The sequence below is a fragment of the Pistacia vera genome, unplaced genomic scaffold (genome assembly GCF_008641045.1).
Source record: "Pistacia vera cultivar Batoury unplaced genomic scaffold, PisVer_v2 Contig132, whole genome shotgun sequence".
Taxonomy (NCBI): Eukaryota; Viridiplantae; Streptophyta; class Magnoliopsida; order Sapindales; family Anacardiaceae; genus Pistacia; species Pistacia vera.
The window spans coordinates 971,117-1,043,205 of NW_022195380.1; the positions used below are offsets into that span (position 1 = coordinate 971,117).

The window sequence follows — 72,089 nt, forward strand, 5'->3', positions numbered from 1 at the left end:
CATATCCGTATCTATAGTTTCAGAATCCGCCATGTCAATGCTTGAGATTACCAAAAAAAAAAAATATTAGTGATGTATGATATAAGATTTAACAATTTAACATGATTCGTAAAGTCTGCGTCTATAGACAAAAGAAAATTCCAAAATATAGAAAAATTATACCCGCAAGAGCAATTGTGTAAGACTAGATATACTAAAACATTATAAGATTATTAACACTAACATTATACGATAATGATCAATATGACAGTATCTTTATCATGATTAGGTGACATGTGAAGAATGAAAAAAGATTGAAAGATGGAGTAGGCAGTACGTCACCAACACAAAGCAAGTGGGTGGAGCTAGATATTCTGCAAGCAGGTGTAGCGACAAGCAGTTACTTCTATTTGAGTTAGTGATGCATTGTTATTATAGATTAGTTTAAAGGTCTAAGATAGTGCAAGGAAAAGTTCAGTTTGGGGTGCAATGAATCTGTACATCATGACAATTGCAATCACCAAGGCCTTTCCCTTTCTTATTAGCAAATTTAATTTAAATATGATTGGTGGAGCTGCATCAGCTAATTAAGCTACGTTCTAAGTCAAAAGCATAATCTTTTGGGATCATATTCTTGCTTGGAGGCTTTAACCAAACATTGTTTTCATTTACATTCAATTAATAAAATCCAATTTTCAGTTCAGTTATGGGGTCTTCATTCTAAGTTAAGATAAGGGGAATTGGAGCTTTTCTGGTTCATGTTCACTGGAGGAGAGAAAGGCGTTGGCAAATTTGCTAATATGATAGGTTGCAGTCAAGGGCAAAGACATTTCAGGATTATTCAAATAATAAGAGGAGAAAACTAAGCATCATTAATTGTTGGTATACCAATAACTCTGTTAGAATTACCCAGTTCTAGTATTCAAATAAAATCAATTGTTTTCATTTAGCTAATTTAAACTAATTAGTCCATACCCTTTACCAAAAACACAAATTCCCAGAAAAATTATCCAATAAATTCTCACTCTAAGTCATCAAACTTCAAAAAGATGAGCAAAAACAAAGCTCTAAAACATGATTTACAGTAAGAAATCATTAGTAAACTTGAACAATTAGTCCATACCCTTTACCAACAAGAGATACCGGTAGCCTTCACTTGGAGGAGCAAAACAAAAGCAGGACGGGTATTCACTCTTTGGATAATCTCTGTGAAGCTCTTATCTTGAAAACATAGACGATAAATCGACAATGAGTGAGTGTGTGATGGTGGAGGTGTGATGGACTCAAAATACAATATTCAGTAAAAAGTAAAAACTCACTGATCTGCAATGGTGGAGGTGTGAGAGAGGAGATGTTGACGGCGATGGTGATGGTGATGATGTGAGACAGTGAGAGAGGAGAGTTGTGACGGTGAGAGAGAGGAGATGGCGAGTTGGGACGGTGAGAGAGAGGAGATGGCGAGTGGGCGATGGTAAGAGAAAGGATATCAGAGATGGCGACGGTGGGAATTGGGAATCTGGGATGAGAATGAGATGAGAGTTGAGAGTTAGAGTCGAAGTGATTTAGGGATTTCAAATCTCCTTTTTTTTTTTTTTTTTTTTTTACAACAATAAACGATTGCCCGTGGGTTTACCCGTATAACCCGTCAATAATACGGGTCGGGCTGGGTACGAGTCCAACAAAACAGATTCAATACATTAGACATGTATCCTATATTTTTTACCTAGGTACAGGTCGACCCACGGGTCTGGACCCGTTTTGCCAGGTCTAACAAACATGCGACAAACTAAATGTTGTCGTAATAAAGTAAATGACAAATAAATTTCTATCACTATTAAAATTACGAGCAAATAATTTAGTCACTATTTACAATTATGACAAAATCAATTTTGTCATAATATATTATTTTCTCACCATAAAGCTTATCATTTGTTCTTTAAATATAAATCAATTATGACAAAATATTACTTGTAGTGATAAAAAAATGTCTTCTATTGTTACAAATAATTTATCACAATAAACTAGTTTAAAAGTGACAAATTATTATTGTCACAATAAATAATTAAGCTGTGGTACCAAACACTCTTTCGTCACCATACACTTAAGAGTACGAGCTTAATGTGACCAACCTGGTAACCAATACAATTCGTCACATGAACGAAATGGTCACAATTTTGATATTTATAGTGACAAATTATTTTGTTGTGAGAAGCCGAAATTCTTGTAGTGGTTGTACCATCATAGGGCTTCATATTTGAAAAGGTGAATTTGTGTGACATTTCGGCTAAGGCTATGCTATCCACAAAGGGTGAGTCGGCATAGCTATAAGGTAAGCTTTTCTTGGCTAGAGTTGGTACTCTAGGTATGTGCCTCAGCATGACTTCCATGCTAGCTAGCTTCTTAGCCAATACTTGCTCAAGGGGTGATGCGGTTGATAACATGTCTGCATTGATGGTGTGGTGGTGAAGGTGTTGTCCACTTGGCATGCTAGGATGAGCTGAGTTGACAGGTAAGTTATGGAGGTTATGACCAGCATAGAGAGTTACTTGGGAGTTGGGGTCTCCACTTATCCTTTCTAGAGGAGTGGAGTCGAGTGTAACCGTTCATGTGTTTCGACCAACATGGATGTTGAGGAGGGTAGTTTGAGGGCCACTCGACCTATGAGGATGAGTGGAGTCGAGTGGTGCTTGGTGGGTGTAAAGGTGTCCACTCAATCCATAAGGATGAGCCGAGCCGAGCTGATGGAGCTTGGTGATAGCCTGATAGGGTATGTCACTCACATTCACATGGATGGGGTGGTTGATGGTGATGAATGTTTGTAGTTTCTGGTTTAGGATTATTTGAGCGACTAGATCAAGGGTGAGTGATGGGTCAACTGAGAGGGGTCATGTTTGCATGGCTAGGTCAGATGTGTTTATTGTGTTTGGAGTTGAGCCATCCATTAAGGATTACTAGAGATGGGAAGATTGAAAGTCTGAAGCCCAAGATCTGGGTTTGGGGGGTCATTAGAGGTTGCATGAAGTTCACTAGGATGTGAAAGCAATTCTATGGCACCTGGTTGAATGGGAAATCAAGAAAGTAAATTTGGGTTACCTTTTCTCGTAGTGTTTGGTTCTCAGCCCGAATGTTGCATTCTCAGCTTCTAATGCTGTGACCTTGTCCAAGTGTTGTTGCATTAACACAATAAAAGCCTCAGCCTTAGCTACGAGTGTTGCTGCATTAACACGGTTTGTGCTTTCAGCCATGACATGATTCTTTATAAAGCGGATTGTTGAGGGAAGGTTGATTGTCAGAGGCCCCACGGTGAGCGCCAAACTGTAGATGGTAAAAATCTACGGTTACGAAAAAGGACTGATCCTGTGAGGTTGAGGCCACTGACGATTTACTGAACTTGCACATACAAATAAACAAGCGCAAAGCTTACGTAAAACACCGGTGTGGTGTCTATCGTAGGCATTCCGACGCTCAAGTTAGCAAGGCTGAAAGAGGCTATTTAGTGAGGGCTAAGGGAAGGAAGGGTTGCCAAAATCTGATCGAAGACTAGAGCTACGACGAAGGTGTATAGTTCTTAGGAGCAAGAATTTAAGAGCTAGTAGGTGGTATTGAATAATGGATGCTTAATAAGAGGCAATACCTCTGCTTATATAGTGGACATAGGATCTTCAAATCCTAGTAGAACTCTGAGTCCATAACAGTTGATTTCTAGTAAATAGGAAAGACTTGATTTACTTACCTTCGTAGGAGTAAGAGTCTTAATTCATACAAGATTCAGGATCTTAGATGAATTAGGATGTAGATGAAAATAGGAAGTGGATGAAGTAGGGTTTAAGTAGAACTCTAGGTTCTTGGAATGATCTTAGATAGATGGGCCTGGACCTAAGTGGACTAGTGATGACGCCCAATTGGTGGCAAGGCCTTAATGTTTTGAGAATCTTGTTGGTTAATTGTCTGGTTGGTGAAATGGGCTGGCCCATAATATGGATCTTAGTGTAGGCCCAACCGGAATTAGGCCATGGCCTTGGGACAACATACTGATTGTTCCTTATGAATGATCATTCCTTATGAATGGAACAGTCATTCCTTATGAATGGAACAGTCATGGTCCTTCGTCCCTAAGAAATAATCATTTGTCTCTAAAGAATGGTCATTCATGTTTAGTCAAAATTATCAATTGACGTGATAATGTCAACTCTGCTACCACATTAGGGTTATAAGAGAACATTATAAGATTGAGTTGTAAACGTAGTATTTTTTAATATCAAAATACCATCATTATTTCAAAACCTGAGGGGCAAAGTGGGGAAAACAACATTATTTTGATAGAAAGATATAGTGTGGGAAGTTGGTTAATTATGTAAAACCCCCAAGTTTTGGTCAATTTTTAATTTTTAATATCCCTATTAAAAAATTATAAACAAATTCAATATAAACTTTTTCTTTCTTTCCTTTTTTGTTCTAGAACGTTTAACTTCCGAATTTTATTACAAATCTTCCATACTATTAACTTCTTGAACGAATAAGATCCACTACTTATAGACCATTTAATAATGTTACTCTTAATATGTTAATCCTTGGATTGAAGTACGGCATAACTTTGCACTATACGCCCATAACTTTTTAAACCACAGTTTGCATTTAAAATTGAATCGACTGCGCAAGTGCGCATATTAATGCAAAAAAATTCAATGAGATAAGCGCATTAATATTGTCTAACCACTAAAATTCTTTACTTATTTATATACTTTCATAATTTAACTAATAATTTGCTAGTTCGGCGCTAAGAATTATTTATGAATTCATTAACTACTGTTGATTATTTCGTTAATGGTGCAAGCCAGGTCTGCATGGATGAGTATAGAGCTGGCAATGGCGTAGTTTTTTCAAAGGAGAGGAGACTAATCACTACTCCATTAATTATAAAGGTTTCACGGGATCTTGTTTTGTGTGGCTAAGACTTTTACTTAACGTTACACCAATCATATATCACCAAAAGTATAAACCTCAATAGTAATCACGTGAACCATTTACCGGTTCTTATACATTCTTGTTCTCTTCAGTTTGATGGTGCTATCCGCAAATGGGTTTGGTCTATCTTTTACTTTTACTGAGTTTGAACTGCGTTCATGGCGGTGGTATTCCTACAACACTTGAAGGACCCTTCAAGCCAGTCACTGCCCCTCTTGACAAGAGCTTCAGTGGAAACGTCACTGACTTGCCTGATGTTCCAAGCAATGTTGAAGGTTTTCAGCCTCAGCAAATCTTTGTTTCACTCTCTAATAACTACGATTCTGTTTGGATTTCTTGGATCACAGGTCTCTTTCTTTGCTTCTTTCATTCCTTGTTTATATAATTTCCTTGATTATGCTAGAATTCATGGCTCAATAGATCATGAAGTTTTGTTTAGTTTCGCTTTGAGTGCCTTGTATATTACTAAAATGATGGGTTACAGTTTGAAATTTCCGGCTCATTTGATACTGAAATATGTAAACGTGAAGTTGCATTGATAGAAACCCAGTAATGTTCCTGAGGTTCTTTTTAGTTTGAAGTTCTGCTACATAAGCAAATAAGCAACTGACATGCTAGAAAAAGAAGTGATCCAAGTGGTGACTGATCATGTGTTAAAGTAAATTTTGGGGAGGTGGTTAAAGTTGAAAAACAAAATTTAAAAATTGGGTCTGGTTTCAGAGTTTACTGTAAATTGAGGCATCCTTGGTTTAATATACTGTTGTTAATTTAGTGAAACAGTACTTGGACGGATAAGAAAGGATTTTCAGTCCTTGAATTACTCTAGAAGTAGTGTGATTGTCTATTGCTTATTTTTTATTTTAGAACTTTGTCATTTTAACTGTAAGTGTGAGTGAAGAAGTTGATTAGGTTTGAAGAAGTTGTCTTGATTCAGTGATTTTAAGTTATTCAATCTGAAAGAATATTGATAACCACATACCCTCTTATTTTAATTGTGTTAAGAAATGGGCATGATTAATGGAGCCTTTGTGAAAGGACTTCAGTTAGCCTTTATTTAATGTTGATGAATTCTATGTAACTTCTTTTTTCAGCCTGGTAATTGATATTATATGGACTAAATTTTCAGGGGAATTCCAAATTGGTTATGATATACAACCATTAGATCCTGAATGGGTACAAAGCATTGTTCAATTCAGAGTCTTAAGATCACAAGTGACTTATCAGGCAAAGGGTTACTCCCTTGTTTACAGTCAAATTTATCCGTACGATGACCTCCAGAAGTACACTTCTGGTATTATACACCACGTTCTTCTCACAGGTATAATCTGATTTCGATTGATATATTTCAGTCTACAGCTATAAAATTTCATCGGTTTGATCATAAGATGTTTATATATTAAATTATTGAATTTGTTTTCAGGAACACGAATTCATGCTAATATTTTACTTCCTCCTTGCCTCTCATAGTTAATTTCAAGATAATCATGCATAAACTACAGTTTGAAAGTGAGTAAGTAAAATGAGTGATGATCGATTGTTGTGTGTGTGGAGTCCCGGGAATAGAAGGGTTATGCTCTGACTCATCTATTTTGATTTTTTCTAGTTAATTTCAGATTGCAATCATCTTTTGCTACAGGTTTGGAGCCCAACACACTGTATGAATATGAATGTGGGGATCCTTCTATATCAGTAATGAGTGATAGCCATTATTTTAGGACTATGCCGGTTTCTAATGCCAGCAGCTACCCCAGCAGAATAGCAGTGGTGGGAGATCTGGGTCTTACCTACAATACGACAACAACAGTCAGTCACTTGTTGAGTAACCATCCTGCTCTTCTTTTGTTGATTGGGGATCTAAGTTATGCAGACCTGTATTTTACGAATGGAACCAACTCATTTCTGCAAAATCCCTTCCGAGAAACATATCAGCCTCGTTGGGATTATTGGGGAAGGTAAAATCACTATTGTTAATACTCTATAAAGTGTTTTCATGCTTTTTCATTTGATCTAGAGCTGTAAGCATCAACAAATTCTCAAGCATAATTCCATTAGTTGTAAAAGAGTTGAAAAGGCAAAAACCAAATAACTTGTTAGAAACTGCTGTCAACAAGATTACAACTTTCACTCAGTGCTTTTAGTTCAGTTTGATCTTGTCATATCCTTTGGATTTGTGAATGATTCCCAGACCAACGTCAGGAATAATTAAGCTAATGGACTCCTTGTGGGGTTGGTGTTTGCAGGTTTATGCAGCCTCTAGTCTCTAATGTTCCAACAATGGTGATTGAAGGGGAACATGAGATAGAACAACAGGCTGATAATTATGCATTTGTAGCATACAGTTACCGGTTTGCATTTCCCTATAAAGAAGGTGGATCATCATCCGCACTCTACTATTCTTTCAATTCAGGCGGTATCCATTTTGTGATGCTAGGTGCTTTCGTTAATTATGACAAATCATGTACGCTCTGCCTTCTTTCCTCTATTTTCCTTGACTTTTTATTATTCATAATCATTTTTTCTTGGCTTATGGAGCCAATTCTTCTTGGCGAGTAATATTACCATTCCTCCATTAAAGATATTCTTTTGGCTGATCATGTTCAGTTACCACATGGTGAGATTCTCCGGTTTCTGTTGCAGCGGATCAATACAATTGGCTGGAAAGAGACTTGGCAGAGGTCGATAGAAAAGTGACTCCATGGCTTGTTGCTGCCTGGCACCGTCCTTGGTATAGCACCTATGTAGCACAATACAGAGAAGCAGAGTGTATGAGAGTGGAGATGGAGGAGTTGCTTTATCATAGTGGTGTTGACATAGTCTTCAATGGACATGTAAGAGTACTTTTGAAACTCTTCTAAGCTCTCTGTTGCAAAATACACTCCTTTCCCCACCCCTGAAACTGTTATTGAATGATATAGTTTGTTATTCTGTATTTTCAGTAAAAGATTAATGCTTGTCTCATTGTTAAGTGTTCAATACCAAATTTGTGAACATGAAAAATAAATGGTTTCTTTCTGCCAGAAATCTTGACAGTGGAAGAAAAAGTTTATAGAGAAAACTCGTTTTCTTTTTCTTACTGTTATTTCTTCATTTCTATTTCCGAAGTAGGCACAATGTTAGCCATTCATTAGTCCAGATATTGGTAATAAAGATAAATCAAAAGACTTGAAAATATGATGCATAGGAGACAGAACTCATTTGCAAGGATTTATTTCAATATGAACAAAAATAGCTTTAGGTTATGGAGCGAGGTTTTATATGGTAACATGTATTGTATATTCTAAGTTCTGGCATTCATGCTATGGCTTATCAAAAAGTAAAAGTACATAAATGAGGTGATAATAACATACAGGTTCATGCTTATGAGAGGTCAAACCGGGTCTACAATTACTCCTTGGATCCATGTGGTCCAGTTTATATCACGGTTGGTGATGGAGGGAATGTAGAAGGCCTGGATGTTGAGCATGCTGATGAACCTGGTAACTGTCCAGATCCAGCATCGACCGCAGATAAATATTTGGGTGGTTTCTGTGCATTCAATTTCACTTCAGGCCCTGCATCAGGGAAGTTCTGCTGGGACCAACAGCCAGATTATAGTGCATACAGAGAAAGTAGCTTTGGCCATGGGATTCTGGAGGTATTTTTCTCTCTTATCACACTCAGAAAATTTAGATCATAGTCTTCCACAGCTAGTGAATAAATGCATAAAAATTTATTACACTTAAAATCTAAATATATTAAAATGTGCAGATTGTTGATGTCAAACAGCAAACTTATCGGCATTACTGTGGCTTGCAGGTGAAGAATGAGACTCATGCTTTGTGGACTTGGCACCGCAATCAGGAGTACTACGAGAATGCTGGTGATATAATTTATATAGTAAGGGAACCAAATAGATGCCCAGTTTCACCAAAATAATCAATACCACCATAATCAGCTGAAACACTCAACTTCTGACAAAATATTTTCATTGTGACTTGAAGATGCAAACATGATCACCTTATCAGGAGTACCAAGGAGCCTTCACACATGGGATCATATTATTGTAGTTACAACATTTGAGACAATAGGCTATTGATAATACTTTGCATTACATGATGAATAAAATTGATTGATTCCAAATATGAAGGCTGATTTTAGTATGTGCTTGTGATAATAGATGTTGTAAGCTGTGAGTAATTTTACGAGTTTAAAAATGCTTTAGCCAGTTTCTTTAAACTGGTGTGTAACTGTAAGGCCATTTCTTTAACCAAAATATTTTAGTAATTTTTCGGTATGAATGAGGGTGTAAAACATAAAAGCGGAGTGTCAAAAAAATAAACAATCAAAAGCAAGTTTAATAATTTAGTATAGAATTAAAGTTGTGATTATTAAAATCATTAAATAGTGGGATTTCTTTACCCCAATTATAGGATGCAAATAAGGCCTCTCTTTGTACTTTCCTTCTTTTATAATTCTCTTTACAATTGGGCTCGGACCCCTACTTTCTTGGCCTACATAATTCAAACCCAGATTTTGCTCCTACATGAATGATGAACCTGAATCCTATTAACACCATGCATAACTTATGAATTTCAGAATTTGATTATTGTCCTTTATTTAGCATTAGTCTCTTGGTGAATTAAATCAAAGTTATATTGGATAGCCTTTTTAACATATAGACTAGTTCAACCAACCCTTGGGTGTATTACTCAAGAGGTCTTGAGTTTGATTCCTTTCAATTGCTAATAAGGATATCCACCAGAGGATTACCTAGTAGTTAACTTTAGGACTCCGGACGATTGTTGAAGTGCGTACAAAGACTTAGGTATCCTCAGTTACCAAAAAAAAAAGCCATAAGAGGATTACTTAGTCGTTAACTTTAAAGCCTTAGAGGATTAGTTGAGGTGTGTGCAAGCTAACTCGGACACCTCTACCCAAAAAAAAAAAAAAAAAAACCATATAGATTAGTTCTCGCCGTATAATTATTTAAATATAATTGTATACATTATAGTCCCTTAGAAATTGAAAATTAAAGTTCCACAAACTTTGTTGATTAATTTGTTGGAATTCGGAGATTTTATATGAATATACAGGATTGTATTATCGATGGGTGTTACCCAAAGATGAAGATGCACAAAAGGCAAAGGCTAGAGGATTATTCTCCCAACAATTATTCCATGTTGATGACAAGGTTGCAACTCAATCCACAGACAGTTTCGGTTGATTGGTTAGGCCACTTTGACTGTAATTAATGTGAGAAAGAAACGAGTTTAATAGAGAAGCAATTAGATGACAATTATAAAGGATTTTATTTTTATATATATAAATTTAATCGGGTATATTTAAAAGAAAAGACATATATAGTTTATTATAAGAGAAAGTCTATAGTACAGTATTTTAAAACCTGGCATGCTCTGGCTGGTTTAATCAGGATCCAGAAGCTTCATCGGGTTGGGTTACTAATTTTCATATTTACCTAAAATACTAGAATTTAGGATGATGATCAACCAACAATTGAAAGTTGGGATATTTGGGTTCTTAAAGAGAAAGTGTCAATGAGTACAATAATGATGACGAAGTTGATTATCGATGAATGAATTGACTGAAAATTAAAAAAAAAAAAAAATCAAGTAGTGGTAACAACCGACTTTTGCCCGTGATTGGCTATTTTAACTATTTCTAACACCACACGTTATTGTTAGAAATACAATTCTTTTTAACTATTTTAAACTCCTCGTACGAGCTAGGAGAGATAAAAGGTACTTATGCAATTTAACTTCTCGTAAGGGGCATTTATGACATAACAGACAAAAGCAAAAAAAAAAAAAAAAAAATTCACATGCTTTACTATTTGAGGTTATAAATACTCACTAACACTTCGTCTAAGATATTATTTGAAAAATGAAAGCGCAAATAAACATCTCATCCAATATTTTGCTTAACATCTGCAAACACCCAATAATACATCATCCTTTGTATCAGTAAGAAGACGCTCAATAATGGCTCAAGAAATGAAACAGTCTGCCATTCTTTTGACCTCGTTAACGAAATTTTTATTCTTTCTCAGCTCTTCCCAATTGCGACATGCGAATCAAGGCTCATCCTCTCGAATGAATCAAAACTGAACAAATGGCTTGACTATAACATCGAAAAATTCAAGGAAGGGAATGGTAAGTTAAACCAAACAGGGTATAAGCTAAATCAGATGGAATCCAACTTGGACGGAGCTTTGTCCACGGCAGAGGCTGGTGTTAAGGTTATAAATGTCAAGAAAGATGTAGCGGAAATTTTCGAACGATGAGTGATGCAATAAACAGCATTCCGATGTCGAATGCAAATAGAGTGGTTATTAAAATTGGTGGAGCCTCGTATTGGGAGAAGATCACTATTGACAGGTCAAAGCAATTAATAACATTTTATGGGGACCCAAATGACAGGCCGAAGATTTGTTTCGATGGGACAGCGGCTCAGTATTGCACGGTGTACAGTTCTACAATGGCTGTAGAGAGTGATTATTTTGTGGCTGTTAATATTGAATTTGGGGTACGTACCTTTGCTTTTATTATACGTACTCTATTTCACAGTTTCAAAACTTAGCGACAATGTATGAATTATATTTTAGGACTTTAACCTTTTTTCTTTCTTTTGAATATCTTAATGAGACAAGTTGCCATGTTTGCAACCATAACTTACAAAGAGTAGGCGATATAAGCTGAAGTGCATTTGCTAAATTTTAGAGTTCACTAGTAACTACACCTTCATCACTCTATTGTGAATATCTTAAACTTTGTTCTTTGTGTGACCTTTTCTTGTAGAATACGGCTCCAATGCCAGATGGAAAAAGAGAGGGTGCACAAGCAGTCGCCATGAGAATATCTGGAGATAAGGCAGCATTCTACAATTGCAATTTTACAGGTTATCAAGACACACTGTGTGATGATAAAGGCAAACATTTCTTTAAGGACTGTTACATCCAAGGCACCGTTGATTTCATTTTTGGAAATGGCCAATCCCTTTACTTGGTACTTTCACACTGCTCACTATTATTACACTGAGTTATTTTAAAATGTATAGTATGAAACATAAACTTAAGAGATGAAAAAGAAAAAAATATATATATAATTTTTTAAGTAAAGAACATTTTAAGTAATAAAGGAAACAGAGTCTAGGATCTAGCTAGTTAACCGTATCTACAACAGTAAAATGCTTGCACATCAACATATACAAGAAATCACGTTAATCATTTTTGCTACAATTGGAAGCTTAAAACTGGGATGTCGATGCAGGACACCACTATAAGATCAGTTTCAATTGGCATTGGAGTCATCACAGCACACGCTATAGAAAACGAGAGTGAAGAAAGTGGATTCACATTTGTCCATTGTAGCATAATCGATATTGGTAAAACAAAACTTGGTCGAGCGTGGAAGCAGAGACCTAGGGTGATTTTCGCTCGCACATATGTGGACACTGTTGTCAGCAGTACTGAAGGATGGTCTGTTGACATGGGTGACGGTGAGCACAAGTATTCACCTTGATCACCCTTTCCCTTAAAGTTAACAATGATATAAATTCTTGACAACCTAGTGATAAACTATCTTTCTTTTTTGAAAATTTTTGCAGACCTGTTTATTATAGAGAGTACAAGTGTTGGGGACCCAGGCCAAGTTCTTCTTGTCGAGCCAAATTTGCTAGGATGCTATCTGATGAAGAGGCGCAACCGTTTCTGAGCACAACTTTCCTCGATGGAAACAGCTGGATTCTTCCGCCTCCTAAGATGTTGTCGATGCTTGATTTTGACATTAACGACTCGTACGTGCAAAGTACTAAGAGAGTCTTAGAAGTTACACATGATGGATTCATGAGATTCGAATATAGTGCTGAGATTATATATGTTGCAAAAAACATAAACAATAGATAGACAAGAGAGGTTTTTATAGTGGTTCGGATGCTTAATGCAAATCCTACATCCACTGTTATTTTATTATTCTTTGACTATTTCTATGATATTGCTCGTAAGGCATACAAAGATGAAGAAATACTTTGCTTACAAAAAGAAATAATAAAGTTCAAATCTATGCCTAGCTCTCATATGTCCAACCCCCTCTTTTAAGAATGGATGTGCCAATTTATATGCCTTTGAGGTCAATGTAATGAATGTTTTCGTAAGTTGCCTTAACACATGGAGAACTCTCATTCGTCCTTATCTTAAAATGAGATAGGATTGGTATAAAATATCTCTGAGGCGATATGTTTTGAACAACTAGTACACTTTTCTTTAGGGACTTGTTGAGCTGACATCAACGTGATTTTTTAGGCACAACAGAACACCCACACCCCCCGCCCCCCCCCCCCCCCCCCCCCCCCCCCCCCCCCCCCCCCCCAAGTTTTTAGAGTATGTAATTGCACTTCAAAAACTCATGTCTTATATCTGAATGGCTGTCACATTATAGGTTACAGTCTCGAACTAAAGAGCTTGAACTATGTCTGGCGCAATCGGGTGTTGAGAGCTAGGACTGCGATTTGAGAGCTTGGAGCGATCCGAAGCTGAGCGCGATCTGATAACTGATATGAAATGTCCAATAGATGAATTCCTGGGGGCAGCTAACGTCGGAAGCCCAAACACACGGCTTAGAGGCCTTAAACGGATAAACCAATTTAAAACAATCATAACTTTTGATCCGGGAGGAGTTTTGGAACCCGTAAGATATCCACAGAAAGCTTGTTCTGAGCTCTATGTCGTGGCAATATGGGAACCCGGTTGAGGCCATTTTCGGCATGTTTCAAGGCTGTTTTGAGTAGGTCATTTTTGGCATGTTGCAAGGCTGTTTTGCTGTTTTGAGTTTTCTACTTGTTTTTTTTTTACGCTGGCAGATGGTCACGATCTGATAACTGAGAACTGATCGCAATCTGAGAGCTGAGAACACAACCTGAGGTTGTTCGCAATCTCAAAGCGAAGAGTTGATCGCGATTTGAAAGCTAGGAGCTGATCGCGATCTGATAGAAGCTCGACCTGAGAGTCTGAGGCATGTGATCTGAACGATCTGGTGCACGTAATCTTAAGCAAACGAGTGAGCTTATGAGCTTAATCAGAAAGCATAAAGAGCTAGATCAGAGAGTATAAGGAGCTCGATCAGAGAGCATAAAGAGCACGATCGATCTGAGATCATAAGGACCTCGATCAAAAAGCATAAAGAGTTCAATCTAAGATCATAAAGACCTCGATCAGAGAGCATAAAGAGCTCGATCTGAGATTACAAGAAGTTCGATCAGAAAGCACGAAGCTTGATCTGAGAATAGAAGGAGTTCAATCAGAAAGTCTAAAGCTTGATCTGAGAACAGAAGAAGTTCGATCAGAAAGCGCGAAGCTTGATCTGAGAACAGAAGAAGTTCAATTAGAAAGCGCAGAGCTTGATCTAAGAACATAAGAAGTTCGATTAGAAAGCGCGAAGCTTGATCTTAGAACTCAAGATCAGCGATCTAAGCACTCAAAAGCGCAATCTGGCCGCTCAGAAGCGCGATCTAAATTATCTAAACGCGTGATCTCAACGATCTTGAACGCGCGATCTAAATGATTGAGCATGCGATCTGCGATCTGGCCATGAGATCGAGGAACTCTAATACGTGCGATCTGCAATCTGAGAACTCTAATGCATGTGATCTGCGATTTGGCCACGCGATCGGAGAACTCTGATGCATATGATCTGCAATCTGACCACGCTATCTGAGAACTCTGATGCGTACGATCTACGATCTGACCACGTCATCCGAGAGCTCTGATGCCGCCATCCGATAGCTCTGATGCATGCGATCTGTGATTTGGCCATGCGATCGGAGAACTCTGATGCGTGCGATCTGCGATCTGACCAGGTCATTCGAGAACTCTAAGGCGTGCAATCTGCGATCTGACCATGCAATCTGAGAACTCTAATGTGTGCGATCTGATATCTGACCACGCGATCTAGGAACTCTAATGCATGCGATCTGCGATCTGACCACGCGATCCGAGAGCTCTGATGCATGCGATCTGCAATCTGGACATGTGATCTGAGAACTCCGATACGTGTGATCTACAATCTGACCACGCCATCCGAGAACTCTGGTATGTGCGATCTGTGATCTGACCATGCAATCCGAGAGCTCTGATGCGTGCGATCTACGATCTGGACATGCGATCGGAGAACTCTGATACGTGCGATCTGCGATCTGACCACGCCATCCGAGAACTCTGATGCGTACAATCTGCGATCTGACCACGCGATCTTAGAACTCTGATGCGTGCAATCTGAGAACTCTGATGCATGCGATCTGTAATCTGACCACGCGATCTGGGAACTCTAATGCGTGCAATCTAACCACGTGATCCAAGAGCTCTGATGCTTGCGATCTGAGATCTGGACATGCGATTAAAGAACTCTGATATGTGCGATCTGCGATCTGATCACGCCATACGAGAACTCTGATGGGTACAATCTGCGATCTAATCACGCGATCTGAGAACTCTGATGCGTGCGATCTGCAATCTGACCACGCGATCTGGGAACTCTAATGCATGCAATCTGCGATCTGACCAAGCGATCCGAGAGCTCTGATGCGTGCGATCTGCGATATGACCACGCGATCCGAGAGCTCTGATGCGTGCGATCTGCGATCTGGACATACGATCGGAGAACTCTGATACGTGTGATCTACAATCTGACCACGCCATCCGAGGACTCTGATGCGTGCAATCTGCGATCTGACCACGCGATCTGAGAACTCTGATGCGTGCGATCTGCAATCTGACCACGCGATCTGAGAACTCAGATGTGTGAGATCTACGATCTGGCCACGTGATCGGAGAACTCTGATACGTGCGATCTGTGATCTGCCCAAGCCATCGAGGAACTCTAATGCGTGCAATCTCCGATCTGACCACGCCATCGGAGAGCTTGGACAAGTTCGAGACCTGCATGGGCCATCAAACTGTTGATGCTGGATTTTAACACCAACGACTTGCACGTGCAAAATACTAAGCTGGCTTAGAAGTTACACGTGATATGAAAATATGTAGCAAAAGAGGTTTTTATAGTGGTTCAGATGTTTAATGCAAATCCTATATCCACTGTTATTTTATTATTCTCTGACTATTTCTATGATATTGCCCGTATGGCATACAAAGATAAAGAAATACTTTGCTTACAGAGAGAAATAATGAAGCTCAAATCTATGTCTAGCTCTCATATGTCCAACCCCCTCTTTTAAGAAGAGATGTGCCAATTTATACACCTTTGAGGTCAATGTAATGAGTGTTTTTGTAAATTGCCTTGACATATGGAGAGCTCTCATTTGTGCTTATCGTAAAATGAGATAGGTTTGGTATAAAATATCTTTGAGGCGGTATGAGTTTTACAGCTAGTACACTTTATCTTTTAGGCACTTGTTGAACTGACATCAGCGTGACTTTTTAGGCACAATAGGTGTAAACTTATTCATCATTAGATGAATAACAATTGGTATGATATGGGATACGCGTGGACCCTTAAATGAAAGAAGATATTCATTCATATTTTGTGTTCTTATTTAGGAGGAGACTTTATCCAATTATAATACTTGGTTTGATCAGTCGTTGGTAATTATGAGCTTTTCCATATTCCTATGTTAAAACTTTGTATAAATTCTTTCAATCGAATACATCATGACTATTTATTATGCTTAATTAATAAGTTTTATTACATAACGAAAACTCGAATAAATATTCAGACTTAATGAAGAGTGCGCTTAATATGTTGTATTGACCTCAAAGTTATTCTATTCAGTAGTGACAACGGCAATGTTTTTATAAACTTTCATAAAATGTTTTAACTTTTAATTATTTTAATTCAGTCAGGAGTCACTTTGCGAAGCATAAGGATACGAGTATCGCATGGCTCCCTTCCCATCTCTTTGAAGTTTTAAATTTAACTAGTTATGGAAATTGGTCTTTTATATTACCTAATCAATTTAAAGAACAAATAATAAATTTTCTTCATTTGTCTCTAGACCACATTAAATTAACTACCATATTAAGCTCTTGTGGTTCTTTCGTCACCCAAAAATAATTATAGCTAGACGCTCGTGCACTGCGTGACAAACGTATGTTTGTATTTATTCTTAGGTTTAAGGTTTTTTTTTTTTACCTTTGATTTTGATTGAGAAACATATGTCCTCCTAAGGTGTGAACTTATTCATCATTATATACAAGTAAGAACAATGTTTTATTTAAGAGAAATCATACCATAACAATTGGTTTGATATTGGATACGCATGGACCATTAGATGATGGAGGATAATTATTCATATTTTGTATTTTGATTCAAAATTAGGTTTTATCCAATTATAATACTTAGTTTGATAGGTTGTTGTAAAATTCTTCATTCTTATGTCAAAACGTTGTAAAAATTCTTTAAATGGAACATATGTAGCTCTTTCTTACGTTTAATTAAGTTTGTTTTATTACATAATGAAAACTTGACTAAATATTCAAACTTTATGAAGAGATACACACAATATGTTATATTGACCTTTGGAAGCATTTAGTTCAATAAATGTTGTATTATTAGAAATGTTATATTAATGAAAAAATAGATTTCCTTGAAGATTACTAGGAATGTTGTATTAAAATTGTTTGATTAGATTGAAATAAATTAGTGGGTATGTTATTTATATTACTGAATTGCCCTTCTTTTTTAATATTATTGTTATTTGAATTATTTTTTTAAACCCTTACATTTGAGATTTTGCTAAAACACTCTAGCCACAATAAAATTTTAAAAATTAGCCAAACACCCCACCCACCCAAGAGGATTGCCGACCGTTGTCAAAAGTCACTAGAACAATGCATGATTAGCTGGATCTAGCCGATTGTGCACTAATTTGGCCGTTTTCGATTAGATCCATGGCCATTAACGACCAAACCATGGATCTAGCCATGGTTCCGTCTAGATCCAATCGATCTGATCGTTTCTGGCCAAAGTGGATATAGTCGAAAATGGCCAAATCCAAGACCATCTGGCTATTTCCAACCATCGATTTGGCCAGAAACAGCTAAGCCAAATTCGTTCGGTCCCGATGGTTGACAATCCTCTTGGGTGGTTGGGGTGTTATGGCAGGGTTCATGTAAATTGTTTTCAAAAAAAGGGTATTAATGTCCAAAAATTTTATTAACGAGAAGTAAAATTGTAATAAAATTAAGATTATCAAATAATCTTAAAATACCTAAGAAAATAGCGGTATTCAGATTACCAACTATATAACTAATAATAACCATTATTGTTATTGAAAGATTTACTAAAATCTTTTATTACTTAACAATTAAACATGATAATATTAGTGTATAAGATAGCATTACTAAACTAACGAAGGACAACCTCTAACTAAACGCGCTCTTAAAGTTATTTTGAGTAGTGGCAAAGACAATGTTTTTATAAACAGTCATAAAACGTTTAAATTTTAATTATTTTATTCAGCAATCATTCCCGGAAACAGTAAGATACAAGTATCACACTGACACGACTCCCTTCTCATCTCTTTGATGATTTAAACTAATTTAGAGAAACTGGTCTTTTACATTATTAATCAATTTAAAAAATAAATAATAAAGATTCTCTATTTATCTCTAGACCACATAAAGTTATGGGAAACTTTCTTGTGGTTATTTTCATCACCCATAAATCATTGTAAGTGAACGCTCGTGGTGTAACATATATATGTTTGCATTTAAAGAAAGTCTATGGTACCAAGTGGTATTACTTATATTGTACCACCGAACAATGTATGCATGCATACATGCTAATGAATTGATTACTATATTTAACAACTAATAATCACAACTAATTTAAAAACGAAAAAGAGAGAAAATTAAAAGGTGTCATAATTTCACTAGAGGGTAATAATACCTCAGTTTTATCCTAGATTTTTTCTTATTGCAATAGATTTATGAAATAAAACATGGGAACTTACTATAAAACTCTTTCTCAGGAATAGTTTTATATTTATTATGGGAGAACCGGACAAATCTAGAACACTAAATGAGTATTACCACCCTTTAGTAAAACTATGGCACCTTTAGGAGACGTTTGGATCATATAATATTTAATTATGGAGGTATATTATATTAATGAAAAGAAAGATCACTTTGAAGATTTTTTGGAATATTTAGAAAATGTGTTTGGTTAGCTCGAATAAATTGATGAATAATATATTTAGTTGTGAGGATAAATGGATGGGTATATTATATAGATTATTAAATTGCCCTTAATATTAATATAATAGTATTTTTTTATTATTATTTTTTGAATCATTTCTTTAGCCCCCTATATTTGAAATTTTGCTAAAACACCTTAACTATATAAAACTTTAATTTGCAGTAAAATCACCCTCACCCACCCCAAGCCACTGTCGGCAGTCAACAGAATAGTGCACGACTAGCCGTATATGGTCAGGCGTGCGTCGACAAAGCTTAAAATGGTCATGGAACACAAATCCATGGCCAGAAAATAGCTAGATCTATGGCCATTTCATGGCCACATCTTTGGCCGTGAAACAACCATGGAAACGCCAAATCTGGCCGTTTTCGACCATAGATAAATGATCCATGGCCGAAAAAGGCCTTACCGGCGCACGATCGGCTAGATGTCGTCGGTCGTGCACCACTACGATGACTGACGTCGACGATCAGCAGTGGTGAGTCACGGTTGGCAGTGGTCTTGGATGGCTAGGGGTATTTTGTTAACTTTTAAACTTTTTTGTGACTGGGGTGTTTTAGATAATTTCTCAAATGTAGGGGGCTGGGCTAATTGTTATTTGGTAGACATTTGAGGGCAATTGTATCCAAAATGGTTTTTAATTAAGGACAAAATGGGTAGAAAAATCAAATTACTCTGATAATGTTTTAATAACACCCCCTAACAAGGTAATAAGAGTATCCCCACATTACCAATAGTAAACATTATTTATAATAAAATATTACGGTAATATTTTATTACTTACAAACCAAACACATGAATCTTACAAAATAAACGAAAATTATCTATATTATCTTATATACCCCCAATCCAAACGGTCCCTTAAATTAATTGTATTTGGTAGTTATCAAATATAATAACTGCCTTTAATACATGCATTGTATATGATTCCATGTCAATAATACTATGGTGATATCATATACATTTTAAAGAAAACTCTAAAATACAACAAAGTGAATTTTCTCTCTCATGTACCTTTATATTAAGAAAATATTATCTTTACAAAGGCCTATACAAAGAGGACTACAAAGTGAGATGAGAGAAAAAAAAAAAACAAAGAAAGAACAGAAAGAGAGAGAGAGAGAGAAATAATGAAGATTTAGAGTGGTAATTATCTTCGTATACCCCCTTTATATTTGTCTTTATAAGGGTAGCACTTCTCTTATATTAATTAATAACAGTAATTACTAAATGTAATAACTATTTGACATACATGCAATGTCTTTGGATATCTCGTCTACAATATACTGTGATACCATGGACTTTCCCGAGTAACCAGTCGAGTATTTGTGAATGCATAGAATCTCTTGACATTCATGCCACAGACACAAATACATGCAGGAAATCAACTGACGGGAATTAGATTGGACAAATAAATTGAATTACCATCAGTTAATCCACAAATGAGGTTTAGCTTACCCCTCGCTTTGCCTTTCTACCAAAACCAACAAGCCAATTTAAAACTTCCCGACAACCTTTTTCATATCATTAAGAGATCAATAACAAAACTAAAGACCAAATGGATTTTCCAGATACCTTGATGCTACAAACAAAGAAGGCCTCAACTCTTGAACAAAACTGTATAAGCCTCTTCGATCGATCTCCACACTACGTAATGCAACTAGTTCTGGTTTATAGGACTAATATGTTTGACAGTGTCAATGAGAGAACAATCCACAAGGAGACAGGCATTAAAAGTGTAATGGCCATGAATTTTGCAGAAGCTTCGGAGTTGTCTGTGGGGGGCACTGGAGGGCTAAACCCGGAATTACCACCATTATTATCTAGGGGCATTGTAGTCGGTGTTGTTGGCATGTTCGGGTTGTTCGTGGTGGTTGTTGTGGGTGCCGACCCTTGTGACGTATTGCCTCCGGCGGTGCTGAAAATTTGCAAGATTCAGTTGTTAGCCCTCTGAGACTTTAGCAGAGTTCTTGAACGAGAAACATATAGCAAGGACCTATACTTCCATCATTTTTAAGAAAACATAAATCTCCATTTCAAATTAATTTAACTAATACATTTTATCCTCGTCTTCACTTACACTAAAGAATATTAACCAAACTAATAAACACGCAAATGAATGCACATACCCACAACAAACAATCTTTTGTATGGTTTGATAAATAAACACATCATTCAACGGGATTTGACTACTACAGTCAGCGAAATTCTTCTAGCATCAATTTCGTAATATCAATAGACTTGGTAAATTGAGTAACGAACTTGTGAACAATATATATGAGTTAACTGTAAAGTAAAATGTGATTCTTATATATTCCTTATCGTTGAATATCACGAGTCTCATTTTAAGCACCTATAGTGGAATTTTATTTTTCTCCTAAATGAAAACCAAGTGTGGCCATACAGCTTCTTAGGCAAGACATTGCGTTTCAGCCCATAATAGGGGGGTAAAGCTTGTGCCAGGTGGTAAGGAAAAGTTACAACAAAAGTGGGAGTAGGACCAGCAGCAGAGGTCTCTAGATTATTAAGAGTATAAATCTCCAAGCTCCTACCAGCCGTAAAGGCACCAAATCAGTGGATGCATCTACCAAAACTATCGACAAAATAAATGTGGCCCATACTAGAGTCTTATAATTTCTAGGTTCATTTCTTTGGTTTGACTACAGTTATACTGCACTAATACTAATGTAGGATGATATGATTGATAAACTGAAAACTAAAAAGTAACCTAAAAAATTTCAAAGTTTTATTACATAATGAAAACTCGACTAAATATTCGGACTTAATGAAGAGATGTGCTTAATATGTTATATTGACCTCAAAGTGATACTATTTAGTAGTGGCAACGGTAATATTTTTATAAACTTTCATAAAATGTTTAACTTTTAATTATTTTATTCAAGAGTCACTTTGGGAAGCATGAAGATACGAGTATCGCATGGCTCCTTTCCCATCTCTTTGAAGTTTTAAATTTAACTAAGTTATGGAAATTGGTCTTTTATATTACCTAAACAATTTAAAGAACAAATAATAAATTTTCTATATTTGTCTCTGACCGCATTAAATTAACTACCATATTAAGCCATGGGAAACTTTCTTGTGGTTCTTTCATAGCCCATAAATAACTGTACCTAGATTCTCTTGCACTGCGCAACAAACATATGTTTGTATTTATTCTTAGGTTTAAGTTTTTTTTACCTTTGATTTTGATTGAGAAACATATTAGGAGCGAACTTATTCATCATTATATACAAGTAAGAAGAATGTTATAAAATTATTCATTCTTATGTCAAAACTTTGTAAAAATTCTTTAAATTGATTATATCACAACTCTTTCTTATGTTTAACTAAGAAGTTTCATTACATAATGAAAACTCGACTAAATAATTGATCTTTGGGTGTATTTGGTTCAGAGAATGTTGTATTATTGGGAATATTATATTAATGGGAAGATAGATTACCTTGAAGATTATTGTGAATGTTATATTAAAAGTTTTTGGTCAGATTGGAATAAATTGGTGAGTATATTATATAGATTACTGAATTACCCTTCTTTTTTAATAATAATAATAATAATTATTATTATTATTATTATTTAACTCCCTACATTTGAGATTTTGCTAGAACAATCTAGCCACAATTATTATTATTATTATTTAACCCTCTATATTTGAGATTTTGTTAAAACACTCTAACCATAATAAAAGTTTAAAAATTAGCCAAAACACCTCCACCCACCCAAGAGGACTATTGGCCAATTGCTATAATTAGCTTTTGGATGTACTTGGACCGAATAAGGGTCCGGTTCCTGATCGAATGGGCCAATCTAGTCTGAGTTTTAAAATAATGAACAACGCAACTTTTATCTAATCGATAATCCCATTTTCAGTTTTCAATATTTTATTCATAAAGTATTGCAATAGGATATAACAATGATGACACCACCATTTCATAATTTCAAGACTAATTAAGATTTATTCCCTTTTATCCCCAAGTTAAACAAACTTACGAATCATCTGATTCGAATGAAACTCATCATTTTACCTATCAAATAAACCCATGAATTCTAAAATTATCCTTTAGAAGTTGAAATTATTTAATAGTAAGACAATTGCCCAAATGAAAAGCATTATTTTTAATATAGTTTTAATACTTATTTATTTTTTTGTCTAGATATTGTTTTTGTGATTACATCTTCAAATTTGTTATACATTCGTTGATGTAGGATCCTGTCCTCTCTCTTATCTGCCTTAAAAGTGAAACAAACATGGGGGCTAAATAAAATTGTGCAATCCTTGTGAATTTGTCCAATCCTTTACCAATAACGAACGTACCACTACCAGACAAATTTTTTTTGTTTTTTTACTTATTCTAAATCTTATTTCGATAAAAACTAATTCCTATTGTTAGTAATTAAAAATTTAACCACAAGTAAATTTCTTGAAATATTTTTTTTTTTATTTCTTTTCTTGCATTCAATTAATCTGCTGCTACTCAATCAATTTTCATGTTGAATAAAATTGTGAATCTATATTCACAATTTTATTCAACATGAAAATTGATTATATAAGATGAACAAATAAAAAATAATTGTCAATTAAATTATGACAAATAGTAGCCAATGACATAAAAATAAGAGCTTAGAAACTAAGGAATCCATTAAGAATAATACTACATTTACACTACTTTTTTACACCATTTTTATTACATTATGATGTGGCATATACCACAATCACACAAATTCTATTATAATATTAAAAATTCAAAATAATTAAAAGTTTGTGTGGTTGTGGCATATGCCACATCGAGTAAAAAAGTGAATTCAACACTTTGTCAGGTATCATCGTATCCTTAAAAAGTACCCTAAAGAGCCGAAGATTATTGTTGCTTTCAGTAAGTTTAGAAATCATCACTTACATTTTACACCCTGTATTGTTACTTTTTGGCATTAAAACAGGTGGAAGTTTAGGTTTGATTGTAACAATTAAAACAGGTGGAAATTTTATATGTATATTTATTGATGACTTACCAATTTTACTATTATTATATTTTAAAATATAAATATTTGTACTTTCTTTATTTTAAGTTTTGTAAAAACAAAAGATTAAAAAAAAAAAAAAATCTCTTTCAAATTCAACAATAGGAAGGTTTGAGACCACTGTGATCTTGTTAGATTGCAACTCTTGGTCGATTAGAAAGCCAACCAATATTTTAAAAGAAAATATTTTTATTTATAAATATTTTGTATTATTTCGTGTGTTTGAATTTGATTAATTTTTGTTTTGTGAGTAGTACCTAAAAAGTCCGTTTTACCCTTACTATAATTAGATGTAGCATAAAGTAATGGTAAGGGATTTAAGTTATGATTTCCGAATTTAGTTGGGGTGACCATTAGTTTTCAGACTTAGTTAAACAGAGAACAAATATATTATGAGCGAACGACATATTCCCGCCCAAGTTTAGTGAAACCCTAAGTTAATACCTTGATTGTATTTATTCATATTCCTACCTTTAAAGTTAAAATCGTTTTCTTTATATTTTAACCGTTGAAGGATAAAAGCATCAAAATACCTCTGGTTCCAAGCCTAATTGCCCTTTTTTGGCCGAAAGTGCTACCGACGCCGCCTGCCGATTCGGGTCAATTCTGACCGGTTTTCTTATCGAAACTAGCCAAAATCGACTACTTTTCGCAAATCCAACCCTTTCCCACCTCGAATTTGCTAGATTCAATCGTTTTTGCCATCACCAACCATTTTTTCGTCTGCCTCCTCATGTCTTTCTAAGTCAGATTCTGGTCGAATCCAGCGGGCAAATTCAAATCTTCCACCACCCTCTTAACTGTTGGCCTCCACTCTTGAAAACCCCTCAAAAAATTTTCACCTGGTTTTCCTTCGATCATCGGTGTGAAAGGTTGCCATCTCGCCATTGGGTTTTTGCGATTTTGCTCATTTTGGAGCTTTTTGGAGGCTGATTTTTTTGTAGTTTTGTGTTGGTTGTTGGTATTAGAGTGTTGTGTAGCGTTTGTTGAATTGGGTGTGGGTGTTTTTCTAGGTTTCCATCATCCCCCAGCCATTCCCAATTCTCCTCCTCTCAAAGGACGCCAGGTGCTCAAGGAAAAGATAGAAAAGCTTTAAGGGTGACAACCGGTGAGCAAGTGATGCAAAAGGAAGCAAGGGTTTTGTAGAGCAAATAGAGAGGGTTTAAATGGTGGTGGCGGTGAAGATTTCCGGTTGACAAAACGATCGAAAAAGCGGTGGGCTTTTTCGACAAACGGTGAGTGATGATTAGGCGATGAGGTGGTATGGGTTTTGAATAGGGGTGAGCGATTTTGGGTACCCTACATTTTTTAGGGGAACTAAACTGAAATTAAAATCGGAACTGGAACTGACAGATACCGGTTTTTTGATTCTTGGAACCGAAACCTGAAATGCAAGTTTTGGTTCCTTACCGGTACCCTATAAAAAATTAGTTACCCCCTTGTTAGTTTAAAAATGACAAACACTCTTTAAAGTTTTACAAATACACCCTGACAAATTAAGAAAACCTTAAAATTATAAATGTATATATTTTAGAAAGTATAGTTGTGGAATTAATTTTGGGAATTAAATTTTAGTAAACTTTATTATTGAAAAATACAAATTTTATCATTACTAGAGTGAAAATAAAGTTAAATTAACATTAATTGTGAATTTGTGACAAAAGAATAAAATTAAATATTAATATTAATATTAATATGTTTTATGAATCTTTAATTAAATAATTAGAATGACTCTAACTTTAAGTTTGTTTAATGATTTCTTAATATATCGTAACTCATGAGGCATGAGTTGTTATACTATAATGTACTAATCATTTAATTAAGTAATGTAATAATATAGTAAATTATTAATGTTTATAATATAATGTTATAATTAATTAGTTAATCATTTAACTATAATGTAATGTTATAAATAATTAAGTAATCATACTATAAATATATAATGTAATGTTATAATTAATTAAATTTTTAATCATTTAATTAAGTAATGTACTACTATAATATATTACTAATGTTTATAATATAAAGTAATAATTAATTAAATTTCTGATCATTTAATTAAGTAATGTATTAATGTAGTAAATTACTAATGTTTATAATATAATATTATAATTAATTAAATTTATAATAATTTAAGTAATGTATTAATATAGTAAATTACTAATGTTTATAATGTAATGTTTATAATTAATTAATAATTAGGAAATCATTTAACTAGTAATGTATTAATGTTTATCAATTTATCATATATAATTAATTAATTACTAATTTACTATAGATATACTTAAAACTTGATAATTAAAGTAAATAACTAAATATTATTCAGTCAAATATATTATTTTATTCAAAAATAATTTTTTAATAACATTAAAACACTTTTAATTTGATCCTAATTCCAATTATAATTTATATACTTAATTAATCAAGTAATTAATCAAAACTTTAATATTATAATATATTAAAGTTTTTTATATGTAAAAATTTTAATATATTAATTTGATTAGGTCATTATAATATATTAAAGTTTTTTATATGGTAAAGTATATATATAAAATTAATTGCATATATATTTGATTAGGGTATTGTTATTGTTATACTATAATTTTTTATATAACATTTCAGTTCCATTAAGCCAATTTAAATTTTTTATATGTAAAATTACGAAAGACCCCCAATTCTTTACTGATATTGCGTTGAAATCTAGGTTCCAATACAGGTTCCTACTCGGGTATCTAGACTCGGTTCCAAGACAAGTTTCATTCAGGGTATTCGAGGAGGGGGGGGGGGGGGGGGGTTACCCATTTCAAGTTCCCATCATAGGTTCCGATTCTAGTTCCGGTTCCTACACATATAGAAACTGAAACCAGACCCGCATAACAACAGTTCCAAAAAACTGGAACCAGAACATACCCGCACAATGTCGGTTCCGAGTAGGTTTTGGTTTCGATTCCAATTCTACCCGCTAGTTTTGGTTCTACCAACTACTCATGCTCACTGCTAGTTTTGAAGAGGAGATGATGAGGGATCGAATGGTGGTGGCAGCGCAGATTTCCGATGACAGAAATGCCTGAGAAGAAGAGAAGTTGCTTCCGATGACAAATATGCCTGAGAAGAAGAGACTTGCTTCCGATGACAGAAATGCCCGAGAAGAAGAGAAGTTTCACAAAATCTGGCAAAATACGACTAGTTTGGTTCCTCACTGATCGCCGTCCACCACCCAACCTAAACGGCTGGTTTAAGGACATTTTTGTAATTGCAGCCACTGCATCTGTTTCAGAATCTAATAGTCCCTAACATGGAATAAAAAAACGTATAAAAGAATTTAAATTAAAGTGAAGCAAATTACATCTCAATAACAATAAGAAGTCATGAAATAATCCAATAAATAATTACCACGGATAGACAGATGAGAAACCAATTAATTAATTAATGTGAAGTGTATAAATATGGAAGGGAAATGAAGCCATTTTTGTTAAATAATTTTCATTTCAATACAATAAACAAGGAAATTAATAATATAATATTTACAGAGACTTTCCTTTGGGTTTTTCTTTGGGCTTTCATGCTTGGGTTTATTGTCTTTAATTTTCTATTTACAGCCCGTTCATTTGTATCAAATTCTGTGTTTTGGTAGTTTGCAAATTACCTTTATTGGACTTTCCTTTGGGTTTTAGTTTGAGACTTAGAGTTTCTTGTCTTTAATTTTTTTTTTTAAGAATTGACTTTTAGTCCTATTCCACATTTAATTTATCGGTGTTCTCCACCCATGGTTAAATACATTTTAGAAAAAAATCTTTTTAAACCTTATTGAATACTAAAAATAGTTTGATAAGCTTAATTAGGTTTTTCATTTATATTATTTTTCTTAATTTCAAACTTAATTAGGGTTTTTGTTTAAACTCATTTTTTTTTCCAATAAAAACTTAATTAGAGGCCTATTCGTTTATGTTTTTAATGTATTGTTTTGACCTTTTTGGCCTAGGGAATCATGAGAATTATGTTCGGTTATGGATTTAGCGTATTTGAATTTGATAAAAGGGAGAGAAGAGAGTGCAAAAAGCCATCAATCTAAAACATTCCAAAACCAGAAAAAAAGTCATTTGAGAGCACCAATTGGAATGCACACTATCTGCATTGGATGAGTGAATAAAGACCAAAATATAAAGCAGCTTTAACAACCCAAAACTTTAATTCAATAAACTGTTTTGATTTTTCGCATGAAAATGGTGTAAGGCTTTGTATGATTGGGTTGTGCCTCCAAAATACTTGGCTTTAATCATTTGCCACATTACTTTAATTTGTTCAGTTTGTTTGCTCCCTTTATCTCCAAGTTGTATAGGGGTTGCGTACATACCTAAACTTGTTTTAATATCCACTAAATGTTACAAAATGTTTATTTTAATATTTGATAATGTTATGAAAAATTTACGTTTCACTAAAATAGAATATTGTATAAACAACAGTAAGTGTGCCCATTATTACGACAAACTGAGCACCCATAAATATAAATTATTATTCTTATAACCAGAAAGAAATAAAATATATGCACAATGCCGCCATTAACACAACTCGAAACAGTTAGACAGATGAGCATGAACGCAGAATTTTTCTAGCTAGCTTCCAAGACACCATTCTTTCTTAACCTTTTATTTTACAACAAGCTAAGGACATATCTAAGAATAATTTAAGCCTTAGTTGAGTTTTTTTAGGTGTGGTAAAATATCTTTATAATAACTTATAATAGACACAGGTGTTCAAATTTTTATCATATTCGTGATACTTAATTTGATTAATTGAGGAAAAGAGATGATTACAAAATGTGATAAACAAATTCAGTTATTTTTTTACCCACATGGTATACAGATAAGCATATGTAGTAATGTTGATGCGAGATTTTTACACCAACGAAACGCACGTACGAAACGTTGAGCTGGCCCAAGAGACACACGTGAATATGAAAGAAAATAATAGTAAATGCAATGGGACAGCTTTTAAAGTGGTTCGGATGCTAAGATAACAAGTCCTACGTCCACTGATGTTTGTATTAATGATAGGGGTCAGATCGCGTTAGCGGACTGACTTACAAATGATTTCCCCAGTGATAATACAAGAGAGAGAATGCTCTTTATCCTCAGGAGAGAATAGCTAATTAAAAGTAAAAATGAGCGAATCCCTTTAATGAGGGAGGAGCTCTCAATTTATAGTGAGATGCCTAAAGCTAATGATTATTGAATCTGCAAGTTGGTGGGGTTATCCGTGTAAATCCTTCTTTATGTCACGTTGCCCACATTCCAAAGTGATTTGTGCAATTTAGAGCAGGGATTGGACACGTGGGATCATCACAACTTTTGGCTGGTCTGGCGCACACCCACTACTCTGACGAAAGCCGACAGCGGGTGTACCCATGATCTGACTCTTGCATGGTGACTGGACCTTACGTCAGCCCTTATATTTTTTAGGCATAACAGAAGTCCCCTAATTTTTAAGGTTTGAGGATCAAACCTTGGATACTATGTCACGCCGCGATTGGATGATTTCTGGAAATTCTGGTGATCCCGACCTGTTGAAAGGAGGTCAGAGTAGCACTTTTTGCGAACACGTCCTCTCATGGTCATTGTTCGCAAAGGATAAGCGACCTGATTTCGTCAGGCATTACCTGTTGTGCTTTTGATATGGGTGCATTTAATGAAGCAGTCCCTATGTTGACAGATGTGTCCTGCGCGTGATAAGTGCCAGCCAGGTGCTTTAAATGCGTTGTATGCAGACACAGTACCACTTCATCAGAACATTAAATGCGCGGCATGCTGATTCGACGCCCCTCATCAGAGCATTAAATGCAGATTGAGGCGCAATTAATGCTCTGAGAAAGAGAGTGTCATCGTTTGAGTTTCTCAATGGAAAAAAATGAAGATTTGACTTTCTTTAATCGTGACACTCACTCTTCCTCACTGATCTGCGACACGTGGCCGTGATCAAAGGTGAGAAATTTTTGTCGGCCAAACGTCGTTTTGATTTCGAGAGAAACTAACGTTGGTACATGTGCTATAAAAACTTAGACCTTTCTTAGGCAATGTCACCAGAGTCTTTTTCACAGAGAGTAAGAGATTTTCGCGAGCTTGAAACCTTTGTCTTCCAAACTGGCGTCTTTCCCATATTCGAAGCAGAAGCCATCTTCGTACTCCGAGAGGTAAGAACTTTTCTCTATTTTTTGTTTTCTTATTTTCCATGGTTAAATGGCGTTAGTCCTCTGGTAACCCATCGAAGACAAGACGCTCATGTTGGGTTCGAGCCATGAATGGCGGCTCGAATCATGCTGTTAGGGTTTTCTTTGGGATTTAGGTGTTTGCTTCCCTCCACGTTATCGTACGAAATAGGTACGGCAGCTAAATGACCCTCCTGCTTGTCGCTTTTGCAGACTGGTAGAATGGACCCCTCAACGACCAGATCTGAGGAAAGAATCAGTTCGTCCCTATAGGGTACTCCGAATATCCCTCTTGAGGTCTTCTCGGTACTTACCGGGGAAGAGCTCGAGAGGGTAATAAAACAGTACGGTATCGAGGTGGACGCTTTCCTCGATGTGGCATACTCATCGTGATACCCATCAAGTGGGCTGGCCGCGATCTCCGAGGATATCATCAAGGGCGGGGGATTGATCCCCCTACACCTTTTTATTAGGTCGCTTTTGGACCACTTTGGGATAGCGCTGATGCAACTCACTCTGAACGCGTATGTGATTACTGTCGCAATGTACATCGCGTGTCGTGAGAATGGGCTAGGCGAACTGATGGTTGTGGAGCTCGGCTCTAGTATTTTTTGAAAAAGAGCAAGGACAAGGATTCTTATTACTTGTCCAGGTGACCTACCATAGCCAATGGGATACATAGCTACCCTAGCAACGCGGGGGCCTACGAAACGAAGTTTTTCTTCTTTCATTACGACGGCCATTGCCGCTTTCAGGAACCGAGTAGATTCTTTTCCCTTGGCGAACTCATTAAATTTAGAATGTGTTTTCTTTCTAACGACCTGATTTCTTTCTGACAGTTAATAAGACGACCGACTTAGGGCTGCTCTTCGATCCGACTAGGATCGTGAATTTTGGCTTCCTGCTCGAGGATAGACATGACACAAAGAAGCTCGTGACGACCGCGAATCTGTGGAAATACGGTTTCTTCAACGCAAACGCGTCTCTAGAGTCCCCATTAAGTAAGTCTTGCTAACTGGTTCTTTTCTGGTTGTGAAATGAAACACTTGCTAATGATGCTTGCATGCAGCGACCATGCCTCTGAAGGAATCAGAGCAACCGCGACGGAGGCCACTCAATTTTCCTCGGTCGAGGAAAGCCAAGGCGACCGATGCTGCTTCTACCATTCCCCTGGCTGAAGGTGCAGCATCGGGCGCACCAGTGCCAGCTACTGGATCTTCTCAGCTTCAACCTTCGGAGGACGCGCCGATCTGAATAGCGAAGGCCTCCTAGCCATAGACTGTTCGCCCAAGACTAAAGACAATGGCTCAGCGAGCAAAGAGGAGTAGGCAAATGCAGGTCGAAGAGTTAGAGACCGAATCGGAAGGCGATCAACCTGAGTGGTCTCGACCTGACGTCGTGAGGAGGTCGAGTAAGGAACCAATGGGTGACAAGACCACTGCTGAAGACGCGAAGAAGGAAACTCCAGTGCTGGACTCGTTGGGGAACCTGCCGGAGTACCTGCAGCCGATAGTCTACACCTTACTGGAGTGCAGACTCTCGGAATCATTTGAGCAGTTCGCAGATTCTAGTGACGTGGACCTAATGTCCACATCGGTCCAACACTTAAGCAAGGTGAATGAACTATCCTCGGCGAGGACTTCCCTTAGCTTCTTTTGATAATGCTTACTTTATCTTCCTTTGTTCGCAAACCCTGCTGTCCATGCAAATGTCCTTGGAGAAGGTTCGACTGGGAGCCGCAAAGGGGGAGGTAGCTTTGAAGGAAGAGAACGCAACGCTCAAGCGAAGCCTGGAAGCCGTCAAAAAAGAACAAAACCTGTCCTCTGAGTCGGCGAACTAATACATGAACGAAAAAGATGCGACTTTTCGCATGGTAGACTTCGAAAAAGCGGAGCTCGAGCGGTAAGCGGGGGAAAAAAAGGAGTTTCAAAGGACCATAGCCAGGCTCACCAAAGAGGTCGGAGAGAAGGACCAAGAGCTCAAAGCGACCTTTCTGCGGGCCTTGCGAACAGAACAAGGCAGGGATGCCTCAGAGAAGTAAAGGCAGGCTCTCGAGGCTGAACTTCAGGCAAGTCAGGGAAAAATTGCTTCCCTGACCGAAGAGGTGCAGAACCAGGCAGCGGAGGTCAAGGAGAAAGCTACCAAATGGACGATCGAGTTTATCTATGCCTTGCGACCAAAGAATCCTCGACTTGATATGTACGACCTCCCGGAGGACTGGCAAGATACCCTCATGTCCATGGCGTGGGAGGATGATGAAGCGGCGGCTACCCGAAAATCTAATCAGATAGGGGGTTCGGGACATGCCTCAGAGAAGCCCCCAACCGATCAGCCATAAGATGATGAGGTCGGTCCCCTAGGAGTCAGATTGGGGCTAATAGCCGTGCCATTTTGCCTGTTGTATTCCTCATTAATGAAATACACTTTGCTTTTACAATTTCTATTCGCTTTATTATACATGAGTTTACATTGTTTACAATATTAGGACAAGTTTATGCGAATAGGATAGCACATTTACACGAACAATATTACATGCGAAAGTTGTTACAAGTGAACAAAATAACACTTTACAAGGAAATTATTTACACAAATCGCAAATTAATTTACAAGGAAAACTAAGTTCGGAATTACTGATAGTATGGTCGAAGGTGCTCAGTATTCTAGGCTCGGGGTACTTTAGAACCTTTCAGCCTTTTTAGGTGATAAGGCCCGGGTCTTATCACTTTGTCGATGCGGTATGGATCTTCCCAGTTCGGTCCCAACACTCTCTCACTTGGTTCCCTGGTACCGAGAAGAACTTCCTTTAGCACAAGGTCGCCGACTTGGAAGTCTCTTCGTCTGACCTTTGAATCGAAGAACCTCTTAGCGCGTTGCTGGTAGGCTGCTATCTTAAGCGAAGCCTTGCTGCGATGCTCTTCAACAAGGTCTAGACTTGCTCTCATAAGTGCTTTGTTGTCGGCTTCATTGTACAAGTCCCTCCGAAGTGAACCAGTTCCTACCTCCACAAGGATCATCGCTTCGCAACCGTATGCTAGTGAAAAAGGCGTTTCTGAGATAGAGGTTCTCGGAGTTGTCCTGTATGCCCATAGGACTTCGGGGAGGTCATCGGCCCAACTCCCCTTGGCTGCGCCAAGTCTGGCCTTTAGAGTGTGCTTTATGGTTTTGTTGACAACTTCAACTTGACCATTTGCTTGCGGTCTTGCGACTGAGGCAAAATTTTTATGGATGCCCAACTCGTCGCAAAACTGCTTGAACTCCTCGTTATCGAACTATTTTCCATTATCTGAGATGAGGGTATGAGGAATTCCGTAGCGACACACAATATTCTTAAAAACGAAGTCTTTGAGCTTTCTGGTCGTGATCGCAACTAGCGGTTCGGCGTCCACCAATTTGGTAAAGTAATCTACCGTGACCACTACATATTTGACTCTTCCTTTACCGACTGGCATGGGACCGATGAGATCGATTCCCCACATGGAAAATGGCCAGGGGCTAGTCATTGTTATCAGTTTGTGGGAAGGAGCTCGCGGTATGTTGGCGAACCGCTGACACTTATCACACCTCCTGACAAAGTTGTAGGCGTCTTCTTGGATACGGAGCCAATAGTACCCTTGACGAACAACCTTGTTCGCAAGAGATCATGCGGCAGTGTGATTACTGCAGACCCCTTCATGTATTTCCCTCATGATGTAATCCGCTTCTTCGCTGGTTACACACCGGAGGAGAGGGGTGCTAAACCCTCGCCTATACAGCTAGTCTCCGATGAGGGTGTAACGAGCAGATCTCGTTCGTAGAACCCTTGCTTCGACGTTGTCGTTAGGTAAGATTCCATCCTTGAGGTATCAAAAAATGGGAGTCATCCAGGAATCCGATTCTGTTATATTCATGGCTTGTTCGTTCGGGCTGATACTTGGGGCCTCGATGGATAGAACAGGAATGCTATCCGCTGCTTTTGAGTCCAACGATGATGATATTCTTGCCAAGGCGTCCGCCACAGAGTTACTATCTCTAGGAATCTGAGTGATCATGAAGCACTTGAACGACTCGAGTTCGGCCTTAACTTCTCTCAGATAACGGATCATGTTTTCTTCCTTGGCTTGGTACTCTCCTAGAATCTGGTTAACGACCAGCATGGAGTCATTGTGGACACTGATCGCAGTTGCACCCATTTCTCTGGCCAACCGCAATCCAGCGAGTAGAGCTTCAGACTCGGCCTCATTATTGGTTGCCTTGAATCTGAACCGGAGAATGCGATGAACGCGGGCCCCTTCGGGGCTTAAAAGAAGGAGACCTACACCTGCCCTCTTCCTGGTCGACGATCCGTCGACGTAGAGGCTCTAGGTCGATAGATTCTGAGGGTTTCCTAGATGGCTTCTCTGGGCTGTTGCTCCTACTCATTTGGAAGATAGGAGAATTCTGAAATGAAGTCAACAACAGCCTACCCTTTGATAGTCGATCTTGGCTTGTACTTCAGATCGAACTGACTTAATTCCATGGCCCATTTAAGCAATTTACCCGATGCTTCTGGTTTCTGGAGGACCTGCCTAAGGGGTAATTAGTCATTACATGGATTGTATGGGCGTGGAAGTAAGGTCGCAGCTTTCTAGAAGCGATCAGCAGGGCATAGGCTAATCGTTCCATTTCTGGATACCGCATCTCGGCATCCGACAGACGCTTGCTCGCGTAGTACACTGGCTATTGGACCTTTTCCTCTTCCCAAACTAGGGCTGCACTGACCACGAACTAGGAGACAGACAGATACAGGAGCAGGATCTCTTACAGAAGAGGCTTGGATAGGAGAGGTGGCTTCCCAAAGTGTTCGTTTATACTTTGGAAAGCCTGTTCGCACTCGGGAGTCCATTCGAACTTCTAATTGGCCTTCAGAACATTAAAGAACGGTAAGCAGCGATCTGTTAACCTCGATATGAAGCGAATAGCGCTGCTATTCGCCCATTTAGGCTCATAACCTACTTTTTGCTGGTCGAGCTTTCCATATCGAGGAGAGCTTGGATTTTCTCAGGGTTGATTTCTATCCCCCGTTGGTTAACCATGTATCCTAGAAATTTACCTGAGGATACTCCGAACGAACACTTGAGAGGATTCAGTTTCATTCTATACAATCAGAGGATATCAAACATCTCAGCGAGATGCGTTTTGTGATCTAGAGCAGTATGGGATTTGACCAGCATGTCATCTACATAGACCTCCATTGACTTACTGATCTGGTCGTAGAACATGCGGTTAACCAATTGCTGGTAGGTCGCACCAGCGTTCTTGAGGCTGAAGGGCATAACATTGTAGCAATACAGTCCCCGATCTGTAATAAAAGACGTATGCTCTTCGTCTGGCGCATACATTGAAATTTGATTATATCCCAAGTACGCGTCCATAAAACTTAGCAGGTCGTGCCCCGAGGTGGCATCCACGAGCTGGTCAATTCTTGGCAAGGGGAAGCTATCTTTAGGGTAAGCTTTGTTGAGGTCGTTGAAGTCGACATAGGTTCACCACTTGCCATTGGGCTTTTTTACCAGGATTGGGTTGGCAACCTAGGTTGGGTAGAGTACCTCTTGGATGGACCCGTTTCGGAGGAGGTTATCCACCTCTAGCTTTAAGGCGGCATATCGCTCCGGATCCATGGCTCTTCTTTTCTTACGAACTGGCTTGGCTTCGCTGTTGATGTTCAATGCATAGGAAATGATATTTGGGCTGATCTCGACCATATATGCATGCGACCTGGCGAACACATCGATATTTTCTTTTAGGAAGTTGAGCAACTCGGAGGCGAGCTAGGGGTTGAGATTGCTCCCAATTCTTAACACCCAACTCGGCTCTTTCAGGTCGACCGATACTTCGGACAAATTCTCAACTGGCCTATTGAAAGGGCTTTCCTGAACTCGAGGATCCATATTGTCCTCCGCTAGACCAGGTTGTGGCTCGATCCGGCTGAACGCCATAGCCTGTCGGGGAATACTACGCGAGATTCCCTTCCTTCTGCACGCCATCTGCATTGCTTTTATGTAACAGTCACGAGATGCGCTTTGAGATCCGATAACTTCCCCTATCCCCGTCGGGGTGGGAAACTTCATCTTCAGATGGTATATAGAAGTGACTGCCTTGAAGTTTCTCAACAGAGGTCGCCTCAGGATCCCATTAAAGGCAGATGGGCAGTCCACGACCAAGAATTCAGTAACCTTAGTCACTTCGTCACAGTCACCCAACGTGACTGGGAGTTGGATCGTTCCCTTGGGGATCAGGTGGTCCCCTGTAAAACCATAAAGAGGGATTGAGGAGGGCTTCAGGTCGACCTCGTCTAAGTTCATTCTTTCAAAAGCGTCTTGGAATAGGATATTCACAGCGCTTCCATTGTCCACTAGCATTCTGCGGACGTTATGGTGCCCTATGAGGGGCGTGATCACAAGAGCGTCGCCGTGAGGATGATGCAAATGAGCTGCATCCTTTTCAGAGAAGGCAATCGGCTTCTCCTTGCGAACCTTTTGTGGTTGCTGTGACGTGTTCATCACCTTGATTAGGTCGTGATGAGCCTCGCGGGCATATCTCTCTTGGGCACCTCGCGTGTTCCCTATGAGGTGCGACCCTCCAAAGATTATGTTGAAACTGCTATACCCTTTGCGATCACGACGCTTCTTCCCTTGCTCCCCTTGACTTTTATCTTGCGCGGGAGCGGAGTCATCAATATACTCCTTAAAATGCCCCTTCTTAATGAGCTCTTCGATTGCTTGTTTTAGAGCTCGACACTCATCTGTGTGATGCCCATTGTCCCGATGTAAGAGACAATATTTTTTATTATTTTTGGCTGTCACGGGAGTTTTCATGGGCTCGGGCACTCCGAGCAGGCTGGCCTCTTCGGATTTATCAAGAATAACCGATACAAATACATTCAGAGGCGTATATTGGTCTCTGTCGCGATCGCGGCGAGAGACAAGATCATAGGACTTTTTAGGCTCGTAACAAGGTTTCTTTCCTTTTCGCTAATCATCAACGGCCCCTCTGCGATCAACTCTTCTACTTTCCCCCTGACCAAACATACTGCCTGAAGCTCTGGGGTCGCGACGACGGAGTGCCGCCAATGAATTTTCTATCCGGAGGTACTTCTCCGCAAGGTTACAGAATTAGGTGAGGGAAACATCGTCCTCAGCTTGTAATTCCTTCCACAGGTCGGTTTGTGGATGAACTCCGACTATGATGAGAGTCTGAACAGACTCTTCGGGAGCATGAGCCACCTTATTGAGTTCCTTGTAGAAACGGTCAATGTAGGACTGTAGGGATTCATCCATTTCTTGCCTTATATTGCTGAGATAGCTCAAAGGCATCAAGAACTTCTGATTTGCTTGAAAATACCTTAGGAATGTCGCGCTCATCTGAAGCCACGAACTGATCGATCCCGTTGGGAGTGACTTGAACCATCATTTGGCATGAGAGGTTAAAGTAACGGCCAAACAACGACATTTTGCCAGATCTGAGACCTGGTGAAGCTCCATCAGGTCGTTGAATTCATATAAATGATCCTGCGGATTAGAATTTCCATCAAACGCCCGCATGTCGGGCATCCTAACTCGTGGCAGGAGTGGAGCGGCTAACACTTCGGGGGAGAAGGGGGACGCAGATGTGACCTTCCCCTACTCATTTTGCTGAGCTTTTAGTCTGTCTAGAGCTCGTTGCAGCTCCTCAATTTGTGGTAATGGAGCCAATTGGGGATTGCTTTCACCCATGCGAGTTCCACCCTCGCGATTACGGTTTAGGAAAGTCCGAAGGTCGGATTCCTCTTCACCTCGACCGACGGTCCCGGCCGCTCTCGACACAAGTTGGCTAGAGGCGTGTGATGGCGATGGATGATGTGGGGTATTTTCACGACCTTCGTGGTGGTATGAGCTGCCCCGCGAAGTGTGGGAACCTCCTATACGATAATGATCAGGATCGTTTTGCTGGCGGTGATAAGAATCACCCCGCCCAGCACTTTTACTAGGGTGTACCTGCGACGTGGCATGGGACAGCTCGGGATGTGTCTTTTCACCGAGTCTTAACTTTACCGGTATTCTGCTCGGGACGCGGTTGGTGTTCGCTGGCCCTTTGGAGCCCGTGGGCTTGTTTTTTTCCACTTGCTTACCCTTTTGTCTACGCGCTGCAGTGCTTGCGACACGGGCTATTTCCCTTTGCTGCGCTTTCGCTTGACCTGCAGGCGTTTTTGGCGGTTGCACCGCCCCAGCTGATTTGGATGTCACGCCTTGGTCTAAACGGTCCAACCTTCGGTTGACCGTCTGGAGAGTATTGTCGAACCTCTCCAAGTAGCTTCTAATGGTATGGTCCAGCTGTGAACTTGACGGGATATCCACTGCAGCATTTTGCAGAACTGAAGGCATTTTGGAAGAGGTATCCCCCTGGGCCTACGGGATTCCCTCAGCACCTTGGTTAGTCTGCTCAGGTTCAGGTTGGCGGGCCATTTGCTACTGTAGGACCAGTAAGTTAGAGATTCTCCTGATGAAGGATGAACACTAAATCATGGCCCTCCTTCTAACGCCAAACTATTGATGCGAGATTTTTACACCAACGAAACGCATGTGCGAGACGTTAAGCTGGCCCAAGAGACACACGTGAATATGAAAGAAAATAATAGTAAATGCAATGGGACAACTTTTAAAGTGGTTCGGATGTTAAGGTAGCAAGTCCTATATCCACTGATGTTTGTATTAATGATAGGGGTCAGGTCGCGTTAGTGGATTGAAGGTTACGTTAGCAGACTGACTTACAAATGATTTCCCCAGTGATAATACAAGATAGAGAATGCTCTTTATCCTCAGGAGAGAATAGCTAATTAAAAGTAAAAATGAGCGAATCCCTTTAATGAGGGAGGAGCTCTCAATTTATAGTGAGATGCCTAAAGCTAATGATTATTGAATCTGCAAGTTGGTGGGATTATCCGTACAAACCCTTCTTTATGTCACATTGCCCACCTTCCAGAGTGATTTGCGCGATTTAGACAGGGATTGGACACGGGCCGGTCTAGTGCACACATTACTCTGACGAAAGCAGGCAGCGGGTGTACCCATGATCTGACTCTTGCATGCTGACTGGACCTTACGTCAGCCCTTATATTTTTTAGGCATAACAAGTAATAATATAATATAATAATTATAATAAAACAATCAACATCTTCTCTCAGCATATCCTTTCTCCTTTCATAGGTCATTAACATCTTTTCTAATTAAATACATATTTTTATAAGCTGAGCTGTGCTTTCCATTTTTTTTTTTACTTATTCTAAATCTTATTTTGATAAAAACTCATTCCTATTATTAGTGATTAAAAATTTGACCACAAGTAAATTTCTTGAATTTTTTTTTTTATTTGTTTTCTTACATTCAATTAATCTGCTACTTAATCAATTTTCATGTTGAATAAAATTATGAATATATATATAAGATGAACAAATAAAAAAATAACTGTTAATTAAATTATGCCAAATAGATCCCAGTAATATAAAAATAAAAACTTAGAAACTATGGAATCACTAAATGCAGTGAAGAAGTGAATTCAACACTTATGACAGGGGTGTGCAAAACCGGATATCCGATCCAGTTGACCTTTTTTCTGATCTGATCCGAATATTCAGATCAGCCAAGAAACCGATCCGAATCCGATCCGGTTTCTTGATTGATCCGGTTTTAATCCGAATTTCAAAACAAAATTACAACAAGAATTTTATTTGAAATTAAATCTTTTATATTTATCTAAAATTAAACTAAATTGGAGTTAAAAGACATAAAGATTTGATGAAATAACAAAACAACAGTCCAATGGAACGCAAAAAAATATTCTAGAGCAAAACAGCACCAAAACACCTTGACAGAGCAATGAACAGTACATACTATAAAATAGCAGCAAGAAACCAAAAACTGTAGCCACCAAACAACCTGAAAAATGCTAGTAAACCAGCAGAGCAGACCGATACATTTTGTTTGCTTTCCTTCAGTGCCGATTCTTCACAAAGAATACGTTGCTTACTGTTTATTTAAGACATTGAACCTATCTTGCTATCCACTAGACCAATATCCTATCTACCAAAACACGAAAACTACTGCTCTAAATATCAAACAGACCTAACAAATTAAGGAGAAGGAATAATAAGTCAATCTTAACAAATGTTGGAACAACAATGACCACTAAATCATCACAACAATCGTTTCTCAAATAGACAAACTCTTGAGCTTCAGCCAACTAAGTTATAGGATACCAAGGCTTTCAGTAGATCTAAGAATGAGATGAAATGAAAACATATCTCTCAAAATCGTGGAGAAGCGGTGTCGAATTTGTTTGGTTTTTTTTCGTTGAGTCTTGAGTGAGGAAAAAAGTTAGGGATTTGGGATCTAGGGTTAAGCAAAAAATGATTTGGGATTATTTTTATTTGGTTTTTAAAAACCGGATCGGATACAGATATACGGTTTTTTGCATAACCGATTCGATATCCGATCCGAAAATATGGATCTTCTTATATATATGATCCGAATCCAATCTGAATTTTTGGATATCAGGTTTTTTCGGATCGAATCTGGACCGGATACCAGATATCAGATTATTTTGCACACCCATACTTGCCAGGTATCATTGTATTCTAAAAAAGTTAATAAATTAATACCAGTTATGCCCCTAAAGAGCCGAAGATTCTTGTTGCCTTCAGTAAGTTCAGAAATCATTGTTTACATTTTACACCTTGTATTGTTACTTTTTGGCATTAAAATTTTATATGTATATTTATTGATGACTTGACAATTTTACTCTTATTATATTTTAAAATATAAATATTTGTACTTTCTTTATTTTAAGTTTTGTAAAAACAAAAGATTAAAAAAAAAAAAAGAAAAGAAAAGAAAAAACTGTTTCAAATTCAACAATAGAAAGGTTTAAGACCATGTGATCTTGTTAGATTGCAACTCTTGTTCGACTAGAAGTAGAAAGCCAACCAATATTTTAAGATTTTTCTAAAAGAAAATATTTTTATTTATAAATATTTTGTATTATTTCGTGTGTTTGAATCTGATTAATTTTGGTTTCAGTGAGTAGTACATAAAAAGTCCATTTTACCCTTACTATAATCGGATATAGCATAAAGTGCTGGTAAGGGATTTAAGTTATGATTTCCGAATTTAGTTGGGGTGACCATTAGTTTTCGGACTTAGATAAACAGAGAACAAATATATTATGAGCAAACAACATGTTCTCACCCGAGGTTTAGCGAAATCCTAAATTAATACCGTTAGTTGTATTTATCCATATTCCCACCCTTAAACTAACATAGTTTTCTTTATATTTTAACCGTTGAAGGATAAAAGCATCAGAATACCTCTGGTTCCTAGCCTAATTGCCCTTTTTTGGCTGAGAGTGCTGGCGCCACTACCTGCCAGTTCGGGTCGATTCCATCTAGTTTTCCCATTGAAATCGGCCAAAATCAACTCCTTTTCGCAATCCAACCCTCTCTCACCTTGAATTTGCTAGATTCCACCGTTTTCGTAGTCACCAACCATTTTTTCGTCGGTTGCCTCTTGTCTTTCTAAGTCAGATTCCGGCAAAATTCGACGGCCAAAATCAAATCTTCCACCACCCTCTTAACTGTCAGCCGTCACTCCAGAAAACCCCTCAAAGCCTGTTACCTGGTTTCCCTCCAACTGTCGGCTGTGAAGCACTGCCATCTCGCCATTGGGTTTTTGTGATTTTGCTTGTTTTGGAGCTTTTTGGAGGCTGGTTTTTTGTAGTTTTGTGTTGGTTGTTGCTATTGGAGTGTTGTGTTGTGCTTGTTGAACTAAGTGTGGCTGTTTTTCTCGGTTTCCATCATCCCTCGACCATTCCCAGCTCTCCTCCTCTCAGGGGCACGCCAGGTGCTCGAGGAAAAGACAGAAAAGCTTTAAGGGTGACAACCAATGAGTAAGTGAGGCAAAAGGAGACAAGAGTTTTGTAGAGCAGATAGAGGGGGTTTAAATGGTGGTGGTGATGAACATTTCTGGTTGACAAAACGGTCAAAAAAATGGCTGAAAAGTGGTCGTTTGCAAGAAAATGTTGTGGGCTTTTCTGGCAAATGGTGAGTGATCAGGCGATAGGGTGGTATAAGTTTTGAAGAGGAGATGATGAGAGATCAAATGGTGGTGGCAATGCAGATTTTTGATGACAGAAACGCCCGAAAACTGGCCGAGAAGAAGAGAAGTTGCACAAAATTTGACAAAAATGTGGCCAATTTGGTTGTTCACCGATTGTCGTCTGCCACCCAACCTAAATGGTTGGTTTAAGGGTATTTTGATAATTACAGTCGCTGCATCTGTTTAGAATCTATCAGTCCCTTACATGGAATAAAAAAATGTATAATAAAATTTAAACTAAAGTGAAAAGCAAATTACATCTTAAAATCGGACAATAACAACAAGAAGTCATGAAATAATCAAATAAATAATTACCACGTACGGACGGATGAGAAATCAATTAATGTGAAGTGTATAAATATGGAAGAGAAATGAAGCCATTTTTGTTTAATTAATAATATAATATTTAAGAGACTTTCCTTTGGGTTTTACTTTGGGCTTTCATGCTTGGGTTTATTGTCTTTAATTTTCTATTTACAGCCCCGTCATTTGTATCCAATTCTGTTTTTTGGTAGTTTATTAATTACCTTTATTGGACTTTCCTTTCGGTTTTAGTTTGAGTTTCTTGTTTTTAATTTTTCAGAGAATTGACTTTCTGTTCCCATTTAATTTATCGGTGTTCTCCACGCATGGTTAAATGCATTTTTATTTTACATTTTAGAAAAAAGTCTTTTTAAACTTTATTTAATACTAAAAATAGATTGATAAATTTAATTAGGTTTTTCATTTATACTATTTTTCCTAATTTCAAACTTAATTAAGGTTATTATTTAAACTCATTTTTTTTCCAATAAAAAACTTAATAGAGACCTGTTGGTTTATGTTTTTAATGTATTGTTTTGACCTTTCTGGCCTAGAGAATCGTGAGAATTATGTCTGATTATGGATTTAGCGTATTTGAATTTGATGAAAGGCAGAGAAGAGAGTGCATAGAGAGGATGAGTGGACCCATTTTAAGTATAAAAAATTAAATAAAAGTTTATTTATTTATTTATTTATTCTTTTCATATTTTATATTTTCTTTCCTAAAACAACATTTTATATTAATATTTTTAGCATAAAACTATCAACGAGTGAACTATTGATATATTTAAGAAAACTCATCAAGTTGAATAAAATAAGTGATACTTTGAATACATTTTATTGGTTGCGTAGACTATAAATTTCATGCTTTTAATTTTTTTTCTTTGTGCTTTTAGACAAACATGTCAAACGTGTTTTTATATATTGTTTTCACACAAACATACCAAATACGTTTTCAATTTTTACATTTTCTAATCATTTTCAATATTCTCATTAATACAGAAAACAAAAACACAAATTTCATAAATGAGCACACCCTAGGTTTTTTTGTTTTCACCTTTTCCCCCAATTTAAAATTTGAAACTTACTTTTACTTATTCCAATTCAAATTCATCTCATTGTGTGATTATTTTCTCTGCAGTTTTAGTAAAATTAAAGGTTAAAACAAAATAGGAATTAAAGGTTAAAAATTAAAACAAACATATAAAATAAAGTATGAATATATGTAGAATTATAATGTCATTTCTAGTCATTTTTCATTAAGGTTATTAAAAAAAAATAAAAAATGGATATTGATAAATTATATGGGGCTAAAAATCACTTCCCAATTTTCTACTTACAACTCATTTATCTATTGAGCTTTTCATTTCTATCCAACAAAGGGCATGTATTTAGTTTATTAAAATTAACTATGAAACAAATCAAACACCAATCAATGTATAAGTTGTAGCAATCCTTAACATGGTTGAATCAAAACAGTCCCCTACATTAAATTAAAATAATCAAATAAAATTAAACATACTTTCTATTCCAGTATTACCCTTATATTCTTCCTTTTATCTTAACCTTCACACAAATCTCTGAAATGACGCTCCAACATTTTTTTTCTCATCCAAAACTAGTTTTGCTACATCATCCACTTCAAAAATCTAAAACAAAAACCTAAATATTATGAAACCTTTCTTGTGCTGAAAAAAAAAAGATGAAAAGCAGGCACCATTTTTCCATAAGTAATTAAGAAGCACTAATACTCAGTTTGCAACATTATTCAACCATGTTGTAGTACTAATTCTTTTTGAGCAGTCATCACCTAACGTTATAGGTATTCTAACAGAGATTTATCTGTGAATGTGATAGTTTGAAACTATTACATAAACAATGTGCAATAATTGTTATTCATGTTTATCTAATTAGACTAATTAAAGATTAAAAATGCTATCAATCTAATATGCACCAATTGGAATGCACCTTATCTGGATAGGACGAGTGAATAAAGACCAAAATCTAAAGCAACTTTAATTCACTAAACTGTTTTGATTTTTCGCATGAAAATGGTGTAAGGCTTTGTATGATTGGGTTGTGCCTCCAAAATATCTGGCTTTAATTATTTGCCACATTACTTTAATTGGGTTGCGTACCTACCTAAACTTGTTTTAATATCCACTAAATGTTACAAAATATTTATTTTAATATTTGATAATGTTATGAAAAAATTATGTTCGACTAAAATAGAATATTGTAATTGTATAACAGCAGTAAGTGTGCCCATTACGACAAACTGAGCACCCATAAATATAAATTATTATTATAACCAGAAAGAAAATTAAATATAACCATAATGCCCCATTAACACGACTCGCAACAGTTAGACAGATGAGCATGAACAAGGAATTTTTCTAGCTAGCTTCCAAGAAACCATTCTTTCTTAATCTAAGAATAATTTAAGTCTTAGTTGAGTGAAGTGTGGTAATATATTTTCATAATAACTTATAATAGACACAGGTGTTCAATTTTTTTTATCATATTCGTTATACTTAATTTAATTAATTGAATTAAAAGAAATGATAAACAAATTCAGTTATTTTTTGACCCACATGGTGTACAGATAAACATATGTAATAATAATATAATAATTAATAATGATTATAATAAAAGAATCAACATCTTCTCTCAGCACATCCCTTCTCCTTTCACAGGTCATTAACATATTTTCTAATTAAATACATATTTTTATAAGTTGGGATGTGCTTTCCAATTTATAAAGAGATCCCAATTTATTAAGATACATTATATGGTGCAATATGATTAATGACTTCCTTAACTTGTAATCTCTTGTATACGTTAGCACTTTTAAAACGCAATTTTTTTTTTAATAAATTTTCATAAAAATTAAAACATAAACTTATCTTGTAATTTAAAATTTGTAAAACACTTGCCTTTAATCAAACGTCGACTAAGAATTGCATATATATTTAGCCTAAAAGCCACTCATCAATCGTTCATTTCTCATTTCTCACAAAGGATTCTGTCTATGCAAGCTCCTGTGCTTGCATGAAAATAACAAATGGCAAAAAGTGTCTCAATGCTTGTAGTTGCGCTTGTTGTTTTATTTGTATTGAAATTAACGTGTAGTAGTAGAGATGATATTCATATTCCCACTACTCTTGACGGACCTTTCAAGCCTTTTACAAAACCTCTCGACAAGAGTTTCCGAGGGAACGCCATTGATTTGCCTCCCACCGATCCTCGTGTTCAGAGAACAGTCCAGGGATTTGAGCCTGAACAAATCTCCGTCTCTCTCTCTTCAACCTATGACTCCGTTTGGATATCTTGGATCACAGGTCTCCTTCTTTTCATCAGTTGATTTTTCTTTATTGCTAGCTTTTATTTCATTTCATGTTCATTGTATAGATCAAGAAGATAAGATAATTTGATGGCAAATATGGTTGCAACTTGCAAGAAGATAAGATTAAGTTGTTAGCTTGACTTTTCCGGTATATATAAAACCGATAATCTTCTTCATAGAATTGCAAAAAGGAATCTTTTATGTTTTTAAGAGTCAACAGAGAAAATGATGGTATGCACTTATTCAATTTCGACCACAGGCGATAGATTTTTTGTTTTCATTTCTAAATTCTAATGTAATCTCGCCTTACAAAATGGGTGTAGCGCCCTCCCTTGCAAGTAATGTTTTGAGGATATGAGCTTTCATGATGATGTTCATATTTTCCCAAAATGTTTTTTGACAAATTTAATAAAGGTTTTTTTTTTTGGTTTGTTTGTGTGTGTGTGTGAGAGAGAGCAAATTAAGGTAGTCTAGTGAGTTTTACTTGTAAATGGGGATTGTAAAGGTATTCTGTATGCATAAATAGAGAAATCAACATGGAGAGAATATTCAATTTGCATATAACAGATAATAAATCTCTGCAGAATATTTATAAAAAGTATGAATCAATCGCTCAATAAGTACTCTTCGTACTTAGAACAGAAATTAGGAATAAATTATGATTAAGGAACCAAAATGATTACCAATTATTGTAAAAATGAGAGGTTATCTGATCAATCAAAAATTTCCTTCTCTTTTTAATTTTTTTTATTTCTTTTTCTAATTTTATGGGAAGGTTTTACGTGCCAGGACATTAGATAACAATGGAATGATCCCCTTGGTGAAGGAATATTCTAGAAGGAAAGGTTAATGCATAAATTGATTTATTCATATAGATAACCCTTGAATCTTCATCTTATTGTAGGCTGTTATATTATGGTCACTTGTCCTTTGGAATCTAATTAACGGATAAAGCTCGGATTGAATTTTCAGGGGATTTCCAAATTGGTGACAACATACAAGCATTAGATCCAAAATCTGTGGCAAGCTTTGTTCAATATGGAATGCTAAGATTTCCATTGATTAATCAAGCAACAGGGTATTCCCAAGTTTACGGTCAACTTTATCCTTTTGAAGGCCTGAAAAACTACACTTCCGGAATCATACACCATGTTCGTCTCAGAGGTATAACTACAATTATAACTGAGTGATGACTACTCTTTCTAATGTTATACCGAATTGATATATTGTGTCTTTTTTTTTTTTTTTTTTTTTTAAAATACACATATGCTCCAAAGTTGAGTCCTCCCTTATTTTTATATAGAATCTTATAGACCGAAAAATATTCATTATCTATACATTTCATTTTCAAAATTTGAGAAGTAATTCACATGTTCATTATGTGGTTTGGGCAGGGTTGAAACCAAACACCTTGTATTATTATCAATGCGGAGATCCTTCAATACCAGCAATGAGTGATATCTATTATTTTAGAACAATGCCTGATTCCAATCATAGAAGTTACCCAAGTAGAATTGCAATTGTTGGGGACCTCGGGCTCACTTACAATACAACTTCAACAGTCAGCCACATGATAAGCAACCATCCTGATCTTATTCTCTTGGTTGGTGATGTGAGTTATGCCAACTTGTATCTTACTAATGGAACTGGGGCTGATTGTTATTCTTGCTCATTTTCGCAAACTCCCATTCACGAAACCTATCAGCCTCGTTGGGATTATTGGGGAAGGTAAAACTTCGTACTTCTGTTATCTGAATTTTTTACTTTTTGAATTCGGAAACTTATGAAAGCAATGTCATAAAAAGTTTAAGAGATTGCTTCTGCCAATTTCTGAGAATTTTGGTTTGTTAACAGATTTATGCAGCCTCTATTGTCTAAAGTTCCAATAATGGTTGTAGAAGGGAACCATGAGTATGAAGAGCAGGCTGAAAATAAGACTTTTGTTGCTTACAGTTCTCGATTTGCATTCCCTTACAAAGAGAGCGGATCCCCATCGACATTCTATTATTCTTTCAATGCAGGCGGGATACATTTTATCATGCTTGGTGCTTACATTTCCTATGACAAATCAGGTGAACTCATGGTCGTCAATCAATTTATTCCCATCAACTCTGTCCCTTCTCTTTCTGTATTCCATGTCCAGTACATATTTATGGCTAATGATCCTGTTCTAGTTTCTCTACTACAGGAGAACAATACAAGTGGTTGAAAAGAGACCTGGCTAAGGTTGATAGAGAAGTGACTCCATGGTTGGTGGCAACGTGGCACCCTCCTTGGTATAGCACCTACACCGCGCATTACAGAGAAGCCGAATGTATGCGAGTAGCAATGGAAGAATTACTATACCAGTATAGTGTTGACATAGTCTTTAATGGACATGTAAGTGTAATGTCATACCTCGTCCTTTTCTGTTTAATTTCAACAAATTATTTGCATACTAAAGGGATTTTGGACACATTTAATTAACAGGTTCATGCCTATGAGAGATCAAACCGAGTATATAACTACACTTTGGACCCTTGTGGTCCTGTATATATAACAATAGGTGATGGTGGCAATCGAGAAAAAATGGCGATTACACATGCTGATGAAGATGGAAACTGTCCGAAACCATCAAGCACTCCAGATAAAATACTGGGTGGCTTCTGTGCATTCAATTTTACATCAGGGCCAGCGGCTGGTAAATTTTGCTGGGACCGACAACCTGATTATAGTGCTTATCGCGAAAGTAGCTTTGGTCATGGTATTCTAGAGGTCTGTCTCACTCTCTGTCTCTTTGCCTCGCACGCACATAATACACAAAACTCAATATTTCCAAATTCCAGATTAATTTCTCCTAGTACCTGGTGAATTAATTTAGGTATATATCTTAGTTACTCAATGCGTTGCTCTGCAAGTGACAAAAGGGTTTAGACATTATGATTCTTTAAACAATGCTTAAGAATGAAAAGTTTATTTCCAAGGTGAATGCAAGCAGCAGAGCTTTGAAATCAATAACATTCTAAGTGTATAGTTCCATTCTATTCAACATTACAACTTGCTAGTACTTAGACTTCCTGTATTGGACTTCCAAAATACTTGATATATGGAAGTTTCAGTTGAAATAGTTCTATTGACATTGAACATATATTCTGAATAGTAATGGCAATACGTGGGTTGCAGGTGAAAAATGAGACTCATGCTTTGTGGACATGGCATCGGAATCAGGACTTGTATGACAGTGCTGGAGATATAATTTATATAGTCAGACAACCTGAGAGGTGCCCAGCTGATGCAAAGGTAAACAAAAACAAGCTTTAGATTCATTGCATTTCCAACTTCTATGAAACTAGCTAGCTATAGCCCCTGAGCCTAAACCAGTTCTAGATGAAAAACAAAATCAGTAATGTATACATAACTCCCATTAAATTCAACAAGAAGCCTTACATGTTGCAGTAATTATCTTGCATTATGTTATATTTAATCATATGAATGTACCTGATTAGCCGATTAACAATGGAGAGTATGAAAAAACGCAATGTTTAGCATCACCTAAGTTTATAAAGGTCGATAATTTCACATTATATTATCAGCTAATTTGTTAAAATGTTTCCCTAAAATAGTTATTATTATTATTTTTTGGATTTGATGATGCTCAGACATAGAGACACAAAGAACAAGGCATAGTGATAGAGAGACAGAGGAAAACGTACAGCATCGAAGCAACATTTGGTTCTAATCTTTTAAATTTTATTTGCTATATTTAATCGAATGTTTGATTAATTTGTGAAATTAGAAATAAATGATCCGTTATTGATATACAACCTTCTTGTATTAAATGGCTCTTTTCTATTTTTGGTTGATTTTAATGCCAATTAGTAAAATATTTTGCTTGTTTGTCATATAAGGAGAAAATCAAGATGAGGACACATGATTATAAAACAATTAACAATGAACACAAGTATAAAAAAGACAAAACTAGGACACTTAATAGTAATTTAACAAAAAAAAAAAAAAAAAAAGAGTTGTGACCTTATGATATGCACAAGTTTGTTATTTATACCCACATTTATTATCTTTTATGATATTGACCATTACGATATGGTTTCAAAATATACAAAATAACTATTTACCTTTTTTAATTAATAAAGTTCCAAATTCCAAATTATTTCAGTTATGTTGTTGTAGATAGTAAAAATCTACGGTTACGAAAAAAGACTGATCTTGCGAGATTGAGGCCACTGATAATCTGCTGAACCTGCACACACAAAGAAACAAGTGCAAAACTTACGTAAAATACCGGTGTGGTGTCTGCCGTAGGCACTCCGATGCTCAAGTCAGCAAGGTTGAAAGAGGCTATTTAGTAAGGGCTAAGGGGAGGAAGGGTTACTAAAGTCTGATCGAAGACTAGAGCTATGACAAAAGTTTATAGTTCTTAGGAGCAAGAACTTAGGAGCTAGTGGGTGGTATTGAATAATGGATGTTTAATAAAAGGCAAGACCTCTGCTTATATAGAGGACATAGGATCTTCAAATCCTAGTAGGACTCTCAGTCCATAATAGTTGATTTCTAGTAAATAGAAAAGACTTGATTTACTTACCTTCTTAGAAGTAAGAGTCCTAATTCATACAAGATTCTCGATCTTAGATGAATTAGGATGTAGATGAAAATAAGAAGTGGATGAAGTAGGGTTTAAGTAGAACTCTGGGTTCTTGGAATGATCCTAGATCGATGTGCTTGGGCCCAAGTGGAATGGTGATGAGGCCCAATTGGTGGCAAGGCCTTAATGTTTTGAGAATCCCATTGGTTAATTGTTTGGTTGGTGAAATGGGCTGGCCCATAATATGGATCTTGGCATAGGCCTAATCGGAATTGGGCCATGGCCTTGGGCCACATAGTAGATGTTTCATGCTTAGGCTTGATAAGGCCCAAGAAGATTTTTGGCCCATATAGTTAGCCCCCCACTCTCTAAGTTAAGGAGTATTTAGCTTGGAGAGTAGTCCAGTTCGAGTGGTGGTAACCTGGGCCGAATGGAGGCATCTCAGACCAAGTGAAAATACTCTTGGATGAGTGAAGGTGTTGTCACTCGGTCAATCGAATTAAGTGGGATGGTGCCAGGTGTGATCTTCATAAGAGTCTTCACTTGGTTCTCCAAACCGAGTGGGTGGATGTGAGACACATCCTTCATGTGTGTTATAGGTATCTCCACTTAGTTAAGTTGGTCGAGTGGGAGGATGTAAGGCACATCATTTGTAGGTGTCCCCCACTCAATTAACCAAGCCGAAAGGGATTTTTAATTAGGTGAGATAGATTTTGTCTTTAGTTTATGCAAGCACAAGTAGAGGTCAAATGACAGTGCTAGGCCGAGAGAGAGTACTTTGATTGAGTAAAGGTGTTAGGCTGAATGATAGTACCCTTGACTGATTGATGATGTACTTAGACCGAATGAAGGTGCTTCATGTCATGGGAGGATGCAAGGTGTATCCATTGTATATGTCCCCACTCGGTTAGCCGAGCCAAGAGGGAGGATGTGAAGCGCATCCTGTAGGTGTTCCCACTCGGTCTACCAAGCCGAGTGGGAGAATGTGAGGACATCCTATGTAGGTGTCTCCACTCGGTTTACCGAGCCGAGTGGGAGGATTTGAGGTACAAACTTACAGATGCGTGGCACGTGTAGGGTTTAATCTTCATTCAGTTTTGAGCGAGAAATGAGAAGTTTCCTTTTCCAGCGAGTCTTGAATGTGTCACGTTTGGCTTTTCTAGATCACAACCAGAAGGACATGTGTAGGGTTGAACATGAGAGGTTGGTACGAGTGGGAAAGTAAAAAGCCTCGAGTGGGAAATGGAAGGGTTATAATATTCGAGGACTAGTCGACTAACGCCATGTGTAGACTTTGTCAGGTTGGGTATTAGAAAAGGGGAAATTGCATTTTGGCTACTATTCATCTTCCTTACATTTTTCGTTTTCTTCTCTCTTTCTTCCGAAGTTATCTCAATTGTTGCTTTCATTTTTCTTCGTGTTCTTTGTGGTTTTGAGGCAATCTGGGCGAGATTAGACTAGTTTCTTGAAAGAGTTTAGTGCTTTGGTTTCTTACGTTTTTCTGGCATTTTTCTTGGAGTTTCTAGGTTTGATTTGATTCTGGAGCAAGAACTAAGTTGTTTGGGGTGACTTTGGTTCCAAAAAGAGTAAGTTTTTGAGTTAGGAGAACAATTCTTGGCAGTTTGAGGTAGTTGATTTTCTGGTGGTTCTCTAGGTTTTCTGCAAGTAAATGATCAGATTAGCGTAGTGGAAAAAGCACAATAAAATAATTTTAAAACCAAATTTGTCATTACTCTAAACCCAAAATCTGGGCAATGATTATAATGTTTTGCATGTTAATGAACAAATTTGTGTAAAAACCAAATCCATACAAGGATTAAGAATATGTTCATGTCGTCCACATGAAGATAATCCGTAGATCCAAAAGAGATTTGTTAGATCAACTTGATGGCTTCAAGAATCCAAGAAGAGAAAAATGATTTTCTCTCCACCAATGTCAAAAACGTGAGAGGGAGAGAAGAGGTTGCCTAGGGTTTTATTTATTTATTTATTTTTTTAATAATGTTATATCTTTTTAATTTTAAGTTGCACTTATATCGTGCAACAATTAAAAACCCTATTCCACTTAGGAATAGTCATGGGCTCCAACTCTAATTCACTCTTGCAACCAAACACCCCTTTAATGGTATTTTAAATTTAATTAATTATTATTGTTATTAAAATCAATATATATTAACATTTAATTAACAATAATAATACATTTAAATATATGCGCACATATATTTAAATATAATCTCACTAATTTTAATTTTATTATTAAAATTAAATACAGGCAACAATCTCAGCAAATTTAATTACACTGTGAGATTACCAAAATACCTTTTAATCCTAAAAGATGAAAATACCCTTTTCACAAATTGATTCTTAAATTATCTTCTAAGTGTGTGACCCATAAGCTCCTCATCATATCGGCAGTGAGTAGTATTGCGATTAACACCAATTAATCATCTCACTACTCACAGACCAAGATTGACCCTAGCAAGGCATCATGACCACTTGATAGATTCAGATTCATCGAAATAGCTACCTATCAACGATATGGTTACCATGCAATCAAATCATTTCATCATACGTTATCTCATCGAGGCTGAGGTATAAAAATAGTGTCAACCTCAGTTATCCTTGATATCTTTGTATTTAGTTACTAGATCAATGACCAGAATAATAAATTGGATTGAGCAACATCTCAATCCCATTGTGGCCATAGATTTGGTGTGATTGCCATTTATTGAATTGCACAGTAAAATAACTTCTCCTGTACCCGAGAGTGATGAATCATTTGTCAATCCACCATAGTCTTGTTACACTCCTCAATGTAGCCAATCACTACTGTATTGATAGCTCTGAATAGAACTACGTTAGGCTAGTGTCAAACTACACCAACCGGTGCACAAGGCACTCTGGTGATCTCAAGTCTAAGGATCACATGCACTACTATTAATTAAAGGATTTATTCCATAGACATTGGGGTTACCATCCATATGGAATCCTCTGGTGGGTCTGTCCAATGAACTTGCCTATAGCAAGCACCCACGTGTTGCACCAGGTTGTCGGCAAACAACCTTGACAAGTGAGATCAGTCATTGTCTTTCGACAGGGTTGTTCAACACTATGATAACCTTACCGTATTATCTGTGTCCTTAGTTACATTAATACTGGGGTTACGAACATTTCTAGAATGATCACCATATGTGATCATAGGGTTCTCACTATCAAGATTTGAAACACTTGATACCTTCGTCACGGTTCTACCATCCTAAGGACATATATCAATACATACAATTATGATTTACACGATATGGTAGAAATTGTTAAAGTAGATACCCTAGAGCTAATCAATTATTGTAGAATTGACTCTTTGTAATAATGTTCATTAATCAATAAAAGGCATTTTATTCCATATTGCGTAAATCATTATTATTGCAATATGTATTGATATATGTCCTTAGAATGGTAGAACCATGACAAAGGTATCAAGTGTTTCAAATCTTGATAGTGAGAACCCTATGAGCACATATGGTGGCCATTCTAGAAACGTCTGTAGCCCTAGTATTATTCTGAAGTAAGGGAACAGATAATATGATAAGGCTATCATAGTGTTGAACGACCCTGTTGAAAGGCAGTGACTGATCTCGCTTGTCAAGGTTGTTTGGTGACAACCTGGTGCAACACATGGGTGCTTGCTGTAGGCGAATACACTACAGCAAGTTCACTAGACTGACCCATCAGAGGATTCAATATGGATGGTAACCCCAGTGTCTATGGAACAAATCCTCTAACGAATGGTGGTGCATGTGATCCTTTGACTTGAGATAACCGAAGCGCCTTGTGCACTGATTGATGTAGTTTGACACTAGCCTAACCCAGTTCTTTTCAAAGCTGTCAATACAGTGGTAATTGACTGCATCAAGGAGTGTATCAAGACTATTGTGGATAGACAGAAGATTCATCACTCCTGGGTACGGGAGAAGTTATCTCACGGCACAATTCAGTATATGACAATGACACTAAAACTGTGGCCACAGTGGGATTGAGTTGTTGCTTTATCCAGTTTATAATATAGATCATTGGTCCAGAAACTGAATATATAATATCGAGAGTAACCGAAGGTTGACGCTATTTCTATGCCTTCGTCTTGTCAAGATAACGTATATGAAATGATCAAATTGTATGGTAATCATATCGTTGACAAGTAGCTACTTTGTTGAATTTGAATCTATCGGGTGGCCATGATGCCTTGCTAGGGGCCAATCTTAGTCTGTGTTTAGTGAGACGATTAATTGGTGTTAATCACGATACTATACACTACCGGTATGATGAGGAGCCTATGGGTCACACACATAGAAGATAATTTAAGACTCAAGAAGCAAGAAGGGGGTTTTCGTCTTTTTGGGCAAAAGAGTATTTTGGTAATTTCATAGTGCAATTAAATTTGCTGAGGTCGTAGCCTTTTATTTAATTTGTTAGAAAAATTAAATAAGTGAAATTACATTTAAATATGTGTTAGCATATATTTAAATAAATTATCATTATTGTTAAATGTTAATATATATATTAAATATATATTAATTGATTATAATTGAGATAATGATGAATTAAAATAAATATCTAATTGGGAGTGTTTGGAAACAAGAGGTGTTTGGGTTGGAGCCCAAGCCTATTCCATATAGGAATAGGGCAATTAAATTTTACTATAAAAGAAAAAGGTTATTTGTAAAAGGCAAGTTATTATTCATTCATTCACTTTGATTAAAAAGAGAAAAACACACAACCCCTTTCCTCTCTCCCACGCCAGACTTGGTTTTGATTGAAAATCAAAATACTCTTCATTTCTTCTTGTTTCTTAAGGCTAAAGAGGGATCTAGCAAATCCCTCCTTAATTCCTTGCGATTGTCTTCGTGTGGGCTACGTCGGTTCGATCCTACACTTGGGTCGGTAGCAAAATACATTCAAAGACAACTTGGAGGAGCCTCCAAACGTGTGTATGATTTCTTAAACTCTAAATTAATTTTCTGCAGATTCTTATTTGGTATAAACTGTAAAATTGTTCCCTGATCTTGGTTCTATGGAACGATCCTTGTTATTATTGTTTTTGTTTTCTGCTGCCTCAATGGATCGTTTCCTAACTGAAATTGCCTTTTTATTGATTAATAAACATTATTACAAAAGTCAATTCTACAATAATCGATTGGCTTTAGGGCACCTACTCTAACAATCTCCCGGTTGCACTATAGCCAATCATTCATGTACTCAACACTGAATGACCCTAAGTGCCTATCATGCTTTTGCTGCAATGGAAACTTTAACAGTGGGTTAGTAGGTATTTTGCAAATTCGCACATCCCCTTTTCAGATCAATTTCTTAGATCAGATAGAATCAAATAAGTAAATGTTTAGATTATTGGTGATACTATGATTCCTTAACCACAGCAATGGCTCAATTGTTGTTGCAGTAGAACTTTACTAGATAAGCGATGCTTGGAAGCACATCAAATTCAATAATGAGCTTCTTGATCCAAACTGCCTACACGACTACATTAGATAATGCAATATACTTAGCATCAGTTGTAGAGTCTACTGTAGTACTTTGCTTCAAGCTCTTCTAGCTCACTGCAGCTCTATTGAGACAAAATATAAACGCGGATTACAAGAGAAAATCATCTTTATCCTCTTGGAAACTAGCATCATTGTATCCTCTTACAGTGAGCTCATCTTCCCCTCCATAAACTAAGAACATATCTTTAGTCCTTTTCAAGTACTTAAGGATGTCCTAGACAGCCATCCAGTGTCGCTCCCTTGGATCCAATCGATATCTTCTACAAGTGCTTAATGCACATGAGACATCAATCTGAGTACACAACATGCATTGCTCCCTTGGATCTGATTGATATCTACTACAAGTGCTTAATGCATATGAGACATCAATCCGAGCATACAACATGGCATCGCTCACTTAGGTCCGATTGATATCTACTGTAAGTTCTTAATGCACATGAGACATCAATTCGAGCATACAATATGGCGTCCATGATGGATCTAATTGTTAATGCATATGGGATCCTCTTCATTCTATCTCTCTCATCATGTGTTTAAGGACACATATCCTTAGAGAGATAGACACCTGTAACACTGGAAGAAATCCCTTATTGGATTCCTCCATACTGAATCTCTTTAGTACCTTGTTTATGTATGTACTATGACTTAGGCCAAGCAACATACACAATCTATTACGATATATCTTTATTTCGAGGATGTAGGTTGCTTCTACTAATTCCTTCATGGAGAAGCACTTGGATAACCAAGTCTTTACTGATTGCAAGTTCAGTATGTCATTACCGATCAGAAGTATGTCGTCGACATACAATACTAAGAATGCCACTATGCTCCCACTTACCTTCTTGTAAACACAAGGCTCATCTTTGTTCTTAATAAAATTGAATTCTTTTACGGCTTCATCAAAACAAATGTTCTAGCTCCTTGAAGCTTGCTTGAGTCCATGAATGGACCTCTGCAACTTACATATCTTATCATCTTGTCCATTAAGAACAAAACCATCGGGTTATGTCATATACACATCCTCTTCAAGGTTTTCGTTCAGGAAAGCCATTTTGATATCCATTTGACATATTTCATAGTTGTGATATGTAGTAATCGCAAGCATAATCTAAATAGACTTAATCATGACAACCGGCGAAAAGATTTATTTATAGTTATCACCATGAATTTGTTTGAAACCTTTGGCAACCAGTTGTGCCTTATAGGTATGCACCTTGCAATCCATGTTAGTCTTCTACTTGAGGGCCCATTTACACCCTATGGGTCTTACTCATTTAGGTGGATCCACCAAAAACCATAACTGATTCTAGTATATGTAGTCCATCTCAGATTTCATGGCTTCAAGCCATTTAATGAAATTTGGATCTGATATAGCATCTTCGTAGGTCTTGGATTCGTTGTCTTGGTAGACTAGTACGTCACCACGTTGAGTCACGAGGAAACCATATCTCTCAGGCTCATGACAAACTCTTTCAGACCTACGTAGCTCCTATGCTTCTTTAGGTGGTTTACTTTGATCTACAGATTGTGGAGTAACCTCCTCACAATGTTCAACACTTCTTGTGGCACATCTTCCCGTCCTTCATCTAATGTATCTTGTGGTTCTAGAACTTTATTAAGTTCTCCCACTAGTATTTTTTAGAAGAAAAAAAATTCATTTTCTAAAAAGACACCAGTACAAGCGACAAAAATTTTGCGCTCTTTTGGGTGATAGAAATAGTATCCTTTGGTTTCCTTAGAATAACCCACAAATATACATTTGTAAGATTTTGAGCCCAGCTTGTTCGAAGTCAATTTCTTGACATAAGCTTCACAACTCCAAATCTTTAGATAAGACAAGTTGGGCTTTCGTCGACTCCTTCATTCATATGGAGTCTTATCTGTAGACTTTGACGGCACATGGTCTAGTGCGTGAGTCGCGGTCGCTAGGGCATAACCCCAGAATTATGTGGGCAAATCATAAAAAAACTCATCATGAGCTTAACCATTTCAAGTAAGGTCCAATTCCTCCTTTCAGACGAACCATTATGCTAGGGTGTACACCGAGAGGTGAGTTTTGATACTGTCCCACATTCCTTTAGGTATGTTTAACTCAACTTGCCATATTTGGCATAGTTGTTATTTTGAGAATATCCTTATTATTTACTTTAAGAACATATTATTATGAAATAGTTCCATAAAGAATATTATTTATACTAAAATACAACAATCCATTTGTAAAGCAATATTCTCACTTGTCTAAAGTGGACATAGAAATATCATTTTTAGAAACTGAAGAAAATCATAATAATCTACAAGTTCCAAGTAACAAGCCCATATGTAAAATCAGACGATAAGATCCTACAGCTAATGTAGCATCACGTGCTCCATTTCCAACTGGTAGGTCCACCTCTCCCTCAGTGAGCAATCTACTCTGTCATAGTCCCTACGTATTAGTTAAAATATGAGTAGCACATCTTGTGTCAATGACCCAAGATGTTAACAGGAGAAGTAATCTCAATCATGAACGTACCTAACGAAGAGGTAGCATTCTTTTTCCTCTTTGCTAGGAAGACCTTGCAATGTTTCCTCTAGTGGCTGTGATTCCCACAATGAGGACAAATGCCTTTTTTATCTACAACAGTTTCTTCCAACAACTTTTGAGGCTTTTTATTCTCACTTGAGTTAGCTTCAACTAACGTCAATGTCTCTGAAATTTTCATGCCTGACTTAGTAGCCTTCAACATATCCAAAAGCTTAGAATTCTTCTCATCATTATCAATGAAGTCATGGACAAATTGAGAGTAAGAATCTGACAAAGACTGTAATGTTAGGTCTATTGCTAAACCCTCATTAAGTCTACATCTCGAAATCTCAAGCTTGTTCATATACTCGGTCAACTTGATTATATGATCTCCAATTTTGGTACCCTCTTCCATCTTGAATCTAAATAGTGACTGAGACACCATATGCTTCTCATTTCTCTGGAGAGAATAAAGAATATAAGCTAGTCCATATTCTTGCACTGATGTCGCAGTAATGGTGTCATTGGTGCAAGCACAATGTATCTTGTCATTTATGTTTTTGCATCATGTGTATGCTTCATATATACATACCCAGTCTGATGGATAGAACTATCAGAAGGCTTTGGTGACAAAGTCTGCTCAATGGTGTATAATCTATCACTTGACTGAAGTATATTGTTTATACTTCTATACTAGTCAACAAAATTCTCACCATTCCATTTGTTTCCTAGTTCGATGGTTTGTTGTAGTGATGATGGGATCATATTGCTCATTTTAAGTGAATCTACAAATGCAGAATAAGCAAAAATTATTACAATGTTCATTATTATTTAATAAGGTCTTTTATTAAAATCGCTCCCACTATTTTCCTCTAGCCAATAGTCCTCACTATTAACTTAGGAAAGCCCGTTAGCTTTTCTAGTGGATTGAGATCCCATCTAGCCCATTTCAAACCTTCGCTTTGGCGAATAAGCCAAAATGGGTTGATTAGGTAGGCTAACAAACTTAATCCATATCAGTTGATAGCTCCCACTACCAACCTCAAATGCAAAGTAAGCCAACAAGCCAATCACATAACACAATGACCGAAGCCATTGTTCTCAAGTGTGATTCTTAGTATCAGTAGAGTAGACACTACATGTCGCCATATACACACAACAAATGTACTTCTCTACTATGACTATGAAGTGCTTATCAACCTTCACTTTGGTGAACAAGCAAAAGACATCATTTTAAGTCGACCTATCACCATTAAGGAAAAACTCTAATGAACTTTAACCTCCTACTGGTAGAAGTGTACCCTTTGCTTTGGCAAACAATGTTCCAATGAACAGTGGTTTGATTAAAGTCATGGTAATGGAAGGCGTTTTAATTACTGACTTAATATCCATTATTTGAGGGTTTTATTTTACGTCTCACCAATTTATTATCTTTGTTTGAATGACATTGATCAACATGTTAATAAATATTCAACCTTAGCATGCATTCTAAGCAAAAAATTAAACGTGTCGGTACATGGCTCACTAAGACCGATTTCCTCTAGCCTAGAGGAATCGGTAGGTCAACCTAGGGTTTAAAAATTAAAACTTAGGTCTTCAAGTTATTCCTCTTCATTGCTTCTTCATTTCTTCATCACGATCATTACAAAGATTTTACAAAATAAAATCCTATTTTAATTTACATCAATAAAATAGAAACCTCGCGTTACATACGAGGGGAGCGAGATGAGAAGAAGAAATACATGGAGATATTAGAGAGAGGCAGGAACGCAGACCCTATTTATTTAAAAAATTACAAACAAGCCCAAAAATAAAATTAAACAATAGGTTTAAGGCTCATGTACCGGACACCATGCAATTATCAAACAAGAACATTACATACATTCAAAACAATCAATTTTGAATTGGGTGGGTGAAATTATTAAATTACCCTCTTAAATATGCAAAATAATTATTGGCTTTAAAGGTTCTAAAAACTACAGTTTGGTCCTGCGTGAAAAACACAAAATCAATCCAACGGCCTTCTTGCTGCGTTGAAGAAAATTCTTTGCCACGACAAAGTTCAAATACCATATGGTCGCTATAACGAAGTTTTATTTCGCCACGACAAGATTGAACCTCCAAAAAACTCCAAGATTCCAGAATGCATCTTGCCATGGCGAAGTTTTATTTTGCCGCGACGAGAATCACTTTTTTGCATCTCGTGGATACAAAGTGTTATTTTGCCGCGGCGAATGCTGCAGATTAGTAAATTGTACATTTCACGTTTTTGCAAATTTTCGCATGACGATGCGGATCCAAATCAAATCGATTACAAGCATTCAACTAGGACACCAACCGCCAATATAAAATTCAATCAACACATTATTTAATCAATTGATCAATCAAATCATGCAATTAACACACACAAAAAAAAAAAAAAAAAAAAAAAAATTGTTTACACTAGCATGTTGTCAAACAAACCACTGTTATCAAACATCAATAGAACATTATAATCAATTACCCGAGGCTTTGATACCACTGTAAGTAAATGATCAAATTCACGCAGTGGAAAAAGCACAATAAAATAATTTTAAAACCGAATATGTTATTAGTAAATTGATAAGCAGAGGCAGCAGAAAAACAAAATTTTTTCCCATCGATTACTCTAATTTCACCAAGATCAGAGTCTGATATATATATATGCTTAAATTGAAATAACATAGATCCAAGCAAGGATTAGATTATACTAGCGTTTGGAGGCTAAAATAAATCCTTGGCTTCAAGGAATCAAGGGACTTGGAAGGAAGAGTGTAGAGAATAATAAGAGAGAAACTTTCTCTCTAAAAACTCACTCACGACAGCGAAAAAAAAAAAAAAGAGAGTATTCATTTTCAAACCTAATTTTGCTTTCTTTATATAGAAAGACAAAATATCCATTCCACCCCCAAAGTTTGCAACAACCCAAACTTATGTGAAATTACACATAGGTCCCTATTTAATTATTTAGTTAAATTTTAATATTAACTTTAATAATTAAATTCATAATTTTGCTAAATTATTCCAATAATAAAATTGGACACAGGCTACAACCTCAGCAAATTTAATTACATAGCAAAATTACCAATGTGCCCTTTCGTCTAAAAGACAAATATATCCTTCCATAGTTAACCATCCATAAACTATCTCCTAAGTATGTGAACCGTAGGCTCCTCATCATACTGACAGTAAGTAGTATCGCGATTGACACCAATTAATTGTCTCATTATACACAGACCAAGATTAGCCCTTAGCAAGGCATCATGGCCATCCAATAGATTCGGATTTAGGGAAACAACTACCTATCAACGATATAGTTACTGTGCAATCAAATCCTTTCATCATTTATTATCTCATCAAGGCTGAGGTACAAAAATAGTGTCAACCTCAATTATTCTCGATGTGTTTATATTCAGTTACTGAACCAATGACCAAAATAATAAATTGGATTGGGCAACAACTCAATCCCACTATGGCCACAGCTTTAGTGTCATTGTCATATACTGAATTACGCTATGAGATAACTTCTCCCGTACCCAGGAGTGATGAATCCTCTGTCGATCCAAAATAGTCTTGATACACTCCTTGATGTAGCCAATCACTATTGTATTGATAGCTCTAAATAGAACTACATTAGGCTAGTGTCAAACTACACTTATTGGTGTACAAGGCGCTTCGGTGATCTCAAGTCTAAGGATCACATGCACCACCATTCGTTAGAGTATTTGTTCCATAGACATTGGGGTTACCATCTATATTGAATCCTTTGTTGGCCAGTCCAGTGAACTTGCCTACAACAAGCACCCATGTGTTGACCAAGTTGTCGGCAAACAACCTTGACAAGTGAGATCAGTTACTACCTTTCGGCAAGATCGTTCAACACTATGATAGCCTTACCGTATTATTTGTGCCCTTGGTCAGAATAATACTGGGGCTATGGACATTTCTAGAATGGCCACCATATGTGATCGTAGGGTTCTCATTATCAAGATTTGAAACACTTGATACCCTCCTAATGGTTCTACCATTATAAGGACATATATCAATACATACAATTGCGATTTACATGATATAGTAGAAAATGTCTTTTTATTGATTAATAACATTATTACAAAGAGTCAATTTCACAATAATTGATTTGCTTTAGAGCATCTACTCCAACAATCTCCCACTTGCACTATAGCCAATCATTCATGTATTTAACATCGAATGACCCTCAGTGCCCATCATGCTTCTACTGCGACAGAAACTTCAATAGTGGGTTAATAGGTATTCTACAAATCTGCACATTCTCTTTTTGATCAAATTCTTAGATCTGATCGAATCAATTAAGTAAGTGTTTGGATTACTAGTGAGATCATGATTCCTTAGCCACAGCAATGGCTCCATTGTTGTCTCAGTAGAACTTTACTGGATTAGCAATTCTTGGAACCACATCAAGTTCAGTAATGAACTTCTTGATCTAAACCGCCTACACATCTGCATTAAATAATGCGATATACTTAGCATCAGTTGTACAATTTGTTGTAGTACTTTGCTTTGAGCTCTTCTAGCTCACTACAACTCTATTGAGACAAAAATACAAACCCGAATTATAAGCGAAAATCATCTTTATCTGTTTGGAGATTAACATCACTGTATCTTCTTACAGTGAGCTCATTTTCCCCTCCATAGTCTAAGAACATATCTTAGTCATTTTCAGGTACTTCAAGATGTCCTTGACACTCATCCAGTGTCGCTCACTTGGATCTAATTGATATCTTCTAAAAGTGTTGAATGCACATAAGACATCAATCTGAGTACATAACATCACATTGCTCATTTGTATCCAATTGATATCCTCTGCAAGTGCATAATGCACATGAGATATTAGTCCGAGCATACAACACGGTATTGCTCACTTGGATCCGATTTATATCTACTACTAGTACTTAATGCACATGGACATCAACCGGAGCATACAACATGACGTTGCTCACTTGGATTAGATTGATATCCCCTACAAGTGTTTAATGCACATGAGATATCAATTTGAGGATACAAGATGGATCCAATTGCTGAAGCATGTGGGATCCTCTTCCTTCTATCTCTCTCATCATGTGTTTTAGGACACATAACCTTAAAGAGAGAGACACCATGTGACATAGGAAGAAATCCTTTCTTGGATTCTTTCATACTGAATATGTTCATTACTTTGTCTATCTACATTGACTTAGGTCAAGCAACCTACCTGATCTATCATGATAGATTCTTTCATACTGAATCTCTTCAGTACTTTGTCAATATATCTACATTGACTTAGGTCAAGCAACCTACCTGATCTATCATGATAGATTCTTTCATACTGAATCTCTTCAGTACTTTGTCAATATATCTACATTGACTTAGGTCAAGCAACCTACCTGATCTATCATGATATATCTTTATTACGAAAATGTAGGCTGCTTCTCCTAAGTCCTTCATGGAGAAGCACTTGGATAACTAAGTCTTTACAGACTGCAAGTTTGATATATCATTCCCGATCAAAAGTATGTCATCGACATACAACACTATGAATGCCATTATGCTCCCACTCACTTTCTTATAAACACAAGGCTCGTCTCTGTTCTTGATAAAATCGAATTCTTTTACAGCTTCATCAAAACGAATGCTCCAACTCCTTAAAGCTTGCTTGATTCCATAAATGGACCTCTGCAAATTGCATACCTTATCAGCTTGCCCATAAAGAATGAAACCATTAGGTTGTGTCATATACACATCCTCTTCAAGGTTTCCATTCAGGAAAGCAACTTTGATATTCATTTGCCAAATCTCAGAGTCATTAGCTTGTCCATCAAGAATGAAATCATCAGGTTGTGTCATATACACATCTTTTTTAAGTTTTCCATTCAGGGAAGCCGCTTTGACATTTATTTGCCAAATTTCACAGTCATGATAAGCAGCAATTGCAAGCATAATCCAAATGGATTTAATCATGGCAATTGGCCAAAAAGGTTTCTTCATAGTCAATACCATGAATTTATTTGAAACATTTGGCAACCAGTCGTGCCTTATAGGTATGCACCTTGCCATCCATGCCAGTCTTCTTCTTGAAGACCCATTTACACCCTATGGGTTTTACCTCTTCAGGTGAATCCACCAGAGACCATACTTGTTTCTGGTAGATGGAGTCCATCTCAAATTTCATGGCTTCAAGCCATTTAACAGAATCTGGATTGATATAGCATCTTCATAGGTTCTGGGTTCATTGTCTTGGTTGACCGGTACGTCACCATATTGAGTCATGAGATAACCATATCTCTCTAGCTCATAATGTACTCTCCTAGACTTACGTAGCTCATGCTACCTAAGGTCGTTCACTTTGACCCACAAATTGTGGAGTAACCTCCTCACGATGTTTAACCACCTTATATGGCACATCTTCCTGTCCTTTGTCTAATGCATCTTATGGTTCTAGAACTTCATTGAGTTCTACTTTTTTCTCCTTCTAGTACTTCTTGAAAAAAATCATTTTTCTAAGAAGACACCAGTACGAGCGACAAAAGTTTTGCACTCTCTAGATGCTAGAAATAGTATCCTTTGGTCTTCTTAGGATACCCTCACAAATATACATTTGTAAGATTTCAGGCCTAGCTTGTTTGAAGTCAATTTCTTGACATAAGCTTCACAACCCCAAATCCTTAGATAAGACAAGTTGGGCTTTCGCCCACTCCATTGTTCATATGGAGTCATATCTAAAGACCTTGATGGCACACGATTTAGTGCGTGAGTCGCAATCTCTAGGGCATAACCCCAGAATTATGTGGGCAAATCATAAAAACTCATCATGAACCTAACCATTTCAAGTTAGGTCCAATTCCTCTTTTCAGACACACCATTACGCTAGGGTGTACACTGAGAGATGAGTTTTGATACTATCCCACATTCGTTCAGGTATGTTTAACTCAACTTGCCATAGTTGGCATAGTTGTTATTTTGAGAATATCCTTATTGTCTATCTTAAGATCATATTATTATGAAACAGTTTCATAAAGAATATTATTTATACTCAAGGACAACAATCCATTAGTAAAGTAATATTCTCACTTATCCTAAGTGGACATAGAAATATAATTTCTAGAAACTAAAGAAAGATCATAATAATCCACAAGTTCCAAGAAACAAGCCCGTAGGCAAAATCAGACAATAAGATCCTACAGCTAATGTAGCATCACATGCTGTATTTCCAACTGATAGGTCCAGCTCTCCCTCGGTGAGCAATCTATTCTGTCGTAGTTCCTGCACATCAAAACAAATGTGAGTACCACATCTTATGTCAATGACACAAGATGTTGACGGGAGAAGTTAATCTCAATCAAGAACGTACTTGACAAAAAGTAACATTCTTCTTCCTTTTTGCTAGGAAGGCCTAGCAATGTTTCCTCCAATGGCTATGATTCCCATAGTGAGGACAAAAACCCTTCTTATCTACAACAGTTTCTTCCAATGACTTCTGAGCCTTTTCCTTTTCACTTGAGTTAGCTTCAACCAACGTAAATGTTTCTAACATTTTCATGCCTAACTTAGTAGCCTTCAACATATCCGGAAGCTCGGAAAGGGTATTCTTCTTATCATCCTCAATGAAGTCATAGATAAATTGAGAGTAAGAATATGGCAAAGACTGTAATATTAGGTCAATCGCTAAACCCTCATTGAGTCTTCATCCCAAAATCTCAAGCTATTTCATATACTCGGTCAACTTGAGCATATAATGGCCAATTTTGGTACCCTTTTCCATCTTGCATCTGAGCAATGATCGAGACACGATATGCTTCTCATTTCTCTGGAGAAAATGAAGAATAGAAGCCAAGTCCATTTTCTGGCACTGTTGTCACAGTAATGGTGTCATTGATGCAAGCACAATGTATCTTGCCATTTCTACTTTTGCATTATATGTATGCTTCACATATACATACCTAGACTAATGGATAAAACTATCAGTAGGCTCTGGTGACAAAGCCTACTCAATGGTGTATAATCTATCGCTTGACTGAAGTATATTATTTATACTTCTATACCAGTCAACAAAATTCTCACCATTTCATTTTTTTCCAAATTTAATGATTTGTCGCAGTGATGATGGGATCATATTGCTTAATTTTTAAGTGAATCTACAAGTGCTGAATAAGTAAATGTTATTGCAATGTTTATTATTATTATTATTTAATAAGGCCTTTTATTAAATAATCGCTCCCACTATTTTCCTCAAGTCAATAGCCCTCAGAATTAACTCGCGAAAACCCGTTGGCTTTCCTAGTGGACTGAGATCCCATCTAGCCCATTTCAAACCTTCGCTTTGGCGAACAAGCCAAAATGGGTTAATTAGGTAGGCCAACAAATTTAATCCACACTAGTTGATAGCTCCCACTACCAACCTCAAATGTGAAGCAAGCCAATCACATAATCCAATGGCCTAGCCATCATCCTCAAGTGCGATTCTTAGTATCAGTAGTGTGGACACTACATGTCGCCACATATACATAACAAGTGTACTTCTCTACTATACCTATGACATGCTTATCAACCTTCGCTTTGGCGAACAAGCAAAAGACATCATTTTAAGTGGACCCATCATCATTAAGGAAAACTCCAATGAGCTTTAACCTCCCACTGGTAGAAGTGTACCATTCGCTTTGGTGAACAAGGTTTCGACAAACAGTGGTTTGATTAAACCCATGGTGATGAAGACTTACACATGACTTAATATACTTTTTTTGAGGGTTTTTTTTTTATGTCTCACCAGTTTGTTATCTTTGTTAGAATGACATCGTTTGGCATGTTATTAAACATTCAACCTTAGCATGCACTCTAAGCAAAATATAAACATGCTAGTACATGGCCTAACTAAAATCGATTTCTTCGAGCCTAGAGGAATCAGTGGGTCACCTAGGAGTCCTATAATAAATATCTTGAGTCTTCAAGTATGATTTCCTCATCCTCGCTCTATCTTCAAGTACATTACAAAATACATCATACTAAATTTACAATGAAATTAATTTTACACTATTTTTACATCAATAAATTTAGAAACCTCGATTTACATTCAAGGGGAATGAGATGAGAAGAGAATGTACATTGAGAAGGTAGAAGAAAGATAGGCACGCGGGCCCTATTTAAAATTTAGAATCATACATACCCAAAAATACTTTAAAACATTCATCATAGGTCCAAGGCTCATGTACTGTGCACCATGCAATATTTCAAGCAAGAATTATTGCATACATTCAAAATAATCAATTTTGAATTGGGTGGGTTGATTTATAAAAATTACTTTCTTGAATTTATAGAATTACGCATCGATCCAGCATTAAAAATGCTACAACAACATTCACGCCCCAGCAAGCAGCAGGAATAGATTTGCGTCACGACGAAGTTTTATTTCACCGCGGCGTAAAACCAGGAACTCGCGTTGTGACGACACATTCGCGTCATGGCATAGTTTTATTACGTTGTGGTGCAATAACGCAATTTTACGATTTGGTGCACTATTTCGTCATTTTCAAGCCACGATGTAGTTTTATTATGCCGCGGTGCAAATGCGCGTTTTGCATTTGACGACGCTTTCACGCCGTGGCAATATTTCATTTCACCATGGCTCAAATCGCATGATTACGTGATCACGCTATGTAATCACACTGCAGCGAAGTTTTATTTCACTGTGGCCCAAATGTTCAATTACAGTCACTCAACGTTTTCCCGCAATTACACTGCGGCGAAGTTTTATTTCGCCGCGGCACACTTACGTATTCCAGGCTTACGAAACTCCACGTCACAGCGCAAATCATAGTTTCTAGAATACTGTTCATGTGCACATTACAAAAACGATCCAATGCAAATCCCTCAACAAATCCAACACATGTATTAATCAATTTAACAGATCAAAAAACTAAATATGCAATAGCCAATAATCAATTTAGGTAATCAATCAAAAATACAGTTAAAATATATACAATCAAGGCCCTAGGCTCTAGTACCATTGTTAGTAAATCGATGAGCAGAGGCAGCAGAAAAACAAAAATTTTGCCCATCGATTACTCTGATTTCATCAAGATCAGGGTCTGATATATATATTTTACATGCTTAAATTGAAATAACACAAATCCAAGCAAGGATTAGATTATATCAGCATTTGGAGGCTCCATCAATATCTCTGAACGTGATTTTGCTACCGATCCAATAGTATAATCGAACTCACGTCATCCACACGAAGACAGTATGACAGAGACCAAAGATTGATTTTGCTAGAATCAATCCTTGGCTTTAAGGAATTAGGAGACTAGGAAGGAAGAGTGTAGAGAATAATAAAAGAGAAACTTTCTCTCGAAAAACTCACTCACGGTAGCAAAAAAAAAAAAAAAAAAAAATGAGAGAATTCATTTTCAAACCTAATTTTGCTTTCTTTATATAGAAAGGAAAAATATCCATTCCCCCCCCCCCCCAAAGTTTTGCAACAACCCAAACTTAAATGGAATCGCACATAGGTCCCTATTTAATTATTTAGTTAAATATTAATATTAACTTCAATAATTAAATTCGTAATTTTGCTAAATTATTCTAATAATAAAATTGGACATGGGCTACAACGTAAATTTAATTACATAGCAAAATTACCAATATGCCCTTTCATCTAAAAGATGAATATATCCTTCCATAGTTAACCATTCTTAAACTGTCTCCTAAGTGTGTGATCCGTAGGCTCCTCATCATACCGATAGTGAGTAGTATTGCGATTGACACTAATCAATCGTCTCACTACACACAGACCAAGATTGGCCCTTAGCAAGACATCATGGCCACCCGATAGATTCAGATTTAGTGAAACAACTACCTATCAGCGATATGGTCACCGTGCAATCAAATCCTTTCATCATCTGTTATCGCATCAAGGTTGAGGTACAGAAATAGTGTCAACCTCAGTTATTCTTGATGTGTTTGTATTCAGTTACTGGACCAATGACTGGAATAATAAATTGGATTGGGCAACAACTCAATCTCACTGTGGCCACAACTTTAGTATCATTGTCATATACTGAATTGTGCCGTGAGATAACTTCTCTCGTACTCGGGAGTGATGAATCATCTATCAATCCATCATAGTGTTGATACACTCCTTGATGCAGCCAATCACTACCGTATTAATAGTTCTAAATAGAACTACGTCAGGCTAGTGTCAAACTACACCAATCAGTGCACAAGGCACTCCGATGATCTCAAGTTTAAGGATCACATGTACCACCATTCGTTAGCGGATTTGTTCCATAGACACTGGGGTTACCATCTATATGGAACCTCTGGTGGGTTAGTCTAGTGAACTTGCCTACAGCAAGCACCCATGTGTCACACTAGGTTGTCAGTAAACAACCTTGACAAGTGAGATCAGTCACTATCTTTCGATAGGTTTGTTGAACAGTATGATAGCCTTACCGTATTATCTGTGTCCTTGGTCAGAATAATACTAGGGTACAGACATTTCTAGAATGGTCACCATATGTGATCATAGGGTTCTCCTATTAAGATTTGAAATACTTGATACTCTCCTCACGGTTTCACCATCCTAAGGACATATATCAATACATACAATTATGATTTACATGATATAGTAGAAAATGTCTTTTATTGATTAATAAACATTACTACAAAGAGTCAATTCCACAATAATTGATTGGCTCTAGGGCACCTACTCCAACATCTGCCATTACTCTAAACCCAAAATCCGAGCAGTGATTATAATGTTTTGCATGTTAATGAACAAATTTGTGTAAAAACCAAATCCATACAAGGATTTAGAATACGTTACCAATGTTTAGAGGCTCCTTCAATATCTCTGATTTGATCTTGCTCCTAATTCAAAGTAGAATCACACTCACATTGTCCACATGAAGATAATCTGTAGAACCAAAAAGGATTTGCTAGATCCACTTGATGGCTTCAAGAATCAAAGAAGAGAAAAAGGATTTTCTCTCCACTAATGTCAAACACGTGAGAGGGAGAGAAGAGGGGTTTTATTTTTTTTTCCGAATAATGTTATATCTTTTTAATTTTAAGTTGCATTTATATAGTGCAACAATTAAAAACCCTATTCCACATAGGCATAGCCATGTGCTCCAACCCTAATCCACCCTTGCAACCAAACATTAATGGTATTTTAAATTTAATCAATTATTATTGTTATTAAAATCAATTAACATATTTAAAAAAACATATATTAACATTTAATTAACAATAATAATCCATTTAAATATATGCGCACATATATTTAAATATAATCTCACTAATTTTAATTTTAATATTAAAACTAAATACAGGTAACAACCTTAGCAAATTTAATTGCACTGTGGGATTACCAAAATAGCCTTTGGTCCTAAAAGATGAAAATACCTCTTTCACAAATTGATTCTTAAATTATCTTCTAAGTGTGTGACCCATAGGCTCCTTATCATATCGGCTGTGAGTAGTATTGCAATTAACACCAATTAATCGTCTTACTACTCACAGACCAAAATTGGCCCCTAACAAGGCATCATGGCCACCCGATAGATTCAGATTCAACAAAATAGCTACCAATCAACGATATGGTTACTGTGCAATCAAATCCTTTCATCATATGTTATCTCATCAAGCTTGAGGTATAGAAATAGTGTCAACCTTAGTTATCTTTGATATCTTTGTATTTAGTTATTAGACCAATGACCGGAATAATAAATTGGATTGAGCAATAACTCAATCCCATTGTAGTCACAGATTTGGTGTCATTGCCATTTATTGAATTACGTAGTGAGATAACTTCTCCCATACCCGGGAGTAATGAATCATTTGTTGATCCACCATAGTCTTGATACACTCCTCGATGTAGCCAATCACTATCATATTAATAGCTCTAAATAGAACGACGTTGGGCTAGTGTCAAACTACATCAATCGATGCACAAGGCGCTCCAATGATCTCAAGTCTAAGGATCACATGCACCATCATTCATTAGAGGGTTTATTCTATAGATACTAAGGTTATGGATGGGGGGTCTGCCCAGTGAACCTTCCTATAGCAAACACCCATGTGTCGCACCAGGTTGTTGGCAAAAAACTTTGACAAGTGAGACCAATCATTGTCTTTTGACAGGGTCTTTCAACTCTATGATAGCCTTACTGTATTATCTGTGTCCTTGGTCAGATTAATACTAGGGTTATGGACATTTCTAGAATTGTCACCATATGTGAT

At 36.8% G+C, this 72,089-nt stretch overlaps 2 protein-coding genes and 1 pseudogene across 2 annotated transcripts; all 3 read left to right on the forward strand.

Moving 5' to 3' along the window:
* The first annotated feature begins 5,056 nt into the window (after positions 1 to 5,056).
* On the forward strand, positions 5,057 to 9,065 carry LOC116122143 (purple acid phosphatase 15-like). The gene is made up of 7 exons (XM_031408047.1): positions 5,057 to 5,291; positions 6,071 to 6,262; positions 6,581 to 6,896; positions 7,185 to 7,402; positions 7,582 to 7,772; positions 8,294 to 8,578; positions 8,740 to 9,065. Exons 1-7 carry the CDS (start codon positions 5,057 to 5,059, stop codon positions 8,857 to 8,859), a joined length of 1,557 nt encoding a protein of 518 aa, XP_031263907.1. The 3' UTR covers positions 8,860 to 9,065.
* Positions 9,066 to 11,128: 2,063 nt separating this feature from the next.
* Positions 11,129 to 21,102, forward strand: LOC116122184 (annotated as a pseudogene).
* A 24,704-nt stretch (positions 21,103 to 45,806) lies between these two features.
* Positions 45,807 to 49,480, forward strand: LOC116122185 (purple acid phosphatase 15-like). The gene is made up of 7 exons (XM_031408090.1): positions 45,807 to 46,175; positions 47,153 to 47,344; positions 47,575 to 47,908; positions 48,035 to 48,252; positions 48,369 to 48,559; positions 48,650 to 48,934; positions 49,343 to 49,480. The coding sequence occupies exons 1-7, from the start codon at positions 45,899 to 45,901 to the stop codon at positions 49,478 to 49,480; spliced, it is 1,635 nt and encodes a 544-aa protein (XP_031263950.1). The 5' UTR covers positions 45,807 to 45,898.
* Positions 49,481 to 72,089: the final 22,609 nt, after the last annotated feature.

Excerpts from the sequence above, each read along its gene's own strand:
- LOC116122185 (XM_031408090.1), top strand. The coding sequence starts at position 45,899 with ATGGCAAAAAGTGTCTCAATGCTTGTAGTTGCGCTTGTTGTTTTATTT. Across the intron at positions 47,909-48,034 it reads CGTTGGGATTATTGGGGAAG|ATTTATGCAGCCTCTATTGT; the intron begins GTAAAACTTCGT and ends GTTTGTTAACAG. Across the intron at positions 48,253-48,368 it reads CATTTCCTATGACAAATCAG|GAGAACAATACAAGTGGTTG; the intron begins GTGAACTCATGG and ends TCTCTACTACAG.
- LOC116122143 (XM_031408047.1), top strand. The coding sequence starts at position 5,057 with ATGGGTTTGGTCTATCTTTTACTTTTACTGAGTTTGAACTGCGTTCAT. Across the intron at positions 5,292-6,070 it reads TTGGATTTCTTGGATCACAG|GGGAATTCCAAATTGGTTAT; the intron begins GTCTCTTTCTTT and ends CTAAATTTTCAG. Across the intron at positions 6,897-7,184 it reads CGTTGGGATTATTGGGGAAG|GTTTATGCAGCCTCTAGTCT; the intron begins GTAAAATCACTA and ends TGGTGTTTGCAG.